We start from the raw sequence: 71,346 nt of genomic DNA on the forward strand, positions 1-71,346 counted from the left end.
AGAGAGTAGTTTTAAGCTTTCTTTACATCAAATTTTTCTGCAAATCTGAGCAAGTGCGATCTTACAAAAGGAAGAAATTTTAAAGCATTTAGGAGCCTCATCCACAGCTCAGCTGTGTTTGGCTCTATAGAAATAAGGGATGGGATTTTGAAAGTCTGAATCTTTAGTTTCAGCCTTACATCAGGGCTGACTGTGTAATACACAACACTCTTCATTTCAATGCATAGTATTCAATACTTCTTCTCTGGCTTGTGATTCCATAATATCTCTTTTGTTTCCCTAACAGATGCTAAATGGGAAAATATTATTATGAAAACTGTACTAGAAATCAGCTATTGGATACTTCTTCATCTACCACAAAAAGTGTTACTTGTTGACTCTCACTATGATTTTACACCAGACTGCTCCAAGGAAACAAATGCTGTTCATTCTCAGATCCACTTTCCTTTCTGACACCTTTGTGTCTGCAACAAAAAATGCCTCCAAGCTAAGATTGCTCTAAGCAAAACCCACAATTTGGGGAGAGTGTTTAAAATATTATTGAAGAAATGAAAGGACTTCTTGAAAGCTAGATTTTTCTGTTAAAGTATTACTTTCTGGCAAGGAGTACTTAAGGTTTACAACATGATTTTACAACTCCTCCAGCACACCAAGGACCGTGCTCGTTTTAGACATCTTTTCTCTTTTATTGATGATCTACATTGAGTTATGTCTTATGTGAACAAGACTTCTAAATCGACTGGCCAGATGTAATGTAGTAGAAATATCTTTCAATTTTTTTTAAAAGAAGTTCAATTATTCCTTTTCTGCTAGAGAACTAGATCAAATATGAGCATAGCTGTATTATTTTGCACAAAACAGTGATCTTTTTATTTCTTTTCTTGCTTCCACATGATTGCAATGCTTCTGAAAGCTGTCAGGATGCATTAAAATAATTCATGAATTTGTAATAAGGGTCTTGGGTTCTACATGGCAAGTATTTTGCAGTAGAAAGGATACATTGCCAAAGGATTCATCCTTGTTAATAGCATGCTCTCTACTTGTGAAACATTGGCCTTTCAGACTTGAGCAAATAATTGAATGTCCTTTTGGCTCTGTTTCACTAATGACCCTCTGGAACAGCACAGAATCCTAAAGTCAGAGAGTAAATGGGGTCGCTTCTTACTGGGACAGTCTTCTTCTATTTGATATCCTGCTGTATTAAATAAATCCTGATTAAATAAAAAATGGGGCTTGCACTTGAACAAAATGCTCAGGGAGGTAGGAGAAGCTACTTGTTTCTTTTACAGTGACTTGAAGAAAATATTAAGATTGGCATTAATGGAGTGAGAGTAGAAGTGTCTGTGTGTGTGTGTGTGTGTGTGTGTGTGTGTGAAAGTACCAGAAGAAGCAGTTGGATGTATTAAAAAGTTATGTGGACAGAGAACAAACTGACATAAAGATAAGGTATCAAACAAGACAAAGAACAAGTCCAGGGCAAAATAATACGCACAGGCAACACACATTCATGAAATTAATTGATTTGTGAAAAGTGAAACAAAATAGTGAGTCAAAGTATCCAAACACCACTCCCTCCCAGAGAATATAAAAAGCAAATTCAAAATCAGGTTACTTGCAACCAAGAAACCCAGAGGCACAATGAGGAATAACAGACAGCATCCTTATTCTCTGTGTGATCACATACATGATCTTAGCCAGAGCAATTAAACACACACATTTTGGTATTTCCCAGTATGTGGGTGTGAAAACATAAAAGGAAACAGTCAACAGTTTAAAGAGATTTTGTTTATAAATTCACATTCCCATTCCATGAGACACCATACTGAGCTTTATCACACATTCCCTACGCACTCTAGTTCTTCAAAATCTGTCAAAACCTTGAGTTCCCAGGTAAATGATCCCCTGGCAGAGATGTTTGCTGTCATTGCTGTTCTGCAGCTTTGTGGAAGAGTGAGGGTTGCACTGTAAAGATTGGCTTCACAAAGCTATGGCAATAGAGGTGGTCTAGGCAGCTTGAACGAGAATTCACATGGATAAAATTGTCGCAAGTGGACAGCCAGCACAAAATCTACATATCATTTAAATTCTTCTCGAGCCTTTAAAACTAGACAGTAAATGGATTACAGGCCTTGACTGTCCCAGTTTCATCATCTTAAACCACTTCAAGTAAAGAATAGCAGTAAATGAAGACCTTACAGATTGTGTGATCCCTTTATGGAAGTGGCAGAACATGCAGTATATTTTCTTTAAAACAAAAGAAGAAGTTATAGTGAGTCTTCCAGAATTATTTGAAATGAAAGCTTAGTGTAATACTGTAGAAGCAGTGTGGAAGTTTGGGAGATTTATGAGTTTGTAACATGAAACACTCTGGTTTCAGGTTGCCACCTAAGAGTCAGAGCAGTTTCCAAGTTTTCATGAAAAGTTTCTATGTGCGGAAAATTAAGACACTTGCTGTGGAAGTCCGTTTCTCCTGGCTACACAAAGCAATGTGCCAATCCAGCAGAGGTTGGAAACTGGATTATCTCCTTGGTGCAAAGGGCAGTACCTCCTAAGGTATGTTAGATCTGTTTTCATACAGAGATCAAGAGGCCTTCCAGGATTGCCAGGTGTCTCAAAGCAAGGACAGAAGTGAACATAGATACCTAAATGAGGACTTCAGTGGATTAAGGATGACCTAACTGTGTACCAGAAAACCTGTTGCAGTGTCTTCCTCTGAATGTGTCTGACTTCCCAGGTGTCCTATCCAAAGTCATGCCCCAGTATAGTAAAAAAAAAATCTTCATCCTGGGAAATATTGAGTAGTTCTGCACAAGCCTGTCCAGATACTCCTTCATATAATGGGGTGGATACAGCAAGCACATTAACGTGCAGCATCAGCCACTTCAGAAACCACAGTGGCAGCAACTGCTTTCTTAGGATTGCCAAAGCATGAGCAAGATATACGTGAGGTGCGCTATTGAACAACTCTTTAAAGTATTGATGCAGTCTCAGAAATCCCAGCCTCCTCTCCTTTCCTCTCTCCATTCCTCCCAGACACTTCTTTGTGAGGCTAAAAATTCAGGTTTCCTCACACATTTCCTTCAGTAACTGTTCAGTTCTTTGCTGCACTATGGCAGAGTTTGTAGCAGTGGAGCAGGAAGAAGCATTAGCAGTCATAACAACCTCTTCATAAATGTCTGCAGTGCAGTTATTTTCTTCACTTCTGGGGCCTCTGAGCACTACTCCAATATAAACATGGAGAAGCAGAAGATAAGAATATGACCTAAGTAAGAGAGAAATCTGCTGCTCACTAACCTAACACAGTCAGTGCTGCCAGCTGGTTTGTAGGTGTCCTATTCAAATGGCTCCCGTATCTTGCACCAGGCTGAGGCTAATAAATACAGCAGCTAAGAGGAAGCCCTCACTGACTGGCATCTACCATATTCCCTTTCCTCATTTCTACATATCCTGATACTTTCAAAAGCAAGTTTTTATTTTCCAAAGCAAAGGACACATGTAAGGCATGGTTTAGACTGTAATTCTCATAACCAGGCTGCACACTTCAACCTCAGACTATTCCTTCAGCTCTGAAAATTCAGCTTCAGGGATAAACCTCCATGATGATAGTTTTGGAGCTGTGCCTATCACATATGTGACCTGGTATCTGTGTTCTTGAGAGCCATATGTGTTTGTGGAAAACCAACTGTGTTTAAAAGAAGACAGGCAAACCAGTAACCCCTACAAAGAAAAGACAGAGGAGTAAGAACAAATCTGATGATTTAATAGCACCTAGCAATCAGGCTACTAGAAAAAAAAAAAAAAAAAGGAGTAGAGCAATGAAAACTGTCCTTTGTGGTCTCATTTATACTTCCATTGGTTCCACTGGGATTAGTGTTCTGCATGAATCTGATAGCTTGGCCAATGCTCAGACAGCACATCAGGGAAGGGAATTGCATATAGTAACGTAACATCCTGTTTGGAGGCTTAAGAGGCAAAAATCCATCAGTAATCACTTCCAAGGGTAGTAACTCAGTTCTTATTGCCTTCATAATGACTCCACAGTTATTCAGTCGATGAAAATGTAGCCTGATATTGAGCATCAAGAAGATAAATTAACAGTAAAGTGAGTCTTACTCACACATCCATGCCCTACTTCATCAGAGGACTGCAAAAACAGCATGTACTCTTAAAGTATGTTGCCCTCCTCTGTAAGGTGCTGAGATGTCTGAAAAGGAGGCAGGAGCAAACCCTTTCTTTACTAAATACTGTGTGAAGGGGAAAAAAAAAAACTGTTAAAATTTAGTAAGCAAATTTTCCATTTGAATTAATGAATAGTTCATGTTATAAAGTTCATGTTACCCATCCCTTTGGCTGAGAGTGAAAACACAACGAAATTATTTTATGAGCTTCAGATTTGGCAGTAACAACATGCATGAAGTGCCAAATGCCAGGAGGTTATGGCATTAATTTTTAAATTTTTGTATAAGACCCACTATTAAAGACAAAATAACTATAGTCTAATTGATTAAAAGCAAACAAACAAACCCACCAAAATAGACATAAACCATGCCAGTCAAACCCAAGCAAATTTAATCTTGTTTGATGTAAGCTTCCTTCCTGTGTCTCTTCCCAGTTCCAGGCAGTTCTCTTCCGTGTCTCAAGTCATGCTGGAAATAACTTACAAAGCAAACTCTTGGCTGAGGACCCCAAATGTCTTATGGTCAATGAACATATCCCCCAAAGACTTGCCTTACATCTAAAATGGAATACAAAGGATTCTCCAACTATACAAAGGATTCTACAACTATAGCAGCTAAAAAAATCCATCCAAAATAAATCAGGGGATTATTATCAAGCTGGATATAAGACAATGAACAAAAGCTAATGAACAGAAGACTCACTGTGTCATGCTAAAATTAGACTGCATTGATATTTGCACTGTCACGGGTTTGTGGACTACTCAAAGACATATTATTTTTGTAAGCATCATATATATCTTTATCAATTTGATAATTAGAGCTAGTTCAGTACATTGCTAGCTCAATGGATAAGTGACAGGATAATTTCATAGAGGAAAAAATGATGGAGTCAGTATTAAGAGGGACATTTAGTGCAAATTGTAGCACTGAAAAAAAATGCGAACAGCAAGTCTTCTGAAGTTCCTGAAAGAAACAGCATTACCTCTGTCACTGTGTCCCAACACAGGTGCTGAAGCCAACTCCCTCAGGCACCTGTACAGCCAAAACCAGCCTCACTGGCAATAGGAAATGCAGGAAAGTGCCAGCACAGGAAAAGAGTTGGGAACACAGAGGTGGGGATGGAAGGAGAGGGTGGGAGAAGTTGGTGTTTAGATAATCTGAAACTGACATGGAATCACACTTGAAACTGCCTAAAATAAGCAGGGTCATTTTGAGAGAAATGAGGTAAGGAATGATCATATGAGTGGCAATCCCAGCAGGCTTGAGAACATTGCATCCTCTGTCTGAAGTAGGGTTGAGGAGGCAGGACAGGCTGTGGAAGACAGAAAGCTTCTGTGAAATTGTACCTCACTACAGTTTCCACCAGTGCTTCCACTGGTGCATGTAGCACAGGTCTCACATGCCTTATCACAGCACCTGAAACTGCATATAGCAGTGAATCTGCCCAGGAGATGTAATGAAGAAACTCCAGGTTACAGTCTGAAGAAATCCAGCCAAGTAAAAGAGAGAAGGGAGAAAAGTAGTGGAACAATTGCCCTTGTATTACTGTATGAAATTATACACTGTGAATGAGCAGCAAAATCTGGCAAAAAAAAAAAAAAAAATACAAGACTGAAAAATGAAAAGAAAATCTGAAGCTGAAGCTTCAAGACATTATGCCACCAAAACACAGGCATTTCTTGAACCATCTAAATAGTTTGATTTCAATCAACTATGTGTTTGCAAAATGTGTGGTTTGATCCATATTATGCAGAAATATTTCACTGAGTTGAGAAGTGACAAATCATAACACAGGTCTGGTGTAACTCTTTCGGAAATTCATTTTGAATTTCATCCCATTACCATAACAATGCTAATAAACTGGGAGTTGCACAGATGAAGAGAAATAAAAGTTGGTTGGTGGCTTAAATTATGATTTAGAAGTCTCAAAGCCCCTGAAGTGCACATGCACTCAGAGAATCACCAAATACATGATGCTGAATTCAAAGATGAGCGAAGTGCTGATTAGGAAAGAGATTGTTTATGAAAGTTTTCTGAAAAACAGGGTATTTTAGACCATGGAATAACCTCACAGGAAAGAAGCAGAACTGCAAAGCCTGGCAACTGCTGAGGACAAAGTGACAGCCTGGTGTAAGAGCAGACTCTCTGAGGTAACAGATCCACGCACAACTGTTCCTGTGCTTGATGAAAGGCAGGTTAACATGAGAACGGGACAGCTGCTCAACGAACATTAAATGTGACAGAAACAAGCCCCTACAACAGCAGCTCTCATTTTCTACACAACCTCTAATACTGCAATTACCTGATCCATTCAGCTTGGTTTCACATACGCCTCCTTGTCCTCACGCCACTTCACTCTTACAATTATAACCTCTTCTATAAAATCAGGAATACATCCGCAGTTTTCCTCAAGTACAATTGGCTATGGCATTCCTTGAAACGCCAGAAAATTGTCTTTCCTTTCAGACCATGCACATTTTTACACAAAAGCATTTCCAGCCCCAGTTTCTGCTGCCATAGCCGTTTCGTAGCCAGAAGAATGAGCACTTATTTAAAGTGTCAATAATAGAAAGTAATAAAAGCGTGACACATCCCGAGGCGCTGTGAGCTGCTCCTGAGGGAGACGTGCTTTGGGAGCACGACCCTTTCCCGGGTTCTGTCGGTCACTGTCACACCATTATCGGATCAGCTCGGTCAGGGCATTGCTGTTCCTTTAGCGCTGCGGGGTGGTGGCGAGCAGCGAGGATGCTGAGAGCTTTAGGCGTTTGAAGCATTGTTTTTACAATAAGGGGCTCCGAATTCGGCTTGCAGAGACACCGCTTTGTTTCTTTCAACTAACTAATGTGTTTTCAGCCCATCGCCATTAGAATTTTAACACCCAACCAATCCACAACAAAACCAAAACCGGCCAACCAACCAAACCCCCAAACTGAGCTGTTTTAGCACGCAAAGCCTCTGTAGACACACATGAATGATAATTTTAAAACCCAAGTATTAATGAAACACAACACCGCTAAATCCCTCTCGGCGGCTGGTCCTGCCAATCTAATTGCAGCTCGCAATCAAGGTGACTTTAAGCGAAAAACTTCCCCTTGCAGAGACATTCCCCTTACAGGGTCGGTGCCCTCAGAAGGACAATCCCCTCACAGGGTCGGTCCCCTCAGAAGGACAATCCCCTCACAGGGTCGGTGCCCTCAGAAGGACAATCCCCTCACAGGGTCGGTCCCCTCAGAGGGACAATCCCCTCACAAGCTCGGTCCTCTCACACGCAGCCCCGCCGCTCCCGCCCGGCGCGCGCCCCCTCAGCCTGCTCCCCCCTCCCTCCCCGCCCCCCGGGCGCGCACGTGCTGGAAGCAAACACCACGCGGCGCATGCGCGGCTCGGCCGCCCCTCCTTTACCGCCCCCGGCTCGGAGCTGGCGGGGCCGGGGGAGGAGCCTCAGTCTCCGGGCGACTGATTGACTGATGTCATTTCCCCGGCTCCGTGCCGCGCCCGCCCATTGGCTGCTCACGGACCGCTATCTGCGCCGCGCCGCCTGGTTCGCTGTTGCCGCGCCGGCCCTTGCCTTATCGCAATTCGGGCCACGCGGATTAGGGCATCTAAACCCCGCCTCTTGCTCCAGCCCCTCCTGCCGCCAACACCAGCTCCGCCTTCCCCTGCCTCTCATTGGTCCAGAACCGCTTCGCTCCTCCCTCCCGCCCGCGCGCTGAGCTCTCCGATTGGGTGACGGCCGAGCTCTCCCCGCTCCCCCCTCCGCGGTTGCTGATAAAGTTTTGTCCGGAGGCGCTCGGGCCACGCCCCCTCCACCCCAGCCCCGCCCCCCCGCGGTCCAGGCCCCGCCCCTGACCTGCCCGAGGGGGGCGGCCGTTGAGGCGCGCGCGCGCTCGCGGCGGCGGCACCTCCCGTCCCCTCGCGACCCCTCCCTCAGTCCCGCTCGGCGGCCGCGGCGGCAGCATCGGGGGTGCCGGTCTGGGCAGAGGTGCCTCCTTCTCCGCCTCAGCTCCGCTGTCCCCCGGGCACGGTGAGCACAGCCGCGCGGAGCCGGGCTCTCCTCCCGAGCCGCCCGCTCCGCGACGGGGGAGCCGGGGCGGTGCTGGGGCCGGCGGGGAGACGAGGCGGGATGTTGGGAGGCTGCCGGGGCTGCGGGGCTCTGCCCCCGCCCTGGCACCGCGGAGCCGCTGCGGGCGCGGCCGCCGCTCGTCGCGGGCTGGCGCTGGTCGCGCTTGTCACCTGGGACCAGGCTGGGCTTTCGCATCGTATTTCATGTCTGTCATATTGCCTGGGAAACTTCTCCAGCCCGATACAACTTGGAGTAAAAAGGCAAAAGAAAAAAGCCTAAGCCTTTCCATTTAATGTTACGGCCGCTGGAAAACACAGCCCGGCAAGTTCCTCTTAAAATATAATTGCAACATCACTCCTTTAGAGGAAGCGAGACATGGAACATAGGACCGCAGGGAAAGCACTTAATCTGTCCTTTTGTGTAACGTGGGAAAAGACTGGGCTTTTCTGTGCCGTAGGACTCTCCGCTGGGAGGTTTGATGTCTTTTAAAGTATTCTGAGGCTTTTCAGAAAGATTTTAAGTGCAAATTGCTCCTCTAAGGCTCTAATCTGGTGAATCGGAAATGAGGTTGGGTATTGGAAGAGTCTGCTGTGCTGTTTTTCTGTCATTTTGGGTAGAAAACGCAAATGAAACCATACTGGTGCTGGACGTGGCTGGTCTGAAATTGGGGTGTATTCACTCCCCAGCCCATGGTTCTGACACCCCTTTCTGAAACTTGTGTGTGCTTTCCTGTGCCTTTGGCTTGACTGACCTTGCTCAGCGGAATCCTTTGTATCATTGCTACTTCCAAATCTTGTGTAACATCTGCCAGTGCTATAGAAATACATAATGTAGTTAGGGTTTTGGATGTCCGTCTTGCTTCCTGCTTGGTTTTTCTCAGAGAGATCTTTTTGAAACTCGGAGACTGAGATTAACGCTTTTCTTTTTTCCCCTCCTTCCAATTCAACAGATGCAGTTTATGTTGCTTTTTAGTCGCCAGGGGAAACTGAGACTTCAGAAGTGGTATGTCCCATTATCTGACAAAGAAAAGAAGAAAATCACAAGGGAACTTGTTCAAACAGTATTAGCCCGCAAACCGAAAATGTGCAGCTTCCTGGAATGGAGAGACCTGAAGATTGTCTACAAAAGGTGGTTCTGCCTCACTAACCTTGTAATTGCCATACATTACAAACCATGTATAAAGTAGCAAGAAAATAATGAAGGTTGTTTTTATTTTGTTGTGTTTTTTTCCTTCCCTCTGCTGGTTACAGAGAAAACTGACTTTTCCCTTGCATCTAATTTGATAACCAAGCAGGAGTCATTCATGTGTGGAAAATCACTCATGCATTTAGAAATGTACTGAAGAAATGAGCTTTCCTCCTATTTTTATAAGGAGTGGCAGTTCTTGGTAGTCTGTTGAGGTTCACGCAGTACGTACATGCTTCATATTTGTATGCATTTCAGATTTAATAAGTGATAAAAATTTATAAATATTTACCTCAAAAAGTGGCTTCATAAATCACCTGGAAATGTAACTTGCTTTTAAAGGCTTCTAGAAATAAGGAAATAGTTTTTCACAGTACTTGGTTTGGGTGTTGGTTGTTTTTTTGTTTGTTTGTTTTTCCTGTATGTACAAAAAGGGATTTTTCATTATTGCAAAAGTCATGGCTAGCTTTCTTTTGGTGGAAATACTGTGTAATTTTTTCATGATAATTTAATTTTTCAGTTATTCCCTAACCTTTGTTAGGAGTATTTGGAAGGCATTTTTTTAGCTTTGTGCTGATCTTTAGAATGTATCAGAGTGTAGTTCTTCTCCAGAAATAACAGTCTTCTCCAGAAAAAAACAGTAATCCTCCTCCTGATGTGGTATGCTGCATCTCTTCTGGCTAAAGGTGGTGCTACAAAGCTTTGAGTTATCTCTCTTCCCTAGTTAGTTGTAAACCTGAGAATGTTTATGCATTCCTGTTTCCTTGTGGAGATGATAGATAGTTTGTGCCCCATAGTAAATATTGTTGTATTCCCTGTAGATAGGACAGAAAGGGCTGGACCAGAAATGAGGAGTTTGTAACTTCTCCAGGATAACAAATGGGTAGTATCAAATATGTTTAGATGTTTTAAGTGCTGCTCTCATATATACTTTGGTTTGTGTAAAGACACGCTTTTGAGTGTTGCTGGTCTGCCTAATGCATGTAGTTCTTCAACATGAGGAGAAACAATTCATGAGGCTATGCTGATAGCATATACAGTTTCTTCTGCCTCTTGATTTCCTCACAAAACACCTTGAACATATATGTAGACAAGCTTGTTCAAATACTTGCTCTACTTCCTTCCATATTAAGGCCTGCAAGTGCCTTTTCAGCCAGGCATTCGTGGGACTAAATCAGAAAAATGACGCATTAGTTAGGCCAGTGTGTTTCCTTCCTTACCCAGTCTTGAACAGCAGTAGTTGTTCTGGGGATGAGTCCACACAGCTGCTTTCCCTCCCTGTTTTATGCTGTTAAAAACTACTTGCCATGTCCTTTTGTGTCTAGGGAGCTGGTGGAAAGTGGGGTAGGACTGTTTGAGTTGCTGAATGTTGTGGAGTTCTTGCATCTCAGTGGTGTGTTGTGGGTCCTGTGGTCAAAGAGAATGACAAAATTTGCTGGGAGATGTCTATGTCTGGCTAAAAATGGTCTAAATACTGCAGTCTGTCTGCTGGACTGCTGGTGTGCACAGCTGACTGCAGTAGCTTATTTCACTCTCTGCAGACCAGTCTGGCACAGAGAGCCTATGAAACTGCTAAAGATGAGCTTGTACCAAGCTAATGAACATCTCAACTTTTTTTTTGACTGAAACATCACCAGAAGGACTAGGTGTAAGGGGTGATAATTTAAATGTCTGTATCTGGTAACACTAACACCTCTTAGGTTTGTGGGACTTGTTCCCATCATTGCATCATAATTAAAGATGATGAGCACCAGCTAGTATGATTTCTTTGTAAAGGGTGACTTTTTGTAGCTGAGAAGGTAGTGGTTAAAAGAGAAACACACCAGAAGGAACTTCGTGGCTTGTGATATTGCAAAAGGTGCTCCCAATTCCTCATGAGCATCTCTAGAGGATCTCTGCTAAGATTTGTTCTTGTCCGATCTATTGCTGGGAACGATCTGAACCTGCTGGTGCAAATGTTTTTCAGTATAAGTTCAAAAACTATGTGCCTTTTGCTATTTTGCGTCTTGAATTATTGACGTTTAAGTGCTGTTTTTGTTTTTAGAGTGTGTTTGTTGTTCACATGTAGGAGAATTGAACCTAGATACTGCAGCTCAAAGAATGATTGGCAGTATGAGAACTGTATTCAAGGATCTCATCGTACCTTTTTGCAGGAGCAAAATGAACTCAAGTGCAGAAGTTGTCAAGACAGTAGATTTAGCTTCCTTGTGATACTTAACATTTATTAAGACTGCTGGACTATTTTGATTAGCCTCCTTAGCTCTGTAGCATTTTGTCTTTAAAGGATGTTTTCTAAATTTTCAAGGAAATAGATCTTAAAATTCATCTAAACGTATGTGATGTAGCTTTTATTTCCTTCTGGTTTCATACATGTAGCGTTTATAATGGTTGCAACATAGGCTCAGACATTGCCTCCTTAAGTTTTTTTCCTTCAGCACTACAAAACACAGACGGAAAGGTGCCCAGCTTTTGTCATGGTGTGTGAATTGGCTTATATGAATTCTGTAGCTGGTTTCGAAGATAGTTTTTCAGGCTGATACACACTAGAAGATTAAAAAGAGGATGTGAGCTTCTAACTTCAAGAAGCATAGAGATTTGAAGTGACTTGCTGGGAAAATAAAAAATTAAATATGGGAAGCCAACAATTAAGCTTTATGAAAATAGAGGGGGAGTCTTCTGCAGACAGCTGATTAGAAATTTAACAAACACAACTGATGTTTGCTCTTCATATTTTGTCATTTAAAAAGTAACATAGTGGTTTTGGAGCATATAGGGTAGAAGATGCAGCTTTCCCCCTGTGGCAAAAAAATGTGTTAAATGTTAACATTTCTAATTTTTCTAAAGAAGGAACTTAGGATGTGATTTTTTTTTTCTTGGAAGACTTCTGTTCACAATTTTAGCTTCTGGCAATATGAATTATTTTCATTGTGTAGTATATTGCAGTCAAAGTCAGAATTTGGAGAAAAACTTATTTTATATAAATTTTACTTTAGCTGCATTCATGGGACAGTTATTGTTGATTAGTTATTTGATTAAGGATTGTGGCTTTACTTTTATGTGTCAGTTTGAAACTGTATTTGGAATATGATATAGAACTACCATAGCTTTTGCTGCTCTTGATGTGGCAGTTGTCTTTTACTTTTTGCACAACATAAGCTTAATCAGAGGTTATGTTAAAGACTTAAAACAGAATAAGTTTTAAAACTTTCTTTCTACCCTCCCTCCACTGAAAGAAGCCATGAAAGAGCCTATTGTGCAGCTACTGTGTCTCTTAAAGTATTGTGAACTGAAGGTACAGCCGTGTGGCCAGTGGGATGTGCCCAGCTTGGCATGATCCCTCTTTTTCTTTATGTATAAATTAGCAGCCAGTTGTACCTCTTAAAAATATTACTGTGGTGTTAGTTAGGTAGCCTTGTAAAACTGGCTGAATGCAATGATTATAGTGAATTAGATACTTGGGCTTGCTAAATTTAATTAGATCAGGTCTTCTTAGTAGAGGGTTCTAGTTTGTGTGGTACTAGGAGAACCCCAGCAACAAGAAGGTACAGAGAGAATTTTCTTAGAGAATTAGCAGTATCAAATTCTTACTCATTTTGAAACTGCTGGGGGCTATAGTCTTGCTGAAATAAGAAACTGGAAAAATGCTTCACTTCGGTAGACTCTGTCCTGGAGCCTCAGAAGTTCATGTTTTATTAAAGAAATGTATAAAGTTGTAGGGCAAGAAAAAAAAACCTTACGTCAAGCACAGCTTATTAGTTGTTCCAATTTTCATTGGGTTAGCTATCAGCAAACCACAGATTCTTGGGCTCATTGAGCACTTGTCTGCCTCCTCGTTGTCATTTAGAGTTCAGTTCTGTTTGTACCAAACTTTGTAAGCCTTAAACTTCCACAATTAGGATCTACATGCAAAGTGTCTTAGATGCTGACAGACTTATGGCTTGTTTGCAGGCTTATCTGGTGACGATCATCCAGGGATGACTTCAAGCAGGTGTTCTCTCATCTAGGAGAAGAGCACCACTGAGTTAGTAGGATCTGCAAGTTGAGCTCTGCCCACAGTGACCTGATCTCTCAGCAGTTACTGAACCTGGCTGTGAGAGCAGAAGAGAACTGTGCTGAAACATTGCCTGTCTGTTTTGAGGCTTCCCACTGCTGAATTACTGCTACTCTTGAGGGGAAGATGCATGGATTTGTTTCCTATAAAAAATCTCGAGGCCATCTGTCTGAAGGCAGGAATTTTCATAAGTATTTATACCTGCTGTGTTACCTTTTTGTTCTTTAGTCCTGTGTTACATTTTCAGATGATTGGGTCCAAACAATTTTTGGTCTCTCTGGTTTTGGTCCCCTTTCTGATAAGTGAAGGATATTTATCATAAAACATTTTCATAAGTGAGAGTAAGCAGCTGAGTTGAGTCTGATGATTATTTAAAAAATATTTAGTGAGATTAAAAAAGACCAGAACTGCAATAGGAATAAAAAAGGGAGAATGTTTCTTACAGACTATACTTTATTTACTTTTGGGTATGTACTTTTCTGTCAAGGTTTGCATTTTCATTGGGTGCATGTGAAAGTTTTTTGTCAGGCTCATTAGGAAGAAGCTGCTTCTGCAGAGAAGAGATCTTCTTGAGCCTGAGTAATCTTCTTGTCTTTGTGTGGATACTGTCCATGTAAACTGCACTTGGCAAAACTGCCAGTGTCTGCTGTGAATTATAAGTGAACACTTTTTTTCTGAAGCCCTTTCTGCAGGGGAAAAAAAAATTAAAATAATGCCTCTGAGAATTTGGATCTGAAGCATTCCTTTGTAGTATGCTCGTGCCCTTTGGTATGACTTGTTTATACTCTTCTGCCTTTTGCCATTCAGGCTTATTAAAGCTGCATTTGTTTTCTTTTGTTGAGTAGTGATCCATTAGTTGTGGTTGCTACTTAAAAAATAAATACTAAAATATTCTCTGCATATATTAATAGATACCCAGGCCTCCATTTTGTGTTGATACCTACTGAGTAGTGTTTGTTTCTTGGTCTTATTTCTCCAGAACTGCAGTTGGCAGGGCTTGAATGTGCAGTCTACTTGCTAGCTGCCAAACACGGTCTTTTGAAAGTACGTTTCATTCTCTTTTAAATGAGGACACTGAGAGCAGACCATGCTCTGAAAAAGTATTTTGTGTTGGTCTCCCTCTCTCCCATCCCCCCTTCTTTTTCCATAAAATAGTTCTGTGTGCCAAGAGAGACTCCTAAGTACTAGAGGAGCAGAGAGGGACTGTCACATGTGGATAAATTTAAAATACTTGAGTGAAATTTGATAAGATCTGCTGGTACATGGTTCAACTTTTGTTGAAGCGCTGTAAGGAAACAGTTTAACTGCACTTCATCATAATCAGTGCTGCTCTTCTGAAGGTGATGAAAGGCTTTGTTTAGATGGATTTGGCCTAAGTGCTGGTGATTGGTGTAAATATCAAATAATGTGTCAGTGCTCTTTTTTGCTACAATGAAATATGATAACATGGAGCTTGACTTAACAAATTCCTCAGTAGGTTTGAAAGAATGTATTTTCTTTAATATTTCTTTCCAATACTTTTAAAAATAGTTTAGGTTCCTTATACAGATTGAATGTTGCAAGCTACTACAATGACTGTAAATGTCCTTGCACAATTAGGCATAAACAGAACAATGTAAAATCAAAAGAATTGTTCTCAGATAGGACTTCTGATGAACTGATGAATCCCTGTGGTGAAGAGATGAAAGAGAGAGGGAATGAAGGTGTCCTTCACTGGAGGTGTCTTCCTCTCTTCCCCCATCATGTTTTGTGGTAGGATAGGCAATAATATTTTATAGTCATTTAAAGATTTTGTGCAAAACCTTGTATAAAAGCTATTCTGATTAATCTTTCATGTTGAAACTGTAGCAATTTCATTTGGAGCAGAGTGGGAGAAGGGGGGGACGTTTTCAGATCATAAGTGGTATTGGATGTGTGCCTTGGAGACGAATTTCAACATAGCTGAAAATACAGTGGAGTTTTTCCAGAACTTCTAAAAAGTCTGACAAGTCCCAGCTGTTAAAATATGTGTAATGTTTAAAAGATGCATGGGTTTCTCTGTATGGGAAACAACTATGCACCTTAAACTAGGTATTCGCATCTGAATGACTTATTTTTCAGTAGGGCTGGCTACTCAGGAGTGCTTAATCTGGCCAGTTGTCTCCTCTAAAGAGGCAAAAAAACCCTGTTTCTGGTTAATGTAAATTAGCAGTTACAACAGGTGGTTCTTGAAATCTGGTTTGTGCCATGTGTGACTGAAAGGCATATGGTTTTGGCATGCTAGAAAAAACTAAATGGGGTTTTCAGCTTTCATTCCTGCTTTGGTTTTTGTTTTATTTTTTTTTAATCAGCTTTCTTTAAACATGTCTTGAACAAAAATATAATAGAGCACAGTAGAATTGGATGGTCTTTTTGTTAAAGTGCAACTTGATCATATCTGTAGTTATGACTTCCCTATCTTCCAAGATGGAAGTGGATTGCTAGAAACTATTTGATGGCCTCTCATCAGTCTGATGCCAGGACAGTTAGTAGGGATTGCATTGTTGACTTAATTGTAGTTGGTGTGGATTATATTTGTGTTGTTTTTGGAGTTCTTGAATTTTTAAAATTTTCTGTAAAGACTAAACCCTAATTGCTAATTCAGTCTATCTTTCTTGAGGCATTTTCTATGGTTTTTATGATCTGTGTATAGCTTACATGATGAAAGTTTAACACTGGATCAGTTGATTAATATACTGGTATATGGATGTTACAGAGAGAAGAGAAAGTATGTTATCTCAGAACTCTGCCATGATGCCACAAAATGAAATACATTTAGTTTTCCAAACCACCTCTCTGGCTATTTTAGTTCTGTCAGGTAAAGGATGGCAAAAAGTGAAGTCATGCTTGACTCGGAGACATAACTCCCTTGTACATGTGTGTGTCTTCTGGTCTTTCAGCCATTCTTTGGTAGGACTTACTTGGTTTTGATTTGGGTACCAATATGCTGAACTTGAGTATGAAGGACTGCTGAGAATGTGATACTCCTCAAGTGCATTCATTTTGCTTATGCTTTTATGCTAACATTGGGAATATTTTGTTATTACAGATATGCAAGCCTCTATTTCTGCTGTGCTATTGAAGATCAGGACAATGAACTAATAACTCTGGAAATAATTCATCGCTATGTAGAACTTCTTGACAAGTATTTTGGCAGTGTGAGTTAGTTTCTTTATATTTTGTCATTTTGTTTTATGCCCACAGCACTTTTACAAGAACATAACCAGCTAGTAATGGAAAAGGTGTTTTTAATACATTTTGTGTGACTTGCTTGGCCAAACTAAACTGATGGTTGCCTCTATTAAAATACAAAATAAAATTATTGATTTGTAGAAGAACTGTTATTAATCTGGCGTTAATTGCCTGTATTTGTTTCATTTCATAGTAGTCTCGCTTGAGGTCATATAAAATCTTACTCTTAGTGGGAAGCTTTTCTTCTCCCTGGCACTTACCCACTGTGAGCATCTCTTATATCTGCTTCCAAAGGAGGCAGTTGGTTGTGAAGTGGCAGGAATGGTAAGGAAAGGTGAGAGAGACATCTGGTTACCCGGACAGAAAACACAAACAGCTACAGTAATGTACATGAACACTCCTAGAAAAACTGGTGCTCATTCTGCCTTTCTTCATAGTCCTTCTGACTATGAAATGCACAGACTGAACGAGAAATCTGACATTATTTATTTTCATCTCTTTCTGTAAGATTGCGTGAGCTGCCTTTGCATACTGCAGGCAACAAGAGAACTATAGGGAATGTTCTCTTGTGTCTTGAAGAGCTGTGTCTTACAGACTCCTGTGAATTGAAGCCTTTTAAACAGTGAAAGCTTTTTTCAGAGGTTGCTGTAGCTGTTTCTAATTGAAGAAAAAATACTATGTTTTTTTTTTCCTCCAAGGTGTGATTTTTGTTATTGCCCTAGTCCTTACAAGGTTACAGCCTTAGGCTAACATCTTGTTTTGGTAAAGTTTGGTGAAGCTGTGAACAAGTTAAGTTTTGTGAGAGGATATATCTCAAGTGAGAGTATCCTCCCACTTTGCAATAATGCTTGATGTTCTTTTTAGGTCTGTGAACTTGATATCATCTTCAATTTTGAAAAAGCCTATTTCATTTTGGATGAGTTCCTTTTAGGAGGGGAAGTTCAGGAGACATCCAAGAAAAATGTTCTTAAAGCCATCGAACAAGCTGATCTTTTACAGGAGGTAAGCAAATCCAACTTCTCTGGCCAAAGTGTCAGCATGGTAGGAAACTTCCTGTTCCTCTAAGCTTCTAGAAGGTATTTTTTAGCATGGTTAGCATGTAGTTTTAGCTAGTTGTCCTGAGTGTGCAATAGGATGATGTTAGCTGCTCTTTCAGTTTGGTTTGGCATGTTGATGTTGTAACTTACTGTGACTTCGTGTTCTGCTAGTAAATGCAAGTGGCTGTTGTGTGTTTATACCTAGATAATTGTAGATCATGCTTATTTAACTTAGTGTTGTTCATGTGTCTTCCATTCCTTCTTTTTATTTATTAACCATTAGTTTTTTTGTCATACCTGATGCATGTTCACTTCTTACTTTTTCGTTGCTGAAATCCAGAAGCTAGACTCTCTTCTTTGAGACTTTTTCAGGTATAGTTCTAATTAGTTCTTAGACCTGCTTTTCTGCTATAGGCTGCTTACTGTGGAACATTTCCAAACTGGCAAAGCAGTAATAGTAGTGCCATAGAAACATACAGAATAAAGTATAAGAACATTGTTTTTTCACTTTGAATGTTTTTGTTGTTTGTTATTATCATTGAGGAATTATGGATTGCATGTCTACCATTAAAAAAAAAAAATTGATGTGAAGGGTTTCAGTGATATAGGAAAACTTAATATCATTTCTCCATATTTCTCCATACTATGCTGGTTATTTTGGGTTTATCTGATTTTGTTGTTCTTTTTTTCCTTACTGAAATGTACACTGTTAAGGTCCTTGAATGTCTGAATGGGAATCGCAAATGCTGGTGAAATCATCAGTCTTGTGTGCAAGTCAGTGAGCATATGTTTTAACAGGGATGGTTCACCTTTATTTTTTAAAGTGTACTGAGGTTTACTGGTTAGATGATATATAGATCCAAGTTGCTCTATTTCCCCTATATGAACTTTCAATTTGCTATTTTCTCCTATGAATTAATTGCTTAATACTCTTACAAGCCTTCTGTGATCCACTTGGTAGTCTTTTGTTGGGCATAGTATTAGTAGGATGGGGAAACACAAGGTGTTCTTTACCCTGGTAGCTGTTTTTTTAATCCTTTCGGAAAACATGCAGATCCACTGCACATTAAAGTTCTTGTTATGAACAAGGTCAGCCATTACACACAGATCTGCTACCCCATTTTTCTAGAATGGAAATATATGTACTTATTTACTTCTTGTGTTCTGATTCAATTTAAGTCCTTCTCTACTCTTTGTAGGAATTCTCTTAACCAGAAGTCCTGTTGCAGTTTACAAAGAGAGGAGAAAAAGAATCTGTTTATTCTCTTAAAATCTTTTGCTCTTTATATGAAAACAGATATAACAGATTAGTTATATATTCCAGTTTGTCTCCTGCAATTACAGTTAATTGTACATAAAGTAGAATAACTACATTCTTTCTCATTGTTATTGTTTTTGAACTTTATTTTCACTACTTTTGTGGGGCTGTTCTAAAGAAAAAATAAATTTCTAGGAATTCATTACTATTTTTCTTTCCAAGCAACGAACATTCTCTTTTTACAGAGAATATAATTTCATGTTAATATAACTTCAAGTTAAAAATCTTAGGCAAAGGGAAATACCACTTTTTCAATGTGAGACTTTTCTCTAACCCTGGTAGCTTCACTCTGATTACCCTTCCTTTCCCCATCTTTAGGAGATTTTCAGTTGCCAGTGTTTATTAAATAATTTTGATTAACTTGAAAGTTAGCACTTTATCACAGCACCACTGGAGTCCTATGTTGGGCTTCTGTGTTTTTCATTCTTAGTTGTATTGACTGTTGATCAAGTATAAAACTACTCCCTATACCCATATTTTAGTTTATAAACCCTGTAAAAGTCTGGCTTCATAATTAAATTGAGCTTCCAATAAATTTAGACTCTTTTCTATACAAGTTTGGTTTTGTGTCAACTGCTGCTATGTAAATGCTGGGTTTGATGAAGAGAGTTGTTAAAATAAGTTTCTCACATGTGGAGAATTTTTAGTACTTTGAGTTAATATCTGCTTCCCAGAATACTTCAAAACTGCCAGACTGAAACATGGTGTGATTCCAAACGCAAAACATATTTCTAGCAGGGTTGTCATGTGTTTGTTTTTGACCATACAGATTTTAATTATGTGCAACCAAGTAATTTTTATTTGGCCCTGAATACTCATATTGCCAAATATATATATGTGCATCTGTATGCACATACATATATAGAGTTGAATACACAATATTATTGAATGCACAATATTATTAATCAATAATGCTACAGGCATTGGTGTCTGAAGTACCTTAAAGATGAAGAGCTGTATGGAATACTTATACAAAAGAAAATCATTACAGATCCATTAAGTGACTGTTTATGTAATGGTAAGAGGAAATACACTAAGGCATAAATTGCTGAGTAGTGAATTAGTTCTTAATAGCCTTGCCTACTTGTATTTTCTGTTGAAGTTTTCCAGGATGTACTTCTATGTCTGAGCACCTTCAGTAACTACTACAGTTTGTGTGATGGAAACACACCAACTTGTTAAACCCCTCTCACCTTCACATTCTTGTTAGTTCCTCAGGAATGTACTTAGTTCAAGAATCCATTCCCTACCCCCTCCCCCATATTTATTACCACCTGATAACTTATCAGTAGTCAGACATCAGTACTGTCAGTGGTACCCAGATGAAGGGTAGTAAAAGGTAATTAACTTCAGTGCTTCCATTCTTCCTTGTCTCTCTATTGTAGAAATGCTTCTGTTCAAAAGAATGCTTTTACATGTTGTTGATGATTTTATATCTTGTTTGCTAGAGAGATTTTAATACTTAACTAGTGATTACAAAGGCATTACAAAGGCACTGCTGAAAAGGGGGTTTTGCTTGTGTGAACAACTCAATTATACTGAAAGAAATTGGTAGATGCAGTGTGTTGTTGCATTAATTAAATATATACATGTGATGTGTGGAACAGCTAAAAGATAAGACTCTGCATCATTTTGTGACACTACCAATGATAGATGTTTTATACAAAAGAGAGGATTTATTTCTCTCAAAAGTGTAATTGCTCTGGTGGTTTTTTTTTTTTTGAGATGGCTTGAGTAATTCAGTTTGGTGCTTGGAAGTTTGTGGTCATTTACTGTGCTAAAATGCTGAAATCAAGGAGTTAATAATTGTAATATTTAAACTGAGCAGTCACGTATGTATTTTAAAGCAAATCTGTACAGACTTGCTGCTCTTCATTTGAAGTAGGAAAATTTTCCTAAACATTGGCTATGAATGAAAATGGTTTTTGTTGATTATCCTAGGTAAATTTTAGAAAAGTATTTTGGAAATTATCCCCATTTTGTTCACCAGTGTTCTTTTGTAGGATTTTTGTGTATTTTTTTTACTATTTGATTGCAGAACATCTGAATACCTAAAAATACATATTTTTTAAAAGAGATTTCTAAATAAAAAGGTCAGTGAGTCTGTCCACAAATCATGCTTGCTTGTGTCACTACTTCAGTAATGATCAAAAACTTAAAAGCTATGTGAATGGTTTTTTTTCTTAGGCTCTTGGAGTTTGGCCTCAGGCAGTATTTACTAGTCCTTCCACATGAAGAATAAAAGATAAGCTATCAATTAACCTTATTTTCTTTGCTATGTCAAACCCTTGCCTCATCCTATATCCAGAAGGGTGCTGACAGTGTTCATGTTGGCTGACTTGCCCTAGATGTTTAGGGTTGTGCATAGATTAAAGCTTTTGGTTTTAGAATTAGCATCTTTGGAAATTAAACCGTGTTGAATTTCCTGCATATACTATGAGAATTTTCTTATTGTAGATGAATGTGCCTATTGGAAACCACAGGCTTGAAAATATGCATAATAGTAGGTATTAGATTGTTCTTGAGATGTGCCAAAGCTCCTTCATTTTGTCATTAGCACTGGCAAAAGAAAATTCTTATATTTAAGCCTCCGGTGGGTGGGAGTATTAGGGATTTTGTCTGGTTTAGGAAACAGCCTTTGTAAGCACCTTTGTATTACCATTTGCCTGAGAAACTGACTACGATGAATGCAATTAATTAATTCTTCACTTAATGTTTTTTCTTAAATATAGACTGTTGAAATAGACTGCCTTCCTAAGTTGGCAGTGGCATTATTTGCCTTGGCTGTGCCTGTGTTCCCCTGAATGTGAAACAAGAGTGAATAATGAAATCTTTATTATCATGGAGATTCAACTGCCTTGACTGCCATCTGCTCTTCACATATAACTTCCATCTCAGTTTCAGGTGGTCAGCTTTGTTGATCAGTTGGTCACTGCAATTTTAAGACATGTATCTGCTTGATTTTAGGCACAGAAAATGATCTACAATTACATTTTAGAAAATACATATATATGGGGACCTATGAGAGTTACTGTGAATGAGAAATGATAGATTGTTAGTTCATTATTTAGGGATTAGGAAATAGCTGTGATTTTTATGGATTTGGACTCCCTCCCAACTCACAGAAGAACAAGTTTTGTAGTATTTTGGTAGCTGATGCTTATGTAAAATATGTTTCAGAACTCAGTCTCTGGAGATGTATTTATAGAAGAAAGGGGTTATAATGCTTTTAGAGTGTTTGGCACTCTCCATGATACTCAAAAAAGTCATGACAATCAGATGCAGTCCCAGGTGACTGGGAAGAGGGAAGCTTTGTACCCATTTTTAAAAGGGTAGGAAGGAGAACTCTGGAAACTACCAACCTGTCATCCTGACTGCTGTCCATACCTGGAAGGAGCTGTGCAAGGGCACGTGGAAGACAGGGAGGTGATTTAGGACAGCCAGCATGGCTCTACCAAGGGCAAGTCCTGCCAACCCCTTCTATGGGTTGGCTTTCTATAATGAAGCAACTCCATCAGTGGGCCAGGGGAGGGCTACAGATGTCATTTGTGTGGACACAGTCCCCCATACAATTGCTCTGTCTAAATTCAAGAGGGCTGGATTTGATGGGACAGTTACATCCAAAGGATAATGTTCAGTGGCTTGGTGTCTCAATGAATTTCAGTGGTGTTCCTCAGGGGTCAGTAATGGGACCAGTGCTGTTTGATGTCTTGGTGGCATGGAGGGATTGAGTGCACCCTCAATAAATTTGCAGGTGACACCAAGCTGAATGGTGCAGTTCACACATGTGAAGGATGGGATGCCATCCAGAGGGACCTGGACAAAGCTGGAGAAGTGGGCCTCTAGGAATCTCAGCAAGTTCCACAAGATGAAGTATAAGATGCTGCACCTGGGTCAAGGCAATCCCTGGTATCTGTGCAGGCTGGAGGGTGAACAGGTCAAGAGCAGCTGAGAAGGACTTGGGCGTGCTGGTGGATGAGAGGCTGGACATGACCTGGCAATGTGTATTTGCAGCCTAGGAAGCCAGTTGTACCCAGGCTGCATCAGTAGCAGTCCAGGGAGTCCCAGCAGGTCAAGGGAGGGGGATTCTGCCCTTCTGCCCTGCTCTGGTGAGGCCCCACTTGGAGTGCTACATGCAGCTCTTAGGAACAAACCTCTAAAGACTGTGAATTTAATTTTAGCAGACAGATCTGTAAACCTTGATATTTCTGTATTTTTAATAGATAATTTTAAACTGTCCTTCTTGCACTGCAGAGTAGGCTTTCCTGCAAATACTGACCAAATCATACTTTCCATGTTTAAAGCAATAGGAAGTGTTCCAGAAAATGAATAGTAGAACCTGCATCTTTTTTTCCCAAATACTAATGGGGAAGAGGAGGGTAACACTTCAGTATTTAAATATCTTCTTGAAAAAGTGGCACTGAGTATCCAGGAAGTTAGCATATCATGCTTTGACCTCTTCCCATGCTCAGTCTGATTTTTATTTAATTGTTTCTTTTTTTAAGTGTGTGCATGTAAGATGTTACTAATTCTATTACATCAAAGAAATCAAAATTAGAAGATCTTTAGACTCAACAAGTTGAAGGAGTCTTCCATAACAATGTTAAATATGCATTTATTAAGCTTTGCAAATTGAAACATCAGAAAGTTTCAATTGAAAATAAGACAAAATAGTATAGGCAGTCCTTGCTGTCTCATAACTATGCAGTGCCCTCTCTGATGTGAATTCCAATACTGATCAGTTTGCAAACTGTGAACTTGATCATTTATTGATAAAAGCAATTATTGTAGAACTGTTGAGGATATATTAACAATACACTGAACTCTTTGTAGATTATAATTCTAATAAGGATGTATTTATTCTGTACATTAAACGGATAGATTATTTTCCAGAGACATTCTCCTGTCCTCAGCAATAGAAGCACTGTGTCAGGGTGATGCAGTGAAAATTTTAGTGCTGCTGCATGTGCCATAGCTGTTTTCAGGAGTTTAGTCATGTGCTGCTTGTCAATTAGCATAGTAAATTCGGTGAACAATTGCAGAAGGCTGCTTGAGAGTAAGGAGTATCTTATCTTCAAAATCAGGTGCTCTTTCTGAATGCTCACATTAATCTGCATTTTAATAGAACAAGTTTATTGGATGTGGCAGGATGTTGAAAAGATCAGTGTTAATGTTTGGATCTTGAGATTGTGAGGAGAAAATTCCATTTTTACTCTGTTGTCTGAGATGATGTGTCATGTTGCAGTGCTACTACCCTCTCCTAGAATTTTCACTACCTGTGAGATGGTGTTAGAGTGCCAGAGAATATTAGGTGAAAAGAATACGAATGTCCCCAGGAGGCATCCTGTTGTGGTTTTAGATTCTCATTTTTTTGTGGTCTTCTCTGTGTGTTGTACAGATGTTGGGGCACATTGCTGGTATATGTTTTAGGGCTCTTATTTATTTTTAAGGGAGAAGCTATATTTTTTGTTGCCAAGCTGTCTAGCAACGGTAGTAGTTCTGGTGATAGATATCAAGATACAATAAAAGTATGTATATGAAATTTTATAAAGGCTGAAAATTTGATATTAAAAGGCAAAAAAAAAATCTGAGAAGACCTTTTGTCCACAACTCTTTGAGAATTCTAAGTATGTTTGATGGATTGATTAAAGTGAAAATGTTGAACTTTTTGCACTAAGCAATACAACATGAAAGTGACTACTCAGCAAGTAACAATGGTGACTTAAATATGAATATTGAATTAAATTGTTAAATTACTTCAAGGATAATAGGTTGAAACTTTTCTTCATGAAACAAGTCTTATTATCAATGTTAATAATAATACTGTGTGACAGTTAATCACTGAATGAAATATAAATAAATTTTGTATTCTTTTAAGCTCTTAATCTGTTCCAATAATGAGCAACTGCTCTTTAAAAAAGTAAAATCTTTGAATTAATATTCCTTCATGCACAACTGAAGCTTTCTAAAGAACTCTTTACAACATACTCTTTTAAGGTACCAATGTCCTGTACCTGGTTAAGAAATGAAAAGTAAACTTAAGGGTTTTTTGCATCTCCTTGAAGTCTTATAACAGATGTTTTCTTCTGGTGCATTTCTGTTTGTTTTCTTAACAGTGGATTTTTAGGAAAACCTATTAAAATTGTATTAATCGAAAGAATAACAGTAGCTGAAACAAATTTAAGTGAAATAACTAAATATACTTTTGTATACTGTTTAGAATATTTTTAAGTCTTATTTTTAAATGTAAATAAGCTGTACATGATTGGGTGGATGTTGGGTTTTTATTTGCCTTTTTTTAAAATTTAGTAGTTGATATTACATTTTCACTGCTGCTTGATTTTGTTTATAGAGCCAGAATGAAGACTGGGGAGGTTTGTCTGAGGATATCTTATGATTAAGAGCAATCTAAGGCATTAGCCCTTTTGACCCCATCTAAATGATTGGTAACTACCAAGTTTACCATTTTGGTGGCATGGATTAAATGGGTGCTATGCAAAGAGTGCTGCACGTGTAATTAAGTCCTTGCAAGGGTAAACAGAAAATGGGTGATGGGCTTAACTTTCTGCAACACTTGCATGATGGTCTTTCAAGAGTGCTTTGAGTGTTTCCTTTTATTTTCCTTTTATGTACTAACCGCATCAACTTGAAATCTCTGACCTCTACTGGCTTTCTTTGGTGTTGATAATTAAGTGAGATAATGCAAGTTAGAGAAATGGATACCAAAGCTAATAACTAAACAGATATTTGGCTTTGTTTACTTACAATCAGCCCATATAAACATGTATTTATTGGAAAATGAGCTGTTTACATCTGCTATGCAAAGAAAATGGGCCCTAAAAAGACTGGGTGCTGCTGCAATTGACTGTGTATCAAAATGCCGGATGCTGCATGACAGAACAAAGCTTATTTGCATATATAGTGCATTGCAACATATTTTTGTCCAAAGCATAAGTGGAATACGTTGTGGCAGTCCTACTAATAAAGGTAAGATTTTAATTTGCATAAAGTAAGTTTAAAACATACATGAAAATGGTTTGCTGGAGAAAACTTAATTAGTCTGCTGCTTACTTGATATAATGATAAACAAGTAGTTCAGTAAACAGATTGGCTTTTGTAATGTGGAACTGTAATAATAGATCTAATTTCATATGCAGCTTTATAAATATCAGGGTTTAGTTTCCAGATAAAAGAAAATAATTGTAGTAGGCAAAAATATTTATAACATGTTCAAAACCAAATTCACAGTTGGTGTATGGGTATTTTTACCATTTAAGAGTTTCCTCTTAAACTCTAGTATATGATAGCATATATGTAGTATATGATACAGCCATTGATTTGTGTTGGGAAGAGGGGAGCAGCCAATAATCTGCTTGCATATGAGACCTGAAGAATTAGGGCAGTCAACAAGTAATTTTTTGGAAACAATTTCTTCATGGGCTTGGACATATTCTAAAACAAGTGTAAGGAAAACCTAAGTGCTCAAGCTCGATACTTTACACATTTTCCCCTCAATTTCATTGCTTTTTCTTTGCCTTTCGTGATAACAAGTTCATGTAAAAAGAGTGTGATTCTCATGGTGAGGTTAGAATTGAAACTGTGCCTGTAAAACTTTCCTTGTGATTAGAACTTTACAAAGCTACCTATATTGTTCAGCACCTGTGCTATGAACAGAGCTTAGGAGTCGTTGTTTTTTTTTTTTTTTTTTTTTTTTTTTTTTTTTTGTGTCTCAGCTGGCTACAAAGATCAGTTCTGACACATACAAACTCAGGTTTAGATAATTGTGTTACCCCAGTTTACTTGCCTACAATATGTCCCTGGGTGAATTCTGTGTGTGGGCATAGTTTTGGTTGAAGAAATGTGCTTTGTCCTCATTAAATTAAACACAGTTGTATTATCTGATGCTCATGGAATGCTACTTCTTGGCCTGTACTGTTGCCTGGCAGGACTGAACGAATAGTTGCTGTGTTCAGACTCTAATTTACAAGGTTGTCATGGTTCCTCAGAATATGGAGAAATAGAAATGGCATCTGCTGTGCTGAGTGGAGAGGGACAGATAGATGGTTGCACATAATCAGAGGTGGGGAATAGTTAGCCTGCAGTAAGGAGCTGCAGGTTGTATATAGGAATGAAGATCATCTGGGTTAAAGATCTCCTAAGGTTGCCTTAGGGCAAGGGGAGGAGTTTGACTCATAGCTTTGGTGTTTGGATTAACCTGATGTTTAACTAATTGGTTATACAACTTTAAATTACTTTAATCCTTGTTACTCTGAGGCACAACCAAGCCCAGAGTGAGTAGAACTTGGTTTTTTTTGTTGGCTGTTTTAGAGAGATTTTCTTGTAAACTAGAGTGTTGAGTACTACATGTTGTTCCATGTGGCAATTGTATTAAGCCACATATTCAGAAGTAGTCAGTTGCATAGAGAATGTGGTGAAATTTATGGTAAGCTTTGCATAATATTGAAAAACCACATGAAATCTTGATATACATTCAAATTGCTTTGTGTAGAAATTCACCTTTCTATTGAGAGCATTTTACAGCATTTTAAAGTCCTGGTCTTGAGTCAGAATGCAGGTTGCTCATCACCCAAACAGCGGCTGACAGTGACTCTTGTTGAGAAAGCTGGATCTGTTCTTACCGCCTCCTTTGTGCTGATCTGCTTGCCCTGTGGTTCCGGGGCTCCTAGCTTGTTAGCCAAAACTTGAGCTCATGCAGAGGGAGGAAAAAAGCAGTGGCACTGAAAACGGGAGTAAAAAGCAGCTGCTTTTGGCAAGCCAGGACTTTTGCTAAAGTTGATAGTACAGCTTAAATTACATCCTATTTTTAAAAAATCACAATATCTAAATGCTTTAAAAAGCCAATGTTCCACACATCTTGTCCTGACTCACTGTCTGCTGTGAACTCCCAAGTCAGCATGCCTTAGGTAGGGTCTAATTTACTTGTCACATGCTGCACCCCTGCTGTTGGCCTGAATCATAGGAGTGTAGCGAGGAGCTTCAGCAGCCGTATTGACTTTCGGAGTTTTCACCTGTCCTTTCTCTCCCTCTTTCCTTTGTGCCAGGAAAGCTATTTATACAACCATTCTAAAACGGAATTTCAGATCCCTTTAAACTGATCCAATTCAAATTGCTTATTTATAAAAACATATAGTCAGCAGCTTTTCTTTTCCATGTTTACAACTTGTGCCTGCAAACATTTGTCCAAACAATTGTAAGAACACAAAGTGCTGCAGGTACCAGGAAGGAAGGGGGATGCTTAAATGCCATTGCGATGGAAGCTTAATAGTATTGGATGTGACATGGCTTGTTGCAGCAGTATATTCTGGTCAGCTCTTCAAAGATAACAGCACTGCAGTTGGAGAAATGCTTCCTTAAGCGAAGGAGAATAAGCGATGCAAACCTGTGTCTGCAGTGCTGAAAGAAAACATTAATGAATCCTTATGTGCATAGTTTGGCAGTTTGCCAAACATACAGAGACTGTCGGATTATCTGATGGAGAACTCCGTGATTTTTAATAATTTTGGCTCTAACTTCACAATACAAAGTATTCAGCTGTAATATGTGCTTCAAGTATTTGTGTTTTTGTGGTGGCGAGGTGGAGCCTCTGATGGATTCTTAGAACCATCCTTAACTGCTGAAGGCTGGGCTCTGGCTTGTTCCCGGCTCGCTGCGTAGCAACTGATTGGCACATGTGAAGGAGAGCCTCCCAGAGCGATTATCACCTCTGAGCTGGCAGATCAGAGCAGCAGCCAAGAGTCAGGAAGCGCCTGCTATTATCCGGTTATAGTACACAAAAGCTTCAGCTGATCTTTGTAGTGCTTTTGGGAAAGAGGCAGGCAGGCCACTGCTGTCATAGCCTTCTGCTCTGCTCTGTTGAGGCGATGTTTTAGAGCCGAAGTCTATGCATATGCTTGGATGTTTTGTGGAATTACATTTGCAAGACAACTTGCTGTGTCATACTCTAGTTGAGAATTCTGTTGACCGGTTTGCATCGATCTTGAAGATTTTTTTGTTTTCTCTGTATAGAAAGCTACAGACAAGATCTTGACTAGGAGTTGGTATTGATGAAGCATTCTTCTTTTTATTTGCTTGCTTGTGGGTTTTTTGTTCTTTTTTTTGTAAGAGCATTGTAGTTAATACTTACCTTTGAAGATGTTCAAAAGATGTTCATGTTTCTAGGTTCTCTGAGAAAACACTTGGCTCTTCTTTGAAAATAAAGATAGAATTTCATAATAAAAGTGCCCTAGTAAATGATCTAAAATATCCTTTCCAACCCAAACCCATCTATCTAATAGACGTCTCTGAACAGTTAGCTAACCAAAGGTTGTGAAACAGGTATTCTCCTGTTTTGAAATCCTTCAAAAGGCAAGTGAACAGCAGCAATTTCCTAAAGCAGCCGTTCATTAGAAACATTGCCTAATAATGATTCAGAAGTAGAGTGTAAAAATAATTGCTTTTGAAGCATTGCTACGGAAGTGCTTGTTAAATGTGAATCTCTTCCTAGTGCAAAAACTTCATGTTTCTAAATATAAACCCTCATCCTTTGCTCTTGATTTCCCAATAGCCTGCTTCTGTAGAATTCTTCCCAAACTTACATATACTCCATGAACCCACATCTTGTATGTTGTTCAAGCTAGGAAAAAAGCCAAGTCTTTATTAAAAGGTGGCAGTTGTAATTTTTGTGTGCAGTTTAACATGGCTTGCCTTCACAGGCTTTGTGCTGGTTTTGATGGGAAAGAAGTTAAAATAACCTAAGCAAACTTTCGCTGAAAAAGAAGTTGTGCGAAGTATTGATGAAGTCTGTGTCACTGCCAGGAGATGTCGTCAGTAAAATGGCAGCCCTGAAACACGCTGGTCTTGAGACAATTTGGTATAGACATAAAGAATTTCTTTTCTCTCTCTTGCCTGAGGAAATAGCAGTTTTCTTGTCCACTACAGACATAAAATACCTTAAATTGCAGCAAATAAATAATTCAGGAGAGATGTTAGGCAGATTTTCCAGTGGTGATGATAATGTAGCATTTAAGTAGATTGCCTGAGGCACAATAAAAAGACATCAGTGGATGCCTTTAATAGATGAAATAGTTCTCAGGAAAGTTATAGGTATACTGTTTGGGGGGCTGGATTAAATGAAGGCCCTTCTAATTTTATTTTGGCTATGATTTTTAGTTAGTTTGGGTCATGACAGAGTTGGTTTGAGAAAATGTCAGTTGGGTTGGACTGGCTAAATAGTTCTGTTTACTCAGATCAACTCTACCATTTTTCTAATTTAAAAAATCTCCAATGACTCAGGCTGACAATTTCAGAGTATTATTAGCTTTTTAAAATGAGTTGTAAGCACAGATGTCATTTTGAAGATTAGTTCTAGTAACTTCTAAAATATTGCAATTCCACAATGTGCAGCTTGTATTGTAGAGCTATTACTTTTGTGGCAGTACTAGGATCTAAGACCTGTGTGTTAAAGTCAGATAAGTGGTTTACATCCATAGTTCTACGTGATGATTTTTCAGAGATGGTATTTCACGTTAGTTTCCCCTTATATTGTGCTGTAAGGATACCATTGCCTCTTCCCTAGCTTCTAAATCAACTAATTCATAAACTCATTAGATCTAGGTTGTTATCTTAAATGGCATCTGAGCCTGTGAAGCATGTCCTTGAGGTCTGCACATTCCCACCGAAGGAAAGCAAGGTAGTGTAGATACTGATCGTGGAATTTGACAACTGTCCCTTCTCCATACTCTCTTTTCTGGTATTCAGACCAGCAGGCCAACTGCTCTGTAGTTTAGTGGTGGGCACAAAAAAAGATCAGTCATAGTTGAAACTTGTGAGGTGCTGTAGTTCTGTGATGGCAAACAATTTGTCACAACTTTATTTTCCTCTCAGGCTGCCCACAGTGCCAGGCTCTCCGTGTGGGATGGTCCTGGGTGTCCTTGGTGGGGTACAGAGACCTCACTGGAATGCCAGTTTTCTTTCTCAGTATTTCTATGTTATCACTTTGTGTCTCCATTACCATTGTCTTCCGTTTAATCCTTTAGTTTCACTTCTACAAGGTCAGTTTATTGCTAGTCTAGTTGCAGGTGGTGTTTACGTGTTCTGTAAACTAAAAAGCCACCAGGAGTGAAATAACCACTCTCTTCCTGTTGTTGTCTGACAATCTCTCTTGCTTTATCAGTAAACTCTAAGTTTCTGTGAAGATGAGGCACTAATCCCACAACAGTAAAGTGAGTCAATAATCTAATTTTGTGTACCATGATTTTAACATCAAAGACAGGAAATTCCTCAAGGTATAAACCACTGACAGTACAAACAGGGTGGGGAATACCCCAGGACTGTGTGGGACTGTGCAAGCTGGGAAAGTGCATAATGAGCACTTCCATGGCTCATGGAATATTTGTTGATATTTAAGCATTAATATTTGTTGATGTTTACAGTTATGTAAAATGGGACATAGTCAGTGTTCTGGGCCAAAAAAGGATGCTTAAGAATGTGTACACACATAATCCTTGAATACAATAGTGGGTTGCAGTCAGCTTCATAAGAAAGAATGAGCTGCTGTCATTCTTCTTCCTGTCCAGAGAGCTAATGTAAAAATAAGGAGAAATCTGTTAGGAGATTTGACAGGCATTTCAGTGAAGACACCAACTTTGATGGTTCCACATTTCCAGTGATAAACACTGGAACACATGAGTTCTTTTCAAGGAAGAGGGGAATCACATGTATGGATATACAACTCAGATAAAAATTGGGCATTTTAGATTATTACAGTATGCTTGTTCTTCATTTGTCTTCATGAACAGTCACCAGTGTAAGTAAAGCAGAAGTTTTCCCTAGAGACCTTTCTGGGAATATTTGTCTGTGGAGGTTCCAGGAATTCTAAAGTTAGTACTTTCTTCTTTTTAGTCAAAACTCTACTCCCTTAAAACATACACTATTACCCTGCAATGCCTTTTCCAGTTAGGAATATGCCTCAGAGTTTTGTTTTTAATGTAGACTGATGCTTTTTACTTAGGCCATGCGAGAGGTGTTAAGTGTTGAAATTCACGTTTGTAATTCTTCATTATATACCAAATTATTTTGAATCTAAAATTTATATCATATAACTTATTTGTAACTGTCACAGAGTGATATAGGTGCTATTATTTTGTTAACTACTGGATTTGTAGTTAGCCTTGTCAGGATAATTTAAGCTACTGTGACATGATCTTCAGATTACTGATACTGAAAAACAATATAAAAACAGTACAGCTTCTGGAATATTTTTATTGTGCTTTTTTTTGTAATTTGAGAATAGAATTTAAAAACATGGAAGCTTGGACATGTGAATAAACTGAGATGGCACAGAGGAGACAGTTTTAGAAGTCCGTGGGAACTCTCTGAGTTCTGTTTTAAAGCTTCTGCCATTCTGGGAAGTGGGATACTAAAATAGATTCAAGATTGTAATTGGTGCAGGATCAAAGATGAAAACTGACATGTAGAGAGTTGAGTTTTGTGTATTTTCATTGCAGAAAAAGTTTAATTGGCATATGTGGGGCTGATGCTCCTAAATGACTGTTACTCCGTTATTAAAATTGAGTGTTGCTTTCTATCTCATCTTTCAGCAAATTGAATACTAATGTTCATGCCAGTCATACAAGAGTGTATTGAATTCAGCAGCATAATCCAAAAGCAAAGAAAACTTCGCCTGCTTTGAGAGGTGTATCAGAGGCCTCAGTTTTTCTAAACAGACTCTCTTTCTACAAAATACAATTTTTGTCACCAGTAATGCCACTGCTGTACTACCCTGGCACGGTGTGCTCACAGCCATGTTCTGGAGGCCTGGTACCTCTAAATGTGTGTTTTATTAGAGAAGATGTGGTGGGTGATATCAGATGCCACTTAGCTCAGTGCCTGTCTCTGACAGAAGCCAATAGTCAGTGCCTGATGCAGAGACAAGTGATAGATAGGGTGGCCCATCTCTGGAGCTTCAAACTTTTTTGGCTAAGAAGAAACTCTGAGCTTATGTAATAAAGTATTTATGATATGAAGTTTTTCTGTCTTGTTGGACACAGCATGGAAGTATGGGGAGGGTAAAACAATGGTTCTCCCCACTACCCTTCGCCCTGGATGTCTACAGTAGTCAAAAATCCAATGCTGTATTTCTGTATCAAATGTCCTTTTAATGTCAGAGATACAATAGCGAGGTAGTATTTTTCTTGCATATCTGTCCACCTTTCCATTATGTATAAGAATATGTACATTTCTTTTGTAGCCACGTCATGAATACTTTAATGTACCAGTGTACTAAATGGCTTCATTCATCATGCATGCAGAATTTCAGAGGAGATAGACCTGTGACTTACTCATGACAGAAAATTATCATCAGCTTGCTGAATCCAGTCATCCTGAATCTAATAGAATGCCACAACCATTCTCTGCTGTTGTACTTTCCTCTTCCCCCTCTGTTTTACAGTGTTGTCTCTTCACATGTCTCATTTCAACAAAACTTGTGCTTGTTGCCATATGGTTTAACTTTTTTATTGTGTGTAAGCTTGAAGTCTTAAGCTTAAAAGTTCTATAGCATTTTCTGAGCTAAACATCTATATACTGCAATACCTATATTGTAATATTACTCAACCCACATTTATCTTTTAAATAGGTTATAGTGGTATTTAAACATAATTTAAGTCTGTAGGTGAAGTTAAGACTTACTAAGAAAGTAGTGAAGAAGTATCATGTGAAATGTATATACACACAAGTACTAAATTATGCTGAATGAAATTCTATGTAGACGATGCATCTTAATTAAAGGTGCACATAACACTTTCCCTTTCTGAAGACTGACACAATAGTGTGACTGACCTTACAAAAATGAGGGGGGCAGAGTTACTTAGGTCAAAGAGAATGATGGGTAAATCTGAAATTAAAACATTTGTATTTAAATGTGTGGATTGCTCCTGTGAGTAATTTAACAGTTACTGCCACTGAAAGAGAGAACAATATCATTGCTTGACAAATGAATAATGGAATCATAGAATCATTGAGGTTGGAAAAGACCTCTAAGCCTATTGAGTCCAACCATTAATGGGTAGGGTTGGAAAGATCTAAGTCCATTAACAGTATACTTGCAATATGCCTTCTTAAATTGGCATTTCCAGTTTTAAATGCAGGCTGCCTTGTGTATTGGAAAACTGCCACGAGGGTGACTATAAGTGCATTCAGTTGAAGAGTGGGCAGAGTGAGAGGACATGTAGTGTGTCCTGTTAGTAACCTAAAACCAGTACTGATTCTGAAAATAGTTTCCATGAATTACCAAGGAGGCAGTTTCTAAAACGAACCACAAGCAAGCTAGTTCCCTGTACTATATGTGGTAATGCACTACCTTCCAAATGTTAAACTGACAAAAAAATGGGGGATTTAGGGGATTAGACAAAAGATTTGGATTGGATTTGCAGCATTCTGAAATCTTAGAAAACAAGATCACAGAAGTGGTTTTCCATTTCCAAGTTTGCCTTTTTTCTGTAAGCCATTAACAATGTGTTTGGATGTCTTGTTAATGCTGCTTTAGCCTGCATTATTTCATGCCTGTTGGCTTAAAATGCTGTGCATTGAGCTGTAATGAGATGCTGTTTTTCTTGTTATCTGTATACAGCTGCTTGCTTCTAAATGACTAGGTAATGAATTAGCTTTTCTGGCATGTTTGAAATAAAATACTGCATGCACTTTTGTCTCATGTGAATGACTTTTTTCTTCATCTGTGTTCTGATATTTCAAATTTGTTGTTTGCCTTGGGTGATTCTGAGCTGCAGGTAGTATATAACACTGCAGAATGTTTTACCTAAGAATTGGATAAAAAGTTTGGCACTTAGTAAAACAAATAATGTGAACAAAACATAATTAATTCTATTTGTTTCTTAAAAGTAATAATGAAGTTATTCTTCTAGCAAAAGACATTAGCCTTTAGGTGTTCCTTGAGATTACATTGTTGATGAGGAAGGCACATTGTCTCAAGATTACTAATTCAGTGAAAAAAAAAAATTAAAATATGTCTGAGTTCTATGGGTGATGTATCTGTGGACAAGTGGTTAATGTCCTTAAAATGGGTTGCTTTTAATGGTTAGCCATTGACCTTGATTTACTTGAAGAAATGTAGTGTTTAAGCATATGCCTGCTAAAAATCATCTCAGACTTCGAAATGGCAGTGAAAACAACAATTCTAAAGTGCTCTAAAAACAGTGGCAGCACTGCACTGTACTTCTTCACAGCTATAAAGAGTTTTGTTTTCAGGTAACTTTGTAAGTATCTTGTTGTACTCCTGAGTAACTCTTAAGTGCCCACTGCTGTCTAATCAATTTAAAATTAAAAAGTGAATTTATTTCAAATGTTTTGAAGACCCTGAAATGCTTGAGAAGTTGTATTCTTGTAGAATGCTCTTGAGTTCTGGCGCCATAGTTAGTTAACCATATAGGATTTCTTGAGTAAAATACCTTACCTTGGTGGATAGGGGAGGTGTGTGTCTTCTAAAATGAATGCAACAAAGTAATCTGAGAATATAATACAAACAGTTATATTAAAAATGCTAAATAGCCATTTCTTCAGTCAGTGTCTCCTTTTGGGGATTTGTTAAAATACACATGTAAATCTTTAATCCTGCCATCCTGTCTGGCTTTGTCAAGGTCACTGCAGTTCTAAGAATATTTAAATATTGCATCAGTGAGGGAAAAAAACCAAGCCAAAACTACATCTTTAATACACCAAGTATCTTGTTTTCAGTTTTAACTTGCCTTTTTATTGCAATTTTTTATTTCCTGCTGGATTTTAGAAGCCATCTCAATATGCCTGTTCCGAGCTCTGATTTTTGAATGAAGTTGACTTAAAGTATCATAGCTTGTTCCTTCACTGCTGAATCACCTTATACATGAGCTGAATGATGATAGTAAACTTGATCATTTTGTGCCACACAGTCAAGGCTGATAGAGATAATATTCTGATGTTATTTGCAAGGTTTGAGGTGTTTAATTTTGTGTTTTACCGACATTATTTTTCTAATAAATACTTGCAAAGCAGTTGAAAAATAATTTGTTGGCTGCCTTAACTGTTATCTGCCTTTTTTTTTCTGCTGCATGACATGTCTTGTTTTAGGATGCTAAAGTAAGTTTATTTGTACTCTTGATGTTAAAACTCTTGTTTTGATACGGACACAGTATCCCCTTTTATTTATCATGGCATTGTTAATAGTTACAAAAAAAAAAGTTCAGCCTAATGTTTCTAGTTTAAACCATTTATTTTCAGATGGAAGTAATGAATACAAAACTGATGATTTTTGGAATTTGGTATTAAACAACTTTTTCTGAATCTAAGGAAAGCTTTCTAAGATTAGAATTAACCTAAAACTTTATGCCTGGTGTAGAATAATAAAATTCCTGTCCTAAAACCCCCTCCCTCTTTGAAAGGGATCAATTGACACCAGGCATACCAAGGTACCGTGACTTGCTTTTATTAATTAAACATGAGATCACTGTATAAAAAACCAAACAAACTAAAAGTCTTTTATAAAGATCTTAAGGGATACTGTATCTTAGTTGCATCTGTAGTTTCATTCATCCACTTACTTGTTATTCCAAAACAGATTTTTGAGACCCTTGAAACAATTCACCACAAAATTCACTGACTCCATTGCAAGATCCTTCCCCATCCCTCCCCAGTTCCTATCTCTGTTACTCGCTTGTGATTTGTTCCCTGCTGGTAGATCTAAATTGTTTTATTTTTATTATGCTTAAGGGCAATAAAATTTACCAGCTATTCCTGTGAACCATGGTAGTCTAATTAACAGCTCTGTGAATAGTGCAGCTAATACCATGTTTGCAAACTGCAGTGCTTCCATGTTTTCATGTCTTTTCAGCTTTCTTTATCAATTCAGCATCTTCCATACTAACTCATGTACGGCGCTGCTCAGTAGAAACAGTGTTCATTTACTCTGTCTCAAATTTTCCCTCTCTAGGAAGCAGAGACCCCACGTAGTGTACTTGAAGAAATTGGATTGACATAAATCTTCTCTTCAGCTGATGCCATCTCAGTGTTTCATACTGTAAATGTTCACTGCCTTCATTGTAATGTTTAGCTAATGGTGTACGATGCTGTTTGTCAGTATTACTGTTTTGCTAAGCTGCTTCATTCAGGCCTACAAGAAAAATACTTTTTTTGAAAAGGGAACAAGAAACCTAAGTTCAAAAATTTATAAATGAAAGGGAATTAGATTTAAATTGACTCAGTGTTTTCCTTCACTGCATTTATAGGAAAATTGCATTTGACTTCAATAAGCCTACTGTTTTTTATAAGTGAACTTGACTTCAGGAAATAAATGTATTATTATGACATAAACATAGCCTACCTAAATGAAAAGAAACTACATGGACAACTCCAAATACGAAATGTTACGGTGTAGAAATTGTGTTTATGCAACCAAAGAATTTGTTCATCTACATTTTAGTCACCACTTGTGATTATTCTGCTTATTTCAGTTGTTGCATAAAGATTGGAAATATCTGTTTACTACTGAATTTGTCATTATACCAAAGAATCCTGCCAGGATCTGCATATCAAACTGGTAAAAAACTGTTAAGGTGATAACTGCTTTTTTAAGAAAACTGATCAACTCACTAGACATGAAGGTGTATTTTAGTACAGCTACCTTGAGCAAAACTGTGCAAGTTACTATACTCCAAAGGGAATGTGTGTAGGAGAGAAGGAAAACCAACCCAGACTGAATAAGGAAACTTTTTAGGTCTGATATTAGCTTGCTTTGACCATGATCACAAGAAAAGGAAGATCAGCTTTCTAACTGAACAGAGAGATGCTTAATGAAAACTGAATACTTTCAAAGATGAGAAAGCAGAAGCTTTACAAAAGGGACCTTTTATTACTTTCTTTTGAAGTCTACCAATTAATCGGTATTTTTTGGTGTTTTGTAGTTATGCTTTATTGGGTGTATAGGTACCTTTAGGACACACTAAGTATCAAAGTCATTTAACTGCTTTTCTTGATCAACAGGTTAAACATGTGACACATCCCTTAAAATACTCCTGTGTGATGTAGTTGAACCAATGAATTTGCAGTGAGAGCTCTTAAACATTAGATTTGTATAGTATATTCACTACAAATCATGTAAACTGATACCCAGTAATATTTTGACACTTTGAGCAGACTCTCAGTAATGATGGACTGAGCCTGTTTCACTAACAGAATTGTGATCCATGTGTGATTTTGAGGGAGACAGGGGGAGTCTACACCTGGGAGTAGCCAAGTTCTGTTGCTCATCCCCATGGATTGGAGGTTGTCCCCTCCCTCTCCACCCAGACACCTCCCCCTAGGAATTTTGGCTTGTTCACCCAAGTGGTGCCATGTTTTCACAAAGCTTAGCTCTGGCAGTGCTGCTGGCAGCAGCACTTGTGTGGTCAGCTGGAGAGTGGGTTCAGTAGTACCCAGCCAAAGGAAAAGTGCAGTGATGCCACTTCTAAGGCCCCAGATCCAGACCCCAGCATCAATACTTGAGCCAATACAGCGGCCAGCCAGGCCCAGGCTGTGTGTGCCACTCCTGTGGCAGTTCCAGGGTGGTGCCTATGAACTCAAGCCATTAGAACTTGTATATGGATGCCCATTCCAGGATTTACACAGAGATTCCAGATGACCAGAGGCTGTTTTTGTCCCCGGGCATTTCCCCAGTGCACAGTTGGCAGGGATAGATGAGGGTAGAGGGGTAGCGAAAGGACCGGTGTGTAAGATTGTAGTGGTAAAACGGATTTAAGTCAAACCAGAAGCAATTTTATATGTATTAAACGTTTCTAAAGTTTACACTGTCACTTGTATGTGCTTGGCTGGATTAAGCTTTGTTGTGATTGTGACAAACTGTTTGATCTCTGTCACATTGGTTTAGTTGTAATAAATGTCCATTTTTACACCATTGCTTGTGTTTGTATGTAATTAGTGCCTATATTAACAGAGGAAAGAAGAGGCCACTCAGTGTTGGCTTAAAAAAAAGGGAAATTTTATTACAGTGCTTAACCTGTTCTTGAGCACTTCATTAAAAAATGTTGAGGATACTCTGTCCAAGTTTGGTTATTTACATCAATTTAAATTGTAGAGAAAGCAATAAATTAGCAAGTTTTTGGAAAGCTTGCCACATTAAACATGAAATTTATTTAAGTGGATGTTAAATTGATGGGGTTGTACCACTTCATTTGAAAATTAAACCACATGTTGAAAGAGATTTCTGGATAATAGAGACTGAATGTTCAGTTCTTTTCATAGAATTCTGAACAAGTCAATGCAATGTTTACAATCCTGGTCTCAACCAAAAATATGTCAGATGAATCTGTTCTCCTCCTTTCTAAAAGAACTGAACTTCTTCATGCTATCAGCAAAAGCATGGGGAAAAATTAACATCTTCAGGCATTTCTGAAATCAATTTGAAATGAAATTCCGGTTTTTTAATTTCCTGTCTTGTGCGGAACGGTTGGGGAGAGCTAAAGAATAAGTAGGAATTTCTGGATTGTCCAGGCAAGTTGATTGTTGTCTTGAGTGTCTTCAACTTCACTGACTTAAGTCTTTAACTCAAAGAGGCTTTCCTAAATTTCCGCTGTTCTTTTGGGTAAGGTCACAAGGATGGTCACCCTGTGGCTGCCTCTGTCAAGCTCCCACATACCATGGGTTATGTTGTCCAGCTTGCTTTGCATTCTGTCCCATGCCTCGACAAAGTGTTACCCGTCCATGTCACATCAGTTTTGGTTTTCAGCCATAGATACTCAGTTCACCTGATGCATCAGTGCTGAGCAGGAGCGTATGTGGAATAATTTGGGTTCATTTTAATTACAAGCTTACAGTGAAAGCAAAATGAGCTTCACTCTTTGGATTATGTAAGAAAGTAAATTAAGCTTTTAGGTTGTTAACTATCATAAACTTCCATCTTTTATGTTTTTTAAGAAGTGCTGATCCAGGACAGGAAGCAGTAGGATCTTTTAGGATCTCTTGCATGTCTTTAGAAAAAAACCAAGTTATTTAGCGCACAGGAATGTCACTGGTAAACCGGCGGGCAGTTTCCAATACACTGAACGTGCTAATGCAAAACTGGATGCAAAACGACCATGCTGCCATCATGGGCATAAAAGTGGCAGAGAAGTCACTTGGGATGCATTTTGGACAATGTGCCTTATACACAAGGGCTGGGGCCAGAGAGGAAGGCCTTGTTGGGTGTCCACAAGAAATGCCTTGTATACAACACACAGACACGTGCCACCCCTCCTCAACCCCTGACAGGGGTTCACTACTCTGGACAGGCAGACAGGGAATGAAATCCCACAGAAGTGGCCACCAGCTACAGTTGGAGGGAAGGCACTCTGCTGTGAGGGGGCAAGCCCAGTTCCCTGATGCCTTAATTCTGCTGGGCAGCAACAGTGCCCTTGCCTACAGGGGTTTCTCTTGTGCTGCCTGGCTGAGCTGTTCCTCCTCTACTGAAGGGCAGGGCAGCACCATCCTGACTGAAGTAGGGCATCTGGCAGGCCCTGGCACTGCCACCCTGAACCTGTGTGTAAATGCCAGAATTACTCCAAAGCACCTCCATGATCCCTGCAGAATTCACAACTGAAAAAAAGTATTTTGAAAGCTGCTGCTTTTAAGTAGTCTTTGAAGTCAAAACAAAACTTGGCCCACATTAATTCACTTTATAAGGTCCTTTTCTGTGGAATATGTGGAATAACACACAATGGGAATAGGCTGTTCCTTACAAATTGAAATCTTTTTGTGTTCTTCTGGGGCTTTTTCCCTTTGGGAAAGAAAATAATTAAGCTTAACATTAAAAAAACTTCTAATCTGTTTGTCTCTGCAGAATAAAATAGCTCACTCATAATAATAAGGAAACACAAAACCATGCATATAACACTACTTAAGATTATGAAGCAGAGAAACAATACTGAAAAATATGAACTCCAAAGTTAGAAAACTGGTGGAATCCCAGGTTTCATGCTAACAAATGCAAGCTAAATATCAGATCCGTAGCACTCAAGTTCAGTATAATAAACAGTGTGCGAAAGTGCAAGGAAATCACAGCTACCAGTCCTACACTGTACAGGTACAGCCAGCACGTTTAGGTCCAGACCTCAAGAAAAACAAGCTGAAGCTTCAGCCATTGTAGTAGCAGAAATAAAGTATATTTAAATTTTTACATGCATTTCTGAGCAAGTTTTTTTTTTTTTTTTTTTTTTAATACAGCCACTCAGCTTCCCAAATCCTATTGCAAAACTGTGGGGACAAGGAGCCTAATCACCCATGGAATTCTCATGTGGTTGTTAGTGGGCACTTAGTTTCTAATCCCACGGAGGCCTGGTTTGCTTATTTCATCTGACTGGTCACAGGTTCCCACCACCCACTCCACCACTTTTCCTTGAGTTGGACAGCTGATTTTTCTGGGATAATGCTCTGTGACATCTGTCTGTATGACATGGGGTGCACAGCATCTGCACGGGCACAAGCCAGCTCTCCCACCAGAGAGCTGTGGGAAGCAGGGCAGCCCAGGGAATGGAGGATGTAACCGGCCTGCTGGTGGCCAACTGAATCAGAGTTTGCCACATGTGGTGCAAGTGACCCAGCGAGGCAACTGAGCGTCTATAAAAAAACCAGGAACCGCAGAGAATTTGTCTCTAAGGTGTGGTGAGAAAAAGATACATTATAAGAAACTGGCAGTAACAAATTTCTCAAATGGAATTAAAAACTTCGTGCTGTCTGTCCTTTGAAATATGCCTTTTAAAAAAGTTATTTCAAAAGTTATGCTAATTACAATTCCTACATCTGTTAATAACTAAAACATTTAATCAAATTAACTAAGCTCTGCCTACAGTTATAACAATATATCTTGAAAGTTGGGTTTGAACTGAACATCGCTTTTGTAGTATTACTCCATATTGGACAAGTTACACATGAAGAAAGAAGGAAAAATGTATAATCAGCATGCTAGGTGCACTATGCATTTAGAAAAGCAAAAATATATATAGATCATATCCAGAAGCAATGTTCACTTGATCTTAACTATCCTGGGGAAAAACATTCTTGCTGTGAGGAATGCTGTTGGTAAAGTTCAGATACCTATATTTTCTAAGGGAGTTTATGTTACGTTGCTGGGAGTTGTAAGGAATTCCTATTTGGGAGCACTTCATGCCTGCTTTAGGCTTTTAACTCATGGGGTCTGATCGGTTCTCTGAAGGCAGGAGCCCAGTTCTTTGGAGAGGCTAAAGACAGGGAGGTATCTCTACAGACCATTAGGGCACCTGCACCTTCGTGCCACAAGTGTCTGAGGACACTGAGGTGCCCACGTTAAAAGTTGAAGATAAGCCATGTGAGCACAAATCTTTTAAATAAAAGTGAAAAAATATTGGTAAAGATTTATCTAACTGCAGGTACTTTGCTATTGTAGCTGTCATTTGAAGAAGGTTTTGTCCCAATAAATTCATTTTTATGTACCCTACTCTTCAGCTTGGCCGTAGGAAAGCAAGGCAGTAGGGTGCCTTAAACTATTTGTAAAATAAACCTAAAAAGGCTCTAAGTCAAGTCTTCCTCTCCCAAAACCATGAAGTGTTCTTTCATGTATAAACCCTTCAGTTTCTTCAGCCACTCTGCAGCCATCTTGACTGAGCCTTCACAATCACATCTTTGGTTCCCAGATGGGACACTTTTCACCCCTCCAGCACAAGGTAGGCAGGTCGTTTTCACGTACAAGTGGTGTGCAACCAAGAGGTATGCAAAGTATTTCTAACCTCATTCAAGGACTACAGTTGCATGGTCTCCAGTCTTACTTGGGGATTAAGGTACTGAATAAACTGATTGTTTCTCTGTGTACTTCTACTTGGTTTTAGTCTACTGCAATCCCTACAAGCGATCAGCTCAGCAGCTCAGTCAGGGTCAAGAAAAATCCAGCACTCATGACCAAAAAGCTCCTACTGGGCAAGTACTGTACAATCAAATAGTGATGTCTTTGAGATCCCTTTTCTCCAACTCATAAAACGATGATATTTTCTTTGTCTAAAAAGCAATTTCCAATAAACAGATGAAAAATACAAATGGCAGTCATCTACACAGACCTGGATCTGCAGTGTTCTGGGGTGTCAATTTACTGCACACTGGCTGTTCGGTACTAACTCCTTACAGGAACAGTAAACACTTAACATACACATAACAGAAATAAGCATATACCAAAGAGGCTTCACTTCTCTATTTGTACTCAGTGTGCATCCAGGTGTTGCAGCAGTTCAGAGGGACAGAGTAGCTAGACTACTTGACATTCACACCTTCTATAGGACTTTAAATTTTCTCAAGCTTCGCACACAGTAAACTACGTTCCTTTATTAGGAAGAAACATTTTAATGTGCAAGAACACTTTATTTGAAATTCAAATATATCTGGTGCCCTATTGGGAAGATTTGTCAGCTCCACTTTTATCAATTAGCGATTTCTGAAAGTAATTCTCACTTTGTTTTGGGAGTTTCACTGTTTTTTCCTCTGCTGCTTGATCTCTTTTTACCCCTGCTCCTGGATCGAGAGGAACTCCTGCTTCTGCTCCTGCTGCGTGTCTGACTGTGACTCCTGCTGCGACTGCGGCCTCTCCTCTTCCTGCCCCTGCTGTGAGACCTCCTCCTCTCTCGACTCCTCGACCTCCCCGAGCGGCGCCGCTTCTTGTTTTTGCGGCGACTCTTTTTCCTCTCTGATTCTCCATTTCTGCGGTAGGAATGGTCTGGGCTTGGGCTGCCCCTTCTCCTGGACCGGCTGTAATAGTCGTCACGATGGCTCGATCTGTTTCTCCTCTCAGAGTTTTTAGACTGATGAGTCCGTTCAGGAGAAATACGTATGTCTCTGTTGGCCTCCCAAAACTCGTTGTTAGGATTTTTGAATACGTGAAGGAAGTTGCAGTGTTTCCCTCTTGGACACTTCTGCCTTTCAAATAAGCCTGCAACAGATTAGGGTTTGCTTTTTTATGAACCAGACCTGTTAAATCTCTTTCTTCATTATGTACCAACTGGAAGAAATGTAATAAACTGAATTTTGCTTCTCCAAACAGAAGAACATGCATCTGACCACCTATCAATTTAATTCACACAAGATTAATTTTCACTGTGTACTTTTCTTGGAATTAGCTTTTTAACAGCTATGAAGATTAGGTTTTAGCTTAGAACAAACTTAACTTTTAATTTCATTAAATTTTATTTACCTTAATGGAAGAAGGTAAATCTAGATAAATAACACGTTGTATTTACTGCTCAGAACTGTTGATAATCCAGAAACTACTGTCACTTCTCAAGAGATAAATTAGTACTTCCTCGAGTTTCACCTTAAGATTATTATTTACAAAGCTAGAATCCAAACCTTTTTTCCTAGACCATGGTAAATCCCTAGAACAATTCAGACATGTGACATGGTGTAATACTCCCTTTCTTTCCTGGATCTACACAAGCAAGTTAGCACATTTGTCTTCCAAACAGAAATGAATACAACGCAGGTTTGAAAGCTACAGCCTAATCCCTCTTTTTGACTTCCATGAGTGAGTACTCTTTCAGTAACACATCTTCTCTTTTCCAAGACTCACCACATATAGCAGTTTTCCACCTCGTCACAGGACAGAATTCACAATGAAGCTGTCTGCCTGCATACCATCGTCCACTGAACAGAGCCAGAGCTGCCTGACAGTCCTTCTCCCTTTAAAAAGTAAAAATAAAAAGATGGCATTACCATCACACAATCACTTCAGACACCCCTTACCAATTCTGGGTTCCCACTACAGTATGAGGATGAACTGTATGGATGATACAAACACTTCTTATTCATTACTCAATTCTGGAGTTTAGCTCTAACCCTTGGTAAGACTGTGAGTACTTACGACTGGTACTGGACGTACACATTTCCTCGCAGGTGAGGCTCATAGTTGCAACTGACCTGAGGGGATGGAAATGTGAAGTTAGGGCAGTGGAAGGTTTATGTTGTACAGCAACTCTCATGGCAGTTCAACTTAGAGATGATGTTTTTCTGAACACTTAGTGTTAACAAAAACAAAACAAAACAAAACAAAACAAAAAAAAAAAAAAAAACAAAATAAAAAACCCCAACCCAAAAAAAAAAAAAAAAAAGGAAAGCCTTTCTGGCTTATGTTTAACTGTTGCCAGCATTATGCTTTGATTAACTCTGGGACCTTGGCTTCACTTAGTCCACAATAAAGTTTGTACTCCATTGTCTTGCACTTGTCTGGGCCAACCCTACTGTGCAACAGCTAAATCCTGCTCTGACAATAATTATTAATATCCTCAAGTGGAAATGAGAGATTCATTACAGTAAGAGACTCTAGAGCATCTTCACAGCATCCCTGTAAAATGGGTTAAAAAAGCTGAAGATGCCATCTTTCACTGTACAGTTCTGAAAAACCTTTTTCTGTAATAATTTAGTATTCAAAGTAGATCTAAAGCTCTCAAAAATACACAAAATAACTTTTAAAAAGCTTGTTGCTAATTACAAAAGATTCTGACAGGCAGGTCCAAGCAGGTGGAACCCAGTTCTCCAGGACAAACTGTGATTCATTCCAGCCTCTGTTGCCTGCAGGCCTCTTCCAATATCCACAGCAAACAAGGTTAGGGGCTCCTTTCATCCCTGAACCCTGACTGACCCTCAGGGAATACTTTGTATGCTGGATCAGCAAAGGGCTTCAGCCACAATAACAAGGACTTGTATAATTAAGTGTTACAGGATAAGGAGTCAAACTATTTGAGATAAAGTGTCAATACAAGAATAAGTGAGAATGATTTTGCCATAGGCATTTTTGGGTGGGAAAAGATCCCTGGTGTTCTAAGGTAGTGTTTTATCAGGGTCTTCCAGATTCTGGAGCAGCTTCCCAGAAAAAAACAGGCAGAATAAAACCTTGGGCTACACTGGAAAAGGAAGTCAGCTGACAGAGGGGTGTGTATAATCTGATTCTAAACGATCACAGAGTCTCAGCTTACTCACAGTTAAGATCCCTGCAGCCAACATGTTTCTCTGAAGCATCTCTAATGTAGTGAAAATGTGCATGAGAATCATCTTGCTGTTGCACAATTGCCTCAGAAGCCAAGGAATGCCACAGTAATAGAGGGACCCAAGCACACCTGCACAGAACCATGCTACAAAGCCAAGGACCTGACTTTGCTGATAAGGCTTTTCAAGCCATGCTGCATAGGGAATCTCTATTCTGTCTTCTTGTAGAGGACAACCAGCTATTATTCCATGAGTGAAAATATGGAGGGGATGCTCCACTCCTCCAAACAAGTGAATGTTTCTTACCTATAAAGCTCATTATACAACTACTGAAAACACACTCTTTTTACTTTCCTCTTGCTTGAAATGCTAATGCCATCTCAGTCCTGAGGCAGCTGTCAGTAGATGAACACAAAAGAAGAAAAGGCACTATATGCCTCCTGGTGATTGCAGGAAAACACTCAGGAATAGCAAGCAGAAAGGGATGCTGCAATAGATTCTGAATCAAGGAGACTGCACCATCCAAGCTGCATATTCTGGAGCAACATAGGACTGTTAACGCACATCATTCATCTCTGAGGTCTCCATTTACAGATCCCTCTTTATCCCCATAAGAAATAACAATATAAATGGGAAAAAATCAGTACAAAACACTGAGCAAACCAAATGCACAAACTAAGGATGGATGACAAATCTCAAGACCATTTATGTAACTTACCTTTCTATAATTCTTCCTACTGAAATATCTGCTATCTTTTCAGTTCATTGTAATCTGATTTTATTCAGCCAGTCCTAAAATGACATTGTTGGGTGTACACTCCAAATGCATTTCATATCCCCACTATTTCATTCCTTAAGCCCAAATACAGTAGCTCAGAAGTATTTATATTATCTAACAGTCTTAATGGACCCTCTGGGGCTTAGCACAGGATAAGAAAAGAAAGGAATATGAGATAAGTAGACTGCTGAGTAGTGTGAATAACTTGCAATATAGAAACACAAGCTTTTTTAACACTTCAGAGGAATGGGAGAGGAGATTCACTCAGACTAAGATGGTGTTCTGTAAGAGCAGTGACAAGTTTACAGGTGACATGAGAGATGCACAGTTTGTTGTAAGGACACAGCATAGTTCCCTAGTGCCCACAGGATTTAGCTGGGGCATGCTGGACAGAATTCCTTGTAAGGTTCATAAACTGCACTTGGATGCATACCTTGAATTGAACCACCTTCCCCACATTCTGAAATTCGGGGAGCACATCCTCGTAGAACTCCAGGAACTGCTGGTAGGTCTCCTCATCACTGTACTCCAGACTGGCATCTGTGTCATAGTCGTCTCTCCGGCACTGCTCCATGCCAAAAGTAATGAACATCCCTCGCACGAGCAGCGTCTTGCTTGATGTGGGGTAGTTATGCTTGCGAGAACACCTGGACAGTGTAGTGAAGAAAGAAAAGTGGAGAGATTGGCACTTTCAGCAGAAGATACACTTGTTGAAGCTTCAAACATTTGTCATTTTCAGTTACAATTACTATGAAAGAAAATCCATTAGTGGAAGATCAAGATATTTCAATTACTAAACCAAATATTCTGGAGTGAGTTTGTACATAACCTTAAGTCTTCCTTAATGCCATTAACAAACACATTCTTGCTTAAGAAAGCAGAACTACAAAAGCTATAGATACCAGTATCACAATGAGACCTGAAGTAATTTCTTCTAGGCTACTAGGGTTAATGTGTTCCCATTTTTTGAAGGGCTTAAAAGATTGTCAGTAGTCTTTCTATAAAGAGATTTTAAAGCAAGTCCCTACTCTTTTTGCAAACTGAACAACTTTTACTGATGTTGTTCACATCATATGGGGGTGGAAAGTGGGAATGTGAGAAGAACAGCACATTTAGACCTGCACCTGGATGAGTATAAGACTGGTATTTTTCTACTTCTAACAAAAAAACCCAAACCAAAATAAACAAAGGAAAAAACAACAAAAAAAAAAAAAAAAAAAAAACCAAAAAAAAAAAAAAACCAAAAAAAAACCAAAAACCAAAACCAAAAGAAACCCAAACCCACAAACCAAAATACCTACAAAAAACAAAAACTAAACAAAAAAAATCTTCCAAATCACTTGTATCTTAATCTTCAGCTTCTTCGCAGACATAAAGTATTAGAACTCCCTCACCATCCATTACATTCAGGCTACCTCGCTAACATGCTGAAATACAGTTCTCCCCTAGACACCTTTAGATTCAATAAGAACACAGATGTTCTCCATGTTTATTTCACTGTGCTTTATGATTCCCATTCAATATGTCCCCAAGCAACTGGGTCATGCAACCTCCAACACTTTTCTCCTTTTCATGACATGACCAGAAAACATCCAGACTAGTCTAGTCTCTTCATGTCACTGGACAGCACAGAAGAACTGCAGGGAGGTCAGGAGTCTCACCTTCTGGTTGACCCCTTAGACTTCAAAAAGCAAACAGCAACAACAAAAAAATCCAATCTCCAAATCCCAAACTAAACCAGGAGACAACTAATTTGATGATTATTGGTTTTTTACATTTTAGAAGCTACCTCCTTTTGCTGCTCAATTTCAGTAATAGAACAGAAAATATTAAACCCACCTAATATTGTTTGTACACAAAATGATATAGTCACATGACAGAACAACAGGAACCCCAAGGAAAACGAATGACCCAAGAACCCAATATTACTGCAAAATGTTAGGGTTTGAATTACTGGGGAAATTGGTAGTAGCAAACTCAGCCAGTTTCAGCTTCTTCAGGAAGCTCATAGTGAGCTTTGACAAGATTCAACAGTTATTTATTGATAATGCTGGCTCTTAGTTTTTCACAACTCCTTTCAACCATCCTTCCAGTCCTACCCTAGCTGTACCAGTCCTTCAACTTAGAGACAGCACCAGATGTTAAAATGACCAGATTATGAAGGAAGATGAAAGGAAGGTAGCTGAGATCAACAGGGGTGAAGGAGGAAGGGTAGAATATGATGTTTCTCAGTATTTATTTTCCAAGAGTTATTCATAGTTCAAATGCAAAGTTCAAAGCAAAACTGAGTTTTATGCAATCTATACATAATCCATGGAAGTTATCGCCATTAAAGACCACTGAAACAGAAATACTGAAAAGATTACAAGATCCAGACACTTGAAAAAAAATGCTGTCTGCAGTGATATAGCTGGTGAAATTTTTATTATGGAATTCAACACATTTCAAAATAGAAAAAAATGATGTGAACTTCAAGCTTCCATATAGTTAAATTATCTTATAATTATCCACAATATACATCACACTGGAACAAATTACTCCCAGAATAAAGAACATGGCAATAGCTAGACCACACATGTTTCAGTGATACAAGTTAGTAAAATAACCTCGTAAGTTTTTGCTGAAGATTCATGTAATAAATATTAGAATCCTTCCCTGCTAAGCTGTTGTTTCTCCTTAGCACAAAAAATATCAGGGATTTTCAAACCAAAAGCTGCATTTGGGTCACCATTGTTCCTGATTGCCAATGAACAATGTATTCCATAAACTCATTTTTACTTCTGGTTTCCTCTACGTCCTCTGGGAACACGTTTGCCATGTGTTTCATATGAGAAAGTCTTTCCTTTCAAAGCTGGTAAATATTCTGAGACACCTGACTAAATTGCAAATAATCATTCCCACCTTACTCCTGACTTTACTGTTCATCTACCACCCCCTCTTTGAAAACAGAGTCCTCTTCCATCCCCCTCTTTGAAAACAGAGTCTGGACTTGTCAGCCACTTCTTCAGCGGTGTTGCTCATCTCTCATCATCCTGATGAGCTTCTCTGTTCTTCCCTTTTACTACACTTCCCTCCTGAGATAGGGGCACCCTGTCAATGTACCAGAATCACAACTAAATTCATCACGCATCTAAATAGTGAGAACTCTGGAAGCTACATAACAAGTTTCCCAAGTGTGCAGATTTACCTTAACTTACTTTCTTTTGTCCATTTGGGACTTGAACATATGCAAATTAGGAAATATAAAAAACTAGCACCTGACATATCAGACCTGTACTAATAACAGACATATACATTCTATCTGTGCATGAGTCTAAGCTAAGGAAAACTCAAGTCTGAGCAATGTAACCAGAATGTACCATCAGTAATGTGCCATAGCAATAAACAGCTCAATTCTAGCCAGGCAATGCTCTGCTCTCCATCCACATCAAAATACACAGAAGTATTTCACGCAGCAATTTTTCCTCAGTTTGCTTATGACCTAATTAAGTTGCCTCTGTTTTATCTCCCCAACACACTTCTATCCTGGTAAATATTCAATGGATTACCTGTCTCCAAATCGGCAGGAGCCTGTTTTAATATAAAATGGGCAATTTGCTCTATCCTTCTCTGTTCCCAGATTCTCTGGGGGCTCGGGGTTATGCCAACTCACACCATTCTCCAGCTGTGGAGGAAACATTAAAACAGACAAAAATTAGAAAACAATAAAGAAACGGAGTGTCAAAAATAAAAATTAAAAACTGAATTCATATGCAGTTGTGAGCACTGTGTTTCTACAAGGCAAGCTGAACCTATTTAAAGCATTGTTTTTCAAAGCTGCCTTGTACCTTGGGTCTCACTTTGTACATCTGTGTTGTGGTTTAACCCCAGCCAGCAGCCAAGCCCCACAGAGCCATGTGCTCACAGCCCAAAGTGGGATCAGGGAGAGAATGGAAGGGTAAAAGATATAAAATTCATGCATTGAAATAAAGACAGTTTAAGAGGGAAAGCAAAAGCCAGACAAAAAAGCAAAGCAATCCCAGGAATTAATTCACTGCTTCCCATGGTCAGGCAGGTGTTCAGCCATCTCGAGGAAAGCAAGGCTCCACCACGTATAACAGTGATGTGGGAAGACAAACACCATCACTCCAAATGTCCCCCCTTTCCTCCTTCTTCCCCCCACTTTATATACTGAGCATGATGTCAGATGGTCTGGAATATTCCTTTGGTCAGTTGGGGTCACCTGTCCTGGCTGTCTCCTCCCAACCAACCATGCACCCTCTGCCTCTTCACCAGTGTGGCAGTATGAGAAGCAGAAAAGGCCTTGGGTCTGTGTAGGCCCTGCTCAGCAATAACAAAAACATCTCCACATTTTCAACCCTATTTTAAGTGTAAATCCAAAACGAAGCCCCATATTAGCCACCATGAAAAAAATTAACTCTACTCCAGCCAAAACCACCACAACCTGGCTAGGAGAGAGAAAGCTAGGACTATTTACTTATTTTTCTCTGCAACAGCCCAAAGCTCAGCAAGCTCATCATTATCTCTTTTATGTGCATCTAGAAAAGGCTAAAATAAAATAAAAGTAACCTGCCAAAGGCCAGAATTTTAAAAAAATAAATTCACAGTTAGCACTGGAATTAAAAGTGCCTGTACTGATCATCTTGGGTAATTAAGATTTCTGTAATTCAAAATGGCCTCACCAACTTACAAGCCTTAAATGACTATGATCAAGACACTTATTAAAAAGGAATTTTCATTCTAACCAAACAATCTTTAAAGCTGACTGGCCTAAGTTATCATTTTAAATCAACTGAAAATTCTTTTTATTCACAAGCAACATTTGACCCAGCTACCAATTCTGTTCATGACTTGCAGCCATAATTTTCTATCACCAGAACAGCCCTGTTATGTCAGCAGTAAATGAACCCTGAACTGGTACTCTAATGCAGTCTCTAACATACCACATTTCTGACTATTCCTTTGCAGACATGACTGCTAATGCATCTTGAGCTATGGGCAGGCAGCAGTTCAGAGCAGTTTCCTACCCATCTTATGAAACAGATTCCCTACCTAAAGAACTGTTTAAACATGATTTGGAACCAAATGTAACTCCAGTGTAGCTATGGCAGTCAATAAACAATGGATAACTAGGTTAGGACTTTTTTTTTTCAGATTCATGCAGTGAATGTTTTTAAATAGATCAAGAATCTTCACAAGTTTAACCATGTGACAGGGATAAAAAGCCAAATTATTCTTTAAGGTAATCTCTAAGAGTCAAATGAAAACTGCAGTTTTCTTTTTTACACACTGCCAGCTTGAAATCCATGCTCTTCCAGGCATCCAAGCAATCAAGGTTCTCCCTCCCCCACCTTTTTTCTTTTTCCTTAAGGATCTGTGCCCTCCTCTACCACTGAATCCTCTTATTTAGAGCCTGACATCTGCTTAAAAAGACAAGTTTATCTTGCTACTCAGGACTGATAGATTTATTTAGAATTACAATTCACAAATAGACCATCATGCAGAGTGTTTTTTAACAGTGCACAGCTGTATTTCCACATTCATTTTGACTCAGACCTCCTGAACAGTCATCAGCATGCACAACTGCACTGCCACCAATCAGACAGAAATATGCTTAATTATGTTCCACCCAGTAAATAATTGTTTACAACTCATGCAAGCCACTATATATTAAATTTACTCAGGCCATTAGATTCTTGAGAGCAGATGGACAGCATGCTAGAAGGCAAACACCGGATGGAAATTAAATTACTTTTCAGTTCTTTTTTCAGAAAGTCTCTGAGCATACCTGGCTTTCAGCTTGATCCAGCATCCTCTGCACAGCTGCCTATAAATGGTGCAAACACAGGACTAGTGAAAACCCTGAGGATACGCAAAACATCTGGTTTCTTTAGTTAAGAACCTAATTTACAATGCTCAGTGATTGTGCATCATGAAAGTGTGATGGAGTTTCCTTTAAGAACAGGAGATTTACTTTGGCTCTGTAGCAATTCATGTACTACAAAGCTGTTAAAGGATACATCAGACAAGACCCACACGTAGATGATCTTCTAAACTAAGTGATAGACAACATAAAAGTTTAATTTTCTTTTTTAAAACTATCATTGAACTATTGATGCTTAAATCTATCTCCTGCTCTAGTACACAGCCTGGTTACAGGTAAGTCCATAATCGTTTAGCTGCACAAAATGTTTTAAGTTACACATTTTGTGGAACACACAGAAAAACGCAATGCTTAGTGAGCCTCTATTAAAGCAAGAGGTGTAACTGGTAAGAAACTTAAACCATATCTAGCCTTCCAAATACAGGGAAGAATGAGGATATTCTTTCCCTTCATTTTTCTAAGTGGGCTGAGCATAACAATACCACTCTCCAAAACTGGCTGGACACTACTTCTAATAAATTGCTCTATGAAGTTCCTAGAAAAAAGATAATTTAACATAATCAGGACAAGAAAATATGCTAGGACTGGTTTAATTTGGAAGAGAATTAATTAAATTAAAAAAGAGCAAATAAAAATTTAAAAATGCAATTAAAGACGAGGACCCAGACAGCATCTGGTACTGATCACCAAGGATGTCAGATAGTACCCACCCTAATAAAGAAAAACGAAACAGAACAAACAACAAAAACCCAAAAAAACAGCAAAAAAAAAAAAACCAGAAAAAAAAAACAACAAAAAAAAAAAAAACAAAAACAAACAAACAACAAAAAAAAAAAAAAAACCAACCCAATCAACAAAAAAGCCAAAACGAATCCTTCACCCTCTCCAAAAAAGTCTCAAACCACCACCACCCATCAAACCAGAAAATCTATTTCTTCATTTTAGGGAGGGAAATTAGTTTTTTTTTTGTATCACTGTTAGAATTTGAATAAACTGCTGTTTCAAGACGCAGGCAAAACCAATTAAACAACTTTCTGCTGCTAGAATGGGTGGCTCTGCTCTTAGCTGGGTAATCAGTTTCCCTCTGGGTGCCTGTCATTGCCCTCTATGATCCAATTTAACTCGCTATCCCCGTAAACAATAACCCAGAAAAACACAAAGCGAAGAATCCAACAACCAAAGAAAAAAGAAAGCTGTTTCTGTCTAGTTCAGGGACACCAGTTATCCTGCTGAGGGCTCGGGGACACCCAGACACAAGGACAGAGGGGAGGAATAAAATCCTCCTGTTACCATGGTTCAACTTTCTCCAAACTGTATCTCAACCCTAAATAAAGGACACGAGCATAATCTTCTCTCCTTACTCTGCAAAGAGAGAAATGGACACCTGAACACCAGAGGAAGCAAGACAAGAAATACAATAACTGCTGTTCTTTGCATCCCTCATTCAAGTGTTACATAATCAGTGGCACAACCAACTATTAACTACAGACAGCCACAACTGTCTGCTCATGACTCTTCTCCTGCTGTGGCTATCAGACACAGCCACAAGACACCTCCCATTGAAATGACTGGAAACTTTGTGATTGTGGAGAATCTAAAATGACCAGATCCTAGAAAGCTGCAGTCACTCTTCAGTGGCAATAAGAGGCCAGTCCTCACAGTGGATTACTGTATAGGACATCTTACATCCAGGTCACTGACCTTGTAAAACTTAAGATGAATGTATCATTAACACATATTATCAATGACTTGTATCTTCAATATAATTTTTTATTCCACCCAAGGAGCTCTGAAAAAAGATACATCCCGTTGGATGAGTCAGGTAAAGAAGAGCTGTAACACATCTTTTGATTAAGAACTGTGTTAAGGAACAGCAGCAATGTACTTCCATATTCCATATCCTCTTTGGGCATTTTCTTCAGCACTGACTGTGTTCAACTGGGACATTAAGGAAGGATTATCTTTAACACATGATGCAGAAAGTGCACTTATCAGAACCTGCATTGGCACAGTACCTTTGTATTTACCTGACATAAACAATTACATACTGTGAACAACCAGATGGGTTAACAAGAGTTATACTTCAGTATATGGATCCCCTGAATGCTCTTTAACACTGAATGATGGTTTAGGAACTTAGACAGAATGGGCTAACTAATGCATTTACTAATTATAACAAAATCGCTTTTTAACATGCATAACTGTTGCATCTGATCATGTCACAGCACATATAACACATATATCCTCCCACCACCATGAATCACCTCTCTCTCTCTCTTCTCCTGTTGCTTCTGCTGTGCCACTTCTCTCTCTTTTCTTTGCTGCTCTTCCCATTCTTCTTTGATCTTCCTCTTTATAATAAAAAAAATAAATTAAAGAACAATGCTTTACCATCAGCAAAACTACCATGTTGCATTACAACTCCTTGGCCATTAAGTTTTCATCCAGTCAGAAGCAACTAAATCTGACAAAAACCCTTTTAAGAGCTGTTGTTTTCTTCACTTTTCAATTCTTCTTTTCTATACAATAGAGTGGAGAGTCTGTGCTTTCAAATACACCAGCATCAAGAAAAATGGGTCCATCATAAAATAATAAAAGTTATTACACTAAGTCTACCTTGTTGCCTAGCACTACTGTGAGGTTTTACATCTTTATACCTCTTCTTCTTCTTGACGCTTTCTTGCAGCCTCTTCTTTTTCTTTCTTTAGCTTGAACTCTTCTTGGGCCTTTTCTTCTCTCAGCAACCACTGTTCATGTAGTTTTTGTCTGCCAAAGAAACCAGACACCACTTAAACCATCAACTTAAGGACTACCCATGACTGATGCAACTCTCATAAATACAATTCAATATTGTATTTATTACTACAGTAATAACTGCAACTTATCTAATCTTATTGAAAAGACAAATTTCCATAGGAATCATTCAGGCTTTAGAGGAAAGGACTGTGTAGTCTGACATAATCAATAAAGATTGTGTTTCACAGAATATATTCAAACTTTTCAAAGTACTAAAATGGAATTGATTACAAAAATGTTTATTGCATATATGACATTTTCTAGATTTCTCACCTTTCTGCCTCAAGTTTTTTTTCTTCCTCTTCTTCCTCTTCTTCCACTTCCTCCTCTTCCTCCTCAGACACAGATTCATCTTTTTCTGCAGCTTCTGAGAAAAAGCACAATTCAATGCATCTACATAACTGCATGTTACAGCCAACACAGATACACAAAATGATATCTTAAAAAAAAAAAAAAAACCAAAATCCCAATCACTTCTAGTTCCACTGACAGTACCAAATATTTCAGTTACCTGAGTCCCTTAGTTTGGCAAGTGCCTGCCGCTTTTTTTTCCTCTTCTCCTTCTTCAGAATAGCTCTGTACTTTTGATGGCTGAGGATGAGAGAACATTAATTATGTTAAAACAACCAAACAAATAATTTTTACTGTCATACATGCACTTAATTTCCTTCAGCAATACAAAATCCCACAAACTGCAAAATTAACAGGCGTTTATATGAAACAGTAACTCCACAGCAGCATCTGATGTGACAATGAAATCTGTAAATCTGTGGCTGTGCTCTTCAGACTTCTACATGGGCAGCAGCAAGAAGACACCACACAGGGCGTCTCATCTTTCTTGAGCTCTGCAGTACTCAACATCATCACCAACTCCATGAAATCTCCTTCAGCTCCTGAAACTTGGTCACTAGACAAGATAAGGGAGAAAAACTTGGGGATCTCCTACCCTACAATTTTGGTACAACTTTCAGCACATTCTAGTCTTTCTTTTACAGGACATGAAATTTCAAATCCTTTATTTTCTCCTTTGATATTTTCCACAGGCAGCAGTCTCAATGCACAGCTAACAAACACACACCACAGCCCCCACAGACAATGCTCAGCACTGCTCTTCTGCTACAGAAGCTTGGCCAGGCTCTTCCTTGCTTGTCTGATAGCTTTGAACAACTGCCTACAGGCACCACCATGTTTTCACTATGGTTAAAATTCCTCTTATGTCTAAAAGCCTTTTCCCATCAAGCTCTTTTCTGTCAAGTTTCATTCTATCTTTCCTCTTCCTAGCCAGGTCATAATGGAGAAACAGGAAGGAGGGATGATCTTCAGCTCTTGTCATTGTGCCACACCAAATGCTGATGGTGTGCTGATGGGAAATTAAAACCTTCCCCTTTTGGAGTGTGTAATTAAAAAAGATTCCACAAGTGCAACTCAGCCAGCCAGAACTTCACCCACATCTCCCATCCTGTTCAGGATTGCTCACATCCTCACCACCTGCACACCTGTGCAGGCCAAGGTGACACCGCAGTGCTTGTCCTGTCAGCAGCACCCGCACAGACCAATGTCTGCACCTGGGCCCTCTGCCTCTGACCCGGCCAGCCTGGCCGCTTCTCACCTCGGGACCCTGCCTGAAATGGATCGCATCCCTCAGCAGGCGCCTGGGGCTGACAAGCAAAAAGCTCCTTCCCAGTTCCTGGGAACTTCTTTTTCTTGAAACCCAAGGAAGGAAGGGACGGAGGAACTGCCCTTACTCCCAGGCCAGCACGGGAGGAGGTGGGCACGCAGCTGACGCGCAAGGAGCAGCGGCGCCCAAGCTGCTCCAGGGGTGGGGATCGCCTCCCCGTTCAGCGACATGACACCGGAGCAAGGCCTTGGCAAACACCTGGAGACCCCGACCGGGGAATCCCGTTGTGAGCACGGCTGCCCTGGCCCACAGCCTCCGCGGCGGGGCTGGACGGGGCTCAGCCCGGGCACGCACATGCCGCTGCCCCCCCGCGCCGCGGCCTCCGCTGCTCCGCACATCACCCAGGGCCGCCGCTTTCCCGGGGGGAATGCTGTCCCGCCCCGCCGCATCTAGGGCGGGCCGGCACGGCGGCCCCGCTCCCTCCGGTTCCGGCAGGGAACGGGACTGGCAGCGCTCCCCGCCCGCGGCTCCGCCGCCTCCGGGCCTGTTCGCCGCCCCCAGCGCGGCCGCGTTCCCGTCCCGAGAACCACCGAGCCCAGTTCCCCCCGTCCCGCCGGGCCACGGCCGCGCGGAGCTGCGCCACTGTCGGGCCCGGCCACGGGGCGGCCTCAGCCACGGCCGTCGTGCGCTCGGGCGGTCCCGGCCAGGATGGGGCGCGACTCTCCGTAAGCACCCGCGGGCCCTTCCCCTTGTCCCGGGGGGGGGCCGGCCCCGGCCCGGCCGCGGCCTCACCTCGGCTTCCCCAGGGGGGGCTCGGGCACCAACATGGGCGCCGCCATCTTGCGGTACCGACGGGACGTCACGTGACCCCGCGGCGGAAGGGCACGCAATCGGTTCCGGCGGCCGCGGCCGAGGGGCGGCGGGGCCCGCGCGGCTCTGGAGCGCGGACAGGCGGCACTGGGGAGCCCGAGCTACCAAACTCTCACAAGGACCGCAAGCGAGGGAGTGCACAGAACGTTCCGTTGTCACGGAATCACAGAACGGGTCCGGTTGTAAGGGACCACAGTGGGTCATGTGCTCCAGCCTCCCTGCTCAGGGCCATCACAGGGCGCAGGGCTGTGTCCAGGCGGCTCCGGAATATCTCCAGTGAGGGAGACTCCGCACCCTCTCTGGGCAATCTGTTCCAGTGCTTCGTCACACACAAAAGAAGTTTTTGCTCGTGTTCAGGTGGAATTTCCTGTGCATCAGTTTCTGCCCGTTGCCTCTTCTCCTATTGCTCCGCACCACCGAGGATATGGTCCACCGCTGGACTCGTCCTCTAACATCTCCTTTTTAATATTAATATGTGTTCATGAGGTCTCCTCTCGGTTGTTTCCTCAAGGCTGAATAGGCCCAATTCCTTGGCCTTTCCTGAGTCTGTAGTGTCCCAGCTCTGCTGGGTAACAGGGTGCCTGTGCGGTGCTGTCTGGGCTTGCCTGGGGTGTTGCTGCACATGGCAGTACCTGAGTGATCCCGGGCAGTGCCTGCCTGCCCACAGCCGGTGCTCCGAGTTGAGCTGCCTTGCTGGTGTTGGGAACTGTGTGTGGGAGCGGGCTGTTCGGTGCCTGCCCTGAGGTGAACTTTCAGTGTGTCCCTTGGCTGCTGTGAGCATGGCTGCCCTGCCCCACAGTCTCTCAGAGCTGAGGGAAGTCACAGTTCCAGTGCATTGATCAGTTTAGCTCACACTGCTGATTCCCATCATCGTCTCTGAGGCATTGTACCTGACCTGTTTATAAACGCATTTCATGGCAGGAAACTATTCCACACCGACCCTCATGGGTGTCATAGCTGGAAATCTGCAAGTTGTCAGTAATCAATTCCTCTGTGACAGGAGTGATAGATTGCAGCCTTCAGAGGCAGTGTGCTTGTAGCTTTCATTTGCGCATGTTTTGCATAGCTATTGATAATGTACATTGTTGATTAAGGTATAAATTATTCTCCTAAACCAGAGTGTAGGAGCTTATTTCTTGTATCCTGGAGGTAGTACGCTGCAGAAACAGCCGAAGCTGCTGACGGTGAAGCACACCACAGCAGGCTCTGTCAAAATCTGACTAATTGACTGTGCTGTTCATTAACAGCTTAATGAATATCCTCTTTCTTTGAAGCTCAGTGAAGTTATTCAAAGCAAGCATGTGACTGCTGTAGTCAGCAGTTACATTTACCACTTGACCAATGAATATTCAGACCATGACCTCTCTGCTGTTACTTAACCGTGTGCCAGATCCTAGACTCTTAAAATGAAGGAGTTGTCATCAGTAGTACTTCCACTGCTCCTTGTGCAGAACATACATGTAAAGTAACACATAATTGGCTGTTTCTTGGATACAGAAGATGGCAGTATTGGGCATTTAACAACTGATGAACCATTGACACCCATGGAAGTTTTGGAAAAAAGCAACCAAATGTGTTTCATAATCTTATTTCAGTAGGAAATTATAACTTTCATCCTCCCATCACCAGAGGAAGTGCCATAATATTAACCTTCCTTTAAGCTATTTATGAGTCTAAATTGAGAAATTCTGTCATTTCTTTCTTTTGGTATGCTACATTTCATCATGGCATTTTTCCAATGTTCTTGGGGAAAGCACCATTTTAAGCTTATATATTTCAGCAATTAAAAGTAGGATCTCATTTTTAGAAAACACAAAACATAACAGCTATTACAGATATCCAGAATGATTCTGGAAAAAGCTGTCATTCTCTTCAAAACAAGGATACAATAGTTGCATTTTTCTCCATTTTGTTTTTTTTTTTATTAGTTTATACACATTCCAGGCAAGAGCCACTCACATATCCAAAGTAATGCTGCATTCCAGTCAGTAGCTGTTATTCCTCACACTGGAGTTACAGACCACAAGCCTTCACAAGTATGGTTTATTTTTGTGGCAACCTTCAGGTTTTGGAACTCACTCTTCCATATTTTCTAAAGAAAAATACTCCTTCATGGTCCAGTACCACATGAACCCTCTCATGAGAAGGTCAATACTGGATGCACAGATTGTGCTGTACGGAACAGCCCAGAACAGAGAAACTTTTATCTTACAACTTGTAGTTATGTACCATGCAGCAACTACCATGGATGTCCCACGTTGCATTATGAATCTCTGTGTGTCTTTCAAAATGTATGCACAGAACTGTAGAGCAGCTCTGTGTTGAAGTGCGGTGACTCTCTTTGGCACACATTTGAACTTCCTTTCCCTGTGGCCCTTCTGGTTTCTATTTCTTGTATTTTCTGCCATTGTAGACTGACATAAACAGATAAGAAGGGTTCACTCTGTTGTATAAACCTTTGTTGCCCAAACCTTCTGTGGAAAAAAGAAAGATACATTTGATAAGCATACAGATTATGTAAAAGTTGTCCTCACCATAATATTTGCCATATGCTCCAGAAGAAGTGTGGCACCTTTCCTCATAGAATTGTACATCTGTTTGTTTTGGTTTTTTCCTGGATGATGCAAATGGAAATAAGAGAATATGAGGGGTGGACAAATGGCAGTCAAATCACTAGCTTGGATTTGTTGGACCCAGAAGATATGTGCTAACTAGGAGACATCCAGGAAGTGTGGGTTTGGGATGGGTCAGTTTTCTTTGACAATTCTTGGCATGTTGATGTTTATTATACAAACACGATGATGAAGTGCTGGCAGCAGCACCATCCTCCCACCCCCTCCATGCTGAATGTCTCTGTTTGCTCACTCTCAGTGCCAGCCCCGCTGTGGGCTGTCCTTGGTGCTTTCCACTGCAAAGTGCCCTTTCCAAGGTGATATATGGGAATGCTGGCAAGTGCATCCTTTCCCCACCTGCACTATTGTCTCGAGAGCTAAGTGATTTCTCACACACTGTCTGCTTCTGTGAGCGCTGATAAAACTTGGTGACAATCAAGTCACTTCTGCACTGTTGCAGTGATGACTGTGGTGGCAGTCCTCGTTCAACACCCTGTTCCCCTATGTCTTCTGGAAAAGATGTGCAGTGTTTGTCATTTCCACTGCACCCAGGGAACTGCACAGCGTTGTGCACAACTGCTGTTTGGGTCTGCAGTTCGCCAGGTACATTTCCATGAGTAACTAATGCTGACAGTCATACATTGACTCTTTCCTCGTAAGAATTGGACACAACTCTTTGAGACTAAAGATTAACTTCCTCAGAGTTTAAAGCTGTTAATTTGTCAAATTTGAAAACTGAGGTTAAGTTTAGCCATAGTTGTTAATTAACTTATACAATAGCTATCAATATTTTACTTCCCTGGGATTTTCCATTTCAAAGACATTGAAAGGAGCAGAAAAAGTACATTGCTAATCACATGGAGAAGATTGAGGGGATTTGTTTATTTGTTTTACCAAGTCATATGCCTTCTTGACTTTTCAACAAATTTCTCCTGATTTGTTTGGTAGTCCAAATTCTGATGTATTTTTAAATACGTACATACAGATTATACATGAACTTCTGTAGATCAAAAGTACTGAAAAAGAATGACAGAGATACTCTTATTTTCAACCAGGCAGACAAATTCATTTGGTACAATAAGAGAAATAATTCTTTGTACTAGTTCAGTGATATTTCTGGAATGCAGATCGTGCATTAAATTCTTCACGGCTATGACTTGTTTCTCCACAGTAGTTAGGAAAAACAAAGATACTATAAAAGAGGAACTACTTAGAAATCTAACACCTCACAAAGTAGTCAGTTAAAAACATACCTTGCATTTATGCCTGAAGATTGTAATTTATTCAAGCAAACTGATGCCTGACTGATTAATCAGTGGCAAACAAATGCAGACATGCTTAAACAGTGCTGCATATCTGGCCAAAATGGGAGCAGAGAGGCTGGGCAGAAGGTTATCCATGCATGTAGATTTATTACAAAGATATGAGGTGGGAGAATGTCTGTTTGTCTTTTTAGATTATACAGATATACTCCATCTGTAAACTGAAAAGTTGCAGTGCTTTTTAAGATAGAATTTAAAAATACCATTAATTTGAAGCAAAGTTATCTTCCTACTAACACCTGGTGTAGTCTTGCATGTCCACCTGGCTTATTTAAAAAAATGTGCTGGCTTTGGGAAAAGATTTATAGATGTGTAGCAATTGGTTGCTTATGTGCAGCACTCTGTGCATGTGCAATTGGATACGCACATGGGCCTTCAGCTGGATGCATTTGGCACACATCCATGTTGCTGTGCACGTATATATCAACTACACGATGCTCTCCCTGTGAGCTCTGAGCTAGGATGTTTATCACACTGCTTCTTCTCCTGGCCTCCTCCCCTCTCTGCTGGAGAAAATCATTTGTCTTGCTTCTTGCCAGCAAGACAAATTGGGGAAAATCAGCCTTCCTGGCTGGAATTTAGCAGCTCTGATCAGGGAATCCAGTCACGTCCTCTGAGTTTGTTCCTGCGGGATGTCGTGTCCCGTTGCTGTACTTTGACACTGGCCCCATGCAATTCTGAGGGGAAGAACTGATTTGTGATGTTTTACAGCAGGGAGAAGTAGTGATGCTGTGTATCACACTCAGTTCCATTTGCCTTCTGGCAGCAGGGAAAGAGTGCTTGGCTTTTCTTCTCTCTTCCCAAGTTCTTCAGTGTTTCCTCTAAGGTACAAAAGAGTTCATGTATTCGCTATTGAAGCAATGCACATGAATTTACTATGAAACTGGTTGCATTCACATTCTTTTAAGATTTTTTTAAAGTCACAAATGCTACAGAAACCTGATAGTCCTTCATACATCTGTACATTTTTCCATGCACTCCTTTTGATGTGCATATGTACAGCATGTTAATTTAAGCTGTCATTAGAAATGAATGCATCACTTTTTTGTTTTCATTGGCATAGATTGAACATCTAAGCAGATAATGTATCCAATAGTTTTGTACCCAGACTGGGTTGCCTAGTGAGAGCAAAGAGGTACCTGGGAATCAGCTTGGTGAATGACTTTTAAAGATGGACTATCAAGTCCTTTAACAGTGGCTTCTGAAACAGCAGGTTCTCTGCCAAAAGAATGAGTATCTAATGCAGTAAATATTGGTTATTGTTTTTCATAAATTCAGCCCCACAGTAAGTCAGATTTTCTCATTGTTTGTCATTCGTGTGAAGCGCTTTGGGTTTGCAGTCTCAAGACACACTTCTTGGTGCTAAAGGACCACTGAAAGTAATTCTGAAGTGATCTTCAAGGTAGGAACTAACCATTAATCAGAGTGGCTAAGGGGGAATACAGCAACATAATGAAATAAAGTAATCTTGTTTTGCTGCCTAGATTGCAGACACTGTTCAAATACCTGCAATACATTTCAGTTTCTGAATTCTTTTTCCTCCACATTTATTTATTTGTCTTGGTAAACATTTGATTAATAGTGCAGAGTGCATTAAAATATTTCCACACGCATGTGTACACATATACACAGTGGGTCATGTCTACAAAACATTAATATGTTCCTTTTCAACATGCTTCCTACTGAGTCCTTTATGGCACCTCTGCTTATTCTAATTGCTACCATAATAAGCCTCTGACAGGAAAAAAGTATTTCTTCCTACATATAATAATTCTTTTCATGCAAAGCAATGCCTCAGATGTGGGGTGTTTCTGTGTAGAGCAAGGCTGGGCTTGCTCCTTTTTGTGTAGGGCAAGGCTGGGCTTGAGCAAGGACACAAGAGTGGGGCTGGGGTGGGGATGGGGGGACATGGCACTGTGCCCATCAGGCTGGCCCTTCCCAAGGGCTGTGAATTCAAGGGCAAGTGAGGGGCAATGCCTGAGCCCTGTTTTTTGGGTCCAAGTATTCTATATTCATCATTAGTATTATTATTTTGGTGAGGTGAAAAGGGTGCCCAGGCTTCCTTTATCCTCAAGGACCCTCAGTGGGGCCAGACAGTTTCCCATGGAAGACAGGTGGCAGCTTCCTTTGGAATCTAGTGGCAGCCAAGCTTCAGATTCGCCTGCTGTGAGTAACAGTTGCCAGTTGCTCTGGTGCGACATCCCACAGACACCTCGTGTGTCTGACACTATACCCGTGAGAAAAAAAGTTTGGCCTGGAACACTCTGTAAAATGTTGTATTTTTCTAAAAAGGAAGAAGGAAAATTAAATACTTGTTGCAGTTTTTGGTTGTTTTGTTTTGGTTGGTTTTTTTTTTTTTTTTACTACAGAGAAAGGTAGTAAATAACTAACAGAAGACAGTTGTTTCTAGTGCCTGTTTTTAGCTAAAATAACGGGGGTTAATTATTAAACCTTTTACTTGGTTGCTCACTTGTGCTCCTGATGCTTTAATCCTGGGTCACACAAAGTTTAAGAGTTCTTTACAGGGGAGACTCACTTCTTTTTGCCTCAGCCTTTCCATGCTGACGGGATGTTACGGGCTTTGCTGCTTATACTTTCTGTAGTTGCCATTGCTCATGCTGAGCTCTGCAGGCCAGGTAAGATTTGGAGATGATTTCCATCTTTTTTTTAAGTAAAGTAGCTATCAATTTAGACTACAAAGCTGCCAGCTTCTAAGATTTTTATTTTAACTGATTGTCTTCAGTTTGAAGATTGAAATGCTGAGCATTCACTTCTTTTATGAGTTTGCAAATTAAGTATGGAAGTTGGTCTTACTTCAAGAGGTCATTGTAAACCTCATTGAGACTCTGTTGGGCTTTTTTTCATGCAAGTAACTTCTGTTCTCCTAAACATATGATTTCTTAAGACACATTTAGAAACTGACATTTGTGAAATAATCAGGGGAGTAAATGATTTAAAATCCTATTTTGAGTGACTACCAATATATGTTTGTTTTTTTTCTCTTTTATCAGATGCACAGAATGCTTTCAAAGTACGGATTAGTATCAAAACAGCTTTGGGAGAGAATGCAGTAAGTAAAATATCTTCACATATTCTTTCTAACTCAGTATCTCCCAAAATAGAAATAATGTATACTATAAAATTTGTGAATGCAATACAAGCAATTTATTCTGCAGTGTTAATTGTAATAGTTTGCTCAAGTCATGATCCAGGCATCCATTTCTTGAGATTTGACTAGCCCACTCCTTGAAATGTCATCCTTTATGAGAAATATAAAGCTTGCTTGTTCATAAAGACAATTTTCTGGTCAAAGATATTTTTTTCCCCTGGAAAAGCGGTAGGGATGTTACACTTTATGCATGAGAAGTGCTGCATAAATGTAAGTCTGTATTTTGGGAAAAGCACTTCTGCTCAGGAGTGCTAATTCTAAAGTCAAGCATGTCTAGGAAGAGAAGGCAGGAAAAGATTTTTAGGTCTTTATAAAATGGGACTTTATGTCAGGCTCTCAGACAGGCATTAACTGTAGAGATCATTCAAGCATGTCTCATCAATTCTCTGCTAATGGAGGGCTTCCGATAGTGGCCTTTCTTCTCTGCCTGTGGTGTACAGGCTTGTCTCATGAAATGCTTTGGCTTTATTCAGATCTTTTGGCTTAATGTAGAAGTACTGGTGTGAGCAATGAGAGATACATAAGAGATTGGGACATTAGATGACTGAGTGGTCCTTCCTGATCTAAGGCACTATTTCATATGTCAGAGCCCAGTACTTTATTAGTAGTTTTGAATACTTAGAGCAAATCTGCAGTATGTTAACAGGGCTCAGCAGAAAATTAGGTATGAAACATCCTGGACAGTCATGTCCACTGTAAGTCTGGTGTCTGAGCCCTGGGAAACAAAAAGCAGTAGGTTACACGTTTTAGAAGACTGGTTAAACAAGAAACTCCCTAAGACTGGAGAAGCTGTTCTAAAATTACCCTGAAAGATTAGGTAATTTAAACTAACATTACCAGGGACTGAAATTTCACTGATAATTTTATAAACCAGACAAAGTACAAAGAAATATTTGAGAGACCTGCTAAAGTAAATGTTTTGAAATTCATAGTGAAGTCAATTCTCTTGGGTGGGAGATTTTAATTAAACATAGTGCAAGCCTAGGTTTTTTTTTTTTTTTAATTATTAAAAATAGAGTAATACTATGGCTGAAAATATGTCAAAATAATTATTAAAGCTCCTCTTGATGATAAGTGCTAATATTTTTATTTAATCTTGGTTCAACATAGTAGCAAAGAACAAAAATTGTAGTTCCCAGAATGGCCTTTTTTAGTGCCTTTTCCTTTACCAGCTGTAGTATTATAATATAAAATAAGGGGAGGTTGTTTGATCATTTATAATTTTTTTTGTTTTTCACTCAAAAAGGTTATGAGACAAATCATTACCCTTGAAGTCAGTTTGTATTGCTGGGAAAAAAGCCATAACTGAGGAGTCTATTGGTTTTTTGTAGTTGTTTATGTAATAGAACGAAGTGTGTGAAAGCTCAAAGAATGGGACAGTTAAGAACAGCATTTTAGAACAAGAGCTTGCTGAAAGTGGTATGATGACATAGAAAATCATCCACAAATAATAAACAATTTATTAAGTACACAGGTGGTAGTAGTAGTTCCTTTTCATAGTCATTGCAGTTTTCTCTGTGAATGACTGAAATTGAAAACTGAAACTACTATGAAACTGAAATTTATTTTCGTTAAAGAATTTGGGGCACTTTACTTCTTTGTGTTATTTGTTTATTTTAGCAAAGAAAAGTGTAATACTGTCATTGTGTCACAGTAGGACACAGTCAGCTTGGTTCATTTCCAAGTCACTTCAAGCTCCATGATAACAGAAAGCCCTAATACTGTGGGAATTTTTCTCTAGGAGTGGCAGGATAACTCCAGTGTATATTTAGGGGCATAGGAAATAGGTTGGTGCAGCTTTTCACGTGGTGTTGTGCATGCCATCCCCTATGTGTGAGACTGATGAAAACAGGACGCCATTTGTTGTTTGTTCACCAGGTAAGCTGTACTCTGAGGCAGGGAGTTCTATTTGGTGTATTTATTTAGTTCTTATCACAATGGAGCTGGAAAGACCAGCTCTGATGCAGTAGGTATTCAGCCATTATCATTTTATTTGCAAATAATGGGTGTACTTGACAGAGGTGTTGTTTGCTGATCTGTGGGAAGAAACACAGTGCCTGTAGGCCTAAATGGAAGGTGATTTATGACTCTCTCTGAGGATGGTTTTGACTTTATGAGTGGCTTCTGGAATAGCTGCTAGTCACTAGTTGCTTTCTTTTCATGGAGCCAGCAGAGGGGTAGAGAGTTAATTCAAAAGGGATAGAGGCAACTAGAGAATGAGAAGAAGTGATGGTCACTGACAGGTCTGTGTAACTTGGTGTCATCACTCATTTTCACCATAAGAGTCAAAGTTTTGGCACCTCAGGGGCTGCAGCCAGCTGAAGTAGACAGTGCACTTCCCTTCTGGCTCATTGTTTTGGTTTGAAAGCAAAACCAGTGAGAGACTCTAAGTCAGAAATACAGTTTATTGGGAAAAGGGAAAAGAAACAAAATCCATGCAATAATACAAAAGGAAAACCACTGATAGAGTCAGAATACAACTTGACACCTCTTTGGCTAGCATGTTGGTAGCAGTCTAAATTGGAGTGGCTGCAGTCCTCCTGGAGTGGCAGATGTGGTTCTGTTGGAGCAGTGATCCTGTAGAAAGGGTGTATTCTTCCTCTGATGGTCCAGTGGAAAACCCTAGCTGTATCCTCTTGGGAGCCTGTTGAAAGGCTGGTTCTGATGTCCCCAAAACCCAGATTATATCCACTTAGGAATGCTTGGCTCTTCCCTCTGGGCGGAGCATCTCACAATGGGATGTTATAGTTCTTATCAGTCACGAAGTGGCATTCAATAGCCCATTATCAGCAGATGTCTCCCCTGAGAGAGGATTGGTTGTGAAAGAGATAAGGGAGACTGCTCACTTAACAGAAAACAACTGCTACACAGATGGCAATAGGAAATATCTTGCTTCTCAATCTGGGACACTCATGTATTCAGGCTGCTTCCAGGGTAGAGGATGAAGAGGAGGAAGGCTGACATACACCTTGTGTTTTGCCACCAGATGGGATCCAGAAGCGTGTTTGTGTGTCTGTAGCCACTCTGCAGTCTGAATGGCTGTATAGTTAAGCACAGAACCATACAGGAGGGAAGAGATCTTGGATGGTCCCTAGTCCTCTCCTGCTCAAAGTTGGGTCAACACTGAAATCAGGCCAGGTTGCTTAGAGGAATCTTGTAATATTATATTCTTAAATCTTAAATTTTGTCTTTTACAGCACTATTATGAGATAAAAGAAAGAAAATAGTATCCTTACTACTTTCATTTCACCCCATGAGCAACTTACACTCATCATCTTTCAGGCATTATCTCATCACCTCTTCATTCTACAAGAGGCATTTAAGACTGCCTTTCACAGTTAGCTGTGTCCAATTCTGCTCCTCCTTAACGTGTTAAGGATGGCAAGTGCAACTGAGCCAACATCTTTGTGTTGGTTCCTTTGTAGCACAATGAAGATGGTAAATTTAACAGTTCTGATACCATCATGTAGTGTTTCATTCATTACACTTATGTTTACAGCATGTCATTCCAAATTATATTTAAATATTGTTGCAAATTATATTTAATGTTTCCCCTATAGCAGCAGAACATGTGCATCAATAGCTGCACTGCATAGGGACATCCTCAGTCATCAGTTGTGCTCCAGGCCTTTGCATTTGGAGGATAAAGATGAATCTGATAAAGCCCCATAGTAGAACGAATCAGGTCTAGTGGAAGGTGTCCCTGCCCATGGCAGGGGAGGTTGGAACTAGATGATTTTCAGAGTCCTTTCCAATCCAAATCATTCAAGGTTTCGAATTCAAAAGTTGCTGATTAGAAACCGTTTTCTGGAAATTCATGCCCACTTGTCCTGAGTTCATACAGTTAGCTTAAAGTTGTTCTTGCTTTACTTTTCCTCCTCATTATGTTGCCTCCCCGTTGTATATTGCTGTATGCAGTCATGTACAGAGGTTCTTGATCACCTGGAGCCCACAGCCATCTCCATCTCCTCTACTTCCTGTTTAGTTTCCTTTTTCTCAGGGCTTCTTGCCCTTCTGCCCAGAAGGTTGTTGGCAATATCTTCTCTTGGCTCAGGTAGACTCCGATTTCTGCTGAGCTTTCTCTGCCAGTCTCCTCCCCCTCTTTCTCATAGTTTTCTGTTTATTCTGACTCTTTTCCTACTATTAGAGTGCCTACTCTTTCAACTGGGCCTGGAGTTCCTCACTACAAATTATCTTCCCTGATTTGAGATACTCTTTTTGTTACTCTGACTTAAAGAAATGCTAGGCTACTGCATTATTTATGAGAGCTGTGACAAATTGTGCATGTATATATGCATTGCACTAAACATAAACATACTGAGTACATGCACTTGGAAGTGCTGCATTGTATTTGTGTCCACGTGAGCATGAAATGGAGTGTGCTTCGTCATTATCCATTTTCAAGACAACTGATTAAATTATCTCTGCAGCTGGTTTAATTCACTGGCTAACAAATTACGTTTTTTCTGTCCTTTTGGACCTGTTCTCAAAGACTGCAGATGGCCTGTAGGGATTCAGTCAATAGTGCCACACACAGAAAGAGCAGATCTTCCCTCTTAGTAATGCAAATTGTGCTTTATGGTTTAAATACAGATATCGTTAAAATGATGATAAATAGTTCTATGGCTCCGATCTGTATTAATTCCTTTACTACATGAATTCTTTTTCTTTCAGTACTAGTTGCTCTCATTACTCTCACATTTTCATCAGTGCAGTGGCCTCAAAACACAGACTTTTATAACCTTTTTCCAAAGAGTTTCTCTCTGGGGTTTTTTTTTCAGTTGAATTTTCCAGGTTGGCAAGCATTATCACAGTATGCTCACAACCCCCTTCATTTACAAGGTAAGAGTGGTGAGTCAGAACCCAGGTTCTCAGCAGTCCATCTGCACTTCAATGCTGCTCAAGTTGTCTGCTGCCTCAGCTTTGTTGTCTCTGTCCTACCTCATCTCAGTGAGCCCATTTCACTCAACATTGATCATGGCAGGATGGTGTGTTCAGTTGGTTTGATCTTGCACCAGCATGGAGGGAACTTTTGAAGATAGGTGTATATGTACTGATTGGTGTCGCAGTCCTTTTAATATTTGTGCCATGCCTACTTCGGTGTATCCAACGGATGATGGATGAGGCTGTCAAAGGAGTGGTTTTGGTTCAAACAGATCGGGGAGATGTGGAAACCCAAGGCACAGGGAATATTTCTCTGTCTGCTCTGAGGGGTCCTAACCCCCAGAGCAGCACTGACTTTGACCCTTATTCTTCAAGATAGACTAGAGTCCACAAAAGTGTGAAATAGATTATTATAGAGAAATATAGTATGTCAATTGAGTGAGAAATTTAGGTTTTGGGATTTTTAGCATGTTGCAGATGGGAACAAGATGGAGGGCGTTAGGGTGTTGTCCCGAGCTCCTTCTTCTTCCTTCTTCTTCCTTCTTCTTCCTTCTTCTTCCTTCTTCTTCCTTCTTCTTCCTTCTTCTTCCTTCTTCTTCCTTCTTCTTCCTTCTTCTTCCTTCTTGTTCATGGGTTTGGGTGATGTCTTGTACACATTGCAGGCTTTGAGGGATCAGTTATTGGGTTAAAAGGGAAAATAATCTAGGTGCCATTTCTTAATTGGATAGTTTAGTCTTAAAAGACCTTGTAACAAGAGATTACGAGCCATTTTGCAGTGCTTTTCCTGCACACAAAGTTTGGTACAGACAGTGTGCTGAAGTTTTGATAAAATAACAATAAAACAACGAGCTGAAGACCAAAAAAGTCCTGTGCATCTCTTTTTCCTGGCACAGAACCGCTCCAGGAGGGTTTCCCCTGACAGGGGAACCCCCAGGGAGGGGCCCAGCGTGAGGCCCAGGAACCAACAGGGATGATAAACAAGATCACTTTCTGCCCTTTAAATGACTGTATCCTTCCCTATTCAGTTTCCCAGGATGCCAGTACAACATGAGGGCTGAAGATACCTGAAAGTTGGATTCTCCTTTTTTTTTTTTTCATGGAGAGGTTGCATCTCCATGCACCCAAAATCAGAATTTAAAAACCAGAATTAAGATTTGGAATTTTCAATGCTATCTACTGCTTTTTGATGTTTTTTGAATGTGTTATAAAGAATCATGAAAACATAGGTCCAAGTTGACAACAGAGTTAAGTGCCCACACCACTGGGTTTCTGATTTGGATGATTACAGAGCAGATTTTTTTAATCTGAAAGTTAAAGATTAGATTTGTGTTCTGACTGACTGAGGAAAGCTGTTTTTAACCT

General features: G+C 39.8%; 3 protein-coding genes across 10 annotated transcripts in view; 2 read left to right on the top strand and 1 right to left on the bottom strand.

The window, feature by feature from the left end:
- Positions 1 to 8,025: 8,025 nt before the first annotated feature.
- On the top strand, positions 8,026 to 41,364 carry AP1S2 (adaptor related protein complex 1 subunit sigma 2). 4 transcript variants are annotated; one of them, XM_053936149.1, is made up of 6 exons: positions 8,027 to 8,199; positions 9,188 to 9,366; positions 16,542 to 16,650; positions 17,549 to 17,686; positions 25,392 to 25,485; positions 37,017 to 37,092. In XM_053936149.1, exons 2-5 carry the CDS (start codon positions 9,188 to 9,190, stop codon positions 25,434 to 25,436), a joined length of 471 nt encoding a protein of 156 aa, XP_053792124.1. In that variant the 5' UTR covers positions 8,027 to 8,199; the 3' UTR covers positions 25,437 to 25,485; positions 37,017 to 37,092. The 4 variants fall into 4 exon arrangements, with proteins under 4 accessions (XP_053792122.1, XP_053792124.1, XP_053792123.1 ...); XM_053936147.1 differs by lacking the exons at positions 25,392 to 25,485; positions 37,017 to 37,092 and adding an exon at positions 41,279 to 41,364 and having other exon boundaries at positions 8,026 to 8,199; XM_053936148.1 differs by lacking the exon at positions 25,392 to 25,485 and having other exon boundaries at positions 37,017 to 38,975.
- On the bottom strand, positions 39,038 to 58,022 carry ZRSR2 (zinc finger CCCH-type, RNA binding motif and serine/arginine rich 2). 4 transcript variants are annotated; one of them, XM_053936142.1, is made up of 11 exons: positions 57,920 to 58,022; positions 56,021 to 56,100; positions 55,783 to 55,873; positions 55,371 to 55,479; positions 54,978 to 55,064; positions 52,618 to 52,656; positions 50,378 to 50,493; positions 47,263 to 47,476; positions 44,931 to 44,986; positions 44,640 to 44,749; positions 39,038 to 44,003 (listed from the first exon to the last, which is right to left on the bottom strand). In XM_053936142.1, exons 1-11 carry the CDS (start codon positions 57,964 to 57,966, stop codon positions 43,525 to 43,527), a joined length of 1,428 nt encoding a protein of 475 aa, XP_053792117.1. In that variant the 5' UTR covers positions 57,967 to 58,022; the 3' UTR covers positions 39,038 to 43,524. The 4 variants fall into 4 exon arrangements, with proteins under 4 accessions (XP_053792117.1, XP_053792116.1, XP_053792118.1 ...); XM_053936141.1 differs by having other exon boundaries at positions 55,783 to 55,876; positions 57,920 to 58,020; XM_053936143.1 differs by lacking the exon at positions 52,618 to 52,656 and having other exon boundaries at positions 55,783 to 55,876.
- A 5,931-nt stretch (positions 58,023 to 63,953) lies between these two features.
- Positions 63,954 to 71,346, top strand: part of CLTRN (collectrin, amino acid transport regulator) — a 25,316-nt gene continuing 17,923 nt past the window's right edge. Inside the window, exons 1-3 of one of the 2 annotated variants that reach the window (XR_008429506.1) lie at positions 63,954 to 64,097; positions 64,483 to 64,567; positions 64,943 to 65,001. Coding sequence is in view for 1 of the 2 variants with exons in the window: in XM_053936145.1 (XP_053792120.1) it covers positions 64,035 to 64,097; positions 64,483 to 64,567; positions 64,943 to 65,001 (207 nt within the window). In the remaining variant the exon portion in view is untranslated. The remainder of the gene's footprint in view (positions 64,098 to 64,482; positions 64,568 to 64,942; positions 65,002 to 71,346) is intronic. The other variant, XM_053936145.1, reaches the window with a different exon arrangement.

Source organism: Vidua chalybeata, chromosome 2 (genome assembly GCF_026979565.1).
Source record: "Vidua chalybeata isolate OUT-0048 chromosome 2, bVidCha1 merged haplotype, whole genome shotgun sequence".
In the NCBI taxonomy this organism is placed as follows: Eukaryota; Metazoa; Chordata; class Aves; order Passeriformes; family Viduidae; genus Vidua; species Vidua chalybeata.

Bases quoted from the DNA above. Each gene is read 5' to 3' on its own strand.
- ZRSR2 (XM_053936141.1), bottom strand. From the start codon at position 57,966: ATGGCGGCGCCCATGTTGGTGCCCGAGCCCCCCCTGGGGAAGCCGAG. The intron at 55,065-55,370 runs GTATAAAGATGT...TTTATTATAAAG, and splicing joins AGCGTCAAGAAGAAGAAGAG to AGGAAGATCAAAGAAGAATG. The intron at 52,657-54,977 runs GTGATTCATGGT...CACCATTTATAG, and splicing joins AGGAGAAGAGAGAGAGAGAG to GCAGCTGTGCAGAGGATGCT.
- AP1S2 (XM_053936147.1), top strand. From the start codon at position 9,188: ATGCAGTTTATGTTGCTTTTTAGTCGCCAGGGGAAACTGAGACTTCAG. The intron at 9,367-16,541 runs GTGGTTCTGCCT...TTGTTATTACAG, and splicing joins CTGAAGATTGTCTACAAAAG to ATATGCAAGCCTCTATTTCT. The intron at 17,687-41,278 runs GTAAGCAAATCC...TTTTTAATACAG, and splicing joins AAGCTGATCTTTTACAGGAG to CCACTCAGCTTCCCAAATCC.